The following is a 72,089-nucleotide window of genomic DNA, read 5'->3' as shown; positions in this document are numbered from 1 at the left end:
TCATCTCGGGTATCTTCCCTTGAGGAGTCTGGGGTTGCTACCCGGGATCACAGGGCCCGAAAACACCGGAATAAAAACTCAGGGACATACCTGCAAGGAGTCTCGGATGCTTCCCAGAAGACGGAGCATTGTCCAAGCAGAAAAATTATCTCGGGTATCTTCCTTGGAGGAGTCTGGGGTTGCTATCCGGGATCACAGGGCCCTAAAGCACTGGAGAAAACTCTGCAGGAGACGCCTGGGAGGAATTCTGGGTAGATCCCACAGGACGGACCACTGTCAAGAGAGAAAAATCATATTGGGTGTCTTCCCTGGAGGAGTCTGGGGTTGCTACCTGGGATGACAGAACCATAAACCGTGAGAAAAAAGACTCAGGGACATAGCTGCGACAAGTCTCGGATGCATCCCAGAGGATGGAGCATTGTCCAAGGAGAAAAATCATCTCGGGTATCTTTCCTGGAGGAGTCTGGGGTTGCTACCCGGGATTAAAGGGACCCAAACCACAGGAAAAATGTCTGCGGGAGACGCCTGGGAGGAATCTCAGATGCATCCCAGAAGATGGAGCATTGTCCCAGGAGAAAAATCATCTCGGGTACATTCCCTGGAGGAGTCTGGGGTTGCTACCCGCGATCACAGGGCCCCAAAACACCGGAGAAAACTCTGCGGGAGACTCCTGGGAGGAGTTCTGGATAGATCCCGCAGTATGGACCACTGTCAAGAGAGAAAAATCATATTGGGTGTCTTCCCTGGAGGAGTCTGGGGATGCTACCCGGGATCAGAGGGCCCGAAAATACCGGAATAAACACTCAGGGACATAACTGCAAGGAGTCTCGGATGCTTCCCAGAGGATGTAGCATTGTCCAAGGAGAAAAATCATCTCGGGTATCTTCTCTGGAGGAGTCTGGGGTTGCTACCCGGGTTTACAGGGACCCAAACCACAGGAAAAATGTCTGCGGGAGACTACTGGGAGGAATCTCAGATGCATCCCAGAAGATGGAGCATTGTCGAAGGAGAAAAATCATCTCGGGTATCTTCTCTGGAGGAGTCTGGGGTTGCTACCCGGGATTACAGGGACCCAAACCACAGGAAAAATGTCTGTGGGAGATGCCTGGGAGGAATCTCATATGCATCCCAGAAGATGGAGCTTTGTCCCAGCAGAAAAATCATCTCGGGTATCTTCCCTGGAGGACTCTGGGGTTGCTACCCGGGATCACAGGGCCCGAAAACACCGGAATAAAAACTCAGGGACATACGTGCAAGGAGTCTCGGATGCTTCCCAGAGGATGGAGCATTGTCTAAGCAGAAAAATTATCTCGGGTATCTTCCCTGGAGGAGTCTGGGGTTGCTACCCGGGATCACAGGGCCCCAAAACACCGGAGAAAACTCTGCGGGAGACGCCTGGGAGGAGTTCTGGATAGATCCCTCAGGATGGACCACTGTCAAGAGAGAAAAATCATATTGGGTGTCTTCCCTGGAGGAGTCTGGGGTTGCTACCCGGGATCAGAGGGCCCGAAAATACCGGAATAAACACTCAGGGACATAACTGCAAGGAGTCTCGGATGCTTCCAAGAGGATGGAGCATTGTCCAAGGAGAAAAATCATATCTGGTATCTTCCCTGGAGGAGTCTGGGGTTGCTACCCGGGATTACAGGGACCCAAACCACAGGAAAAATGTCTGCGGGAGACGCCTGGGAGGAATCTCAGATGCATCCCAGAAGATGGAGCATTGTCCAAGGAGAAAAATCATCTCGGGTATCTTCCCTGGAGGAGTCTGGGGTTGCTACCCGGGATTACAGGGACCCAAACCACAGGAAAAATGTCTGCGGGAGACGCCTGGGAGGAATCTCAGATGCATCCCAGAAGATGGAGCATTGTCCAAGGAGAAAAATCATCCCGGATATCTTCCCTGGAGGAGTCTGGGGGTGCTACCCGGGATTAAAGGGACCCAAACCACAGGAAAAATGTCTGCGGGAGACGCCTGGGAGGAATCTCAGATGCATCCCAGAAGATGGAGCATTGTCCAAGGAGAAAAATCATCTCGGGTATCTTCCCTGGAGGAGTCTGGGGTTGCTACCCGGGATCACAGGGCCCGAAAACACCGGAATAAAAACTCAGGGACATACCTGCAAGGAGTCTCGGATGCTTCCCAGAGGATGGAGCATTGTCCAAGCAGAAAAATTATCTCGGGTATCTTCCCTGGAGGAGTCTGGGGTTGCTACCCGGGATTACAGGGACCCAAACCACAGGAAAAATGTCTGTGGGAGATGCCTGGGAGGAATCTCATATGCATCCCAGAAGATGGAGCTTTGTCCCAGCAGAAAAATCATCTCGGGTATCTTCCCTTGAGGAGTCTGGGGTTGCTACCCGGGATTACAGGGACCCAAACCACAGGAAAAATGTCTGCGGGAGACGCCTGGGAGGAATCTCAGATGCATCCCAGAAGATGGAGCATTGTCCAAGGAGAAAAATCATCTTGGGTATCTTCCCTGGAGGAGTCTGGGGTTGCTACCCGGGATCACAGGGCCCGAAAACACTGGAATAAAAACTCAGGGACATACCTGCAAGGAGTCTCGGATGCTTCCCAGAGGATGGAGCATTGTCCAAGCAGAAAAATTATCTCGGGTATCTTCCCTGGAGGAGTCTGGGGTTGCTACCCGGGATTACAGGGACCCAAACCACAGGAAAATTGTCTGTGGGAGATGCCTGGGAGGAATCTCATATGCATCCCACAAGATGGAGCATTGTCCAAGGAGAAAAATCATCTCGGGTATCTTCCCTGCAGGAGTCTGGGGTTGCTACCCGGGATCACAGGGCCCGAAAACACCGGAATAAAAACTCAGGGACATACCTGCAAGGAGTCTCGGATGCTTCCCAGAAGACGGAGCATTGTCCAAGCAGAAAAATTATCTCGGGTATCTTCCTTGGAGGAGTCTGGGGTTGCTATCCGGGATCACAGGGCCCTAAAGCACTGGAGAAAACTCTGCAGGAGACGCCTGGGAGGAATTCTGGGTAGATCCCACAGGACGGACCACTGTCAAGAGAGAAAAATCATATTGGGTGTCTTCCCTGGAGGAGTCTGGGGTTGCTACCTGGGATGACAGAACCATAAACCGTGAGAAAAAAGACTCAGGGACATAGCTGCGACAAGTCTCGGATGCATCCCAGAGCATGGAGCATTGTCCAAGGAGAAAAATCATCTCGGGTATCTTTCCTGGAGGAGTCTGGGGTTGCTACCCGGGATTAAAGGGACCCAAACCACAGGAAAAATGTCTGCGGGAGACGCCTGGGAGGAATCTCAGATGCATCCCAGAAGATGGAGCATTGTCCCAGGAGAAAAATCATCTCGGGTACATTCCCTGGAGGAGTCTGGGGTTGCTACCCGCGATCACAGGGCCCCAAAACACCGGAGAAAACTCTGCGGGAGACTCCTGGGAGGAGTTCTGGATAGATCCCGCAGTATGGACCACTGTCAAGAGAGAAAAATCATATTGGGTGTCTTCCCTGGAGGAGTCTGGGGATGCTACCCGGGATCAGAGGGCCCGAAAATACCGGAATAAACACTCAGGGACATACCTGCAAGGAGTCTCGGATGCTTCCCAGAGGATGTAGCATTGTCCAAGGAGAAAAATCATCTCGGGTATCTTCTCTGGAGGAGTCTGGGGTTGCTACCCGGGTTTACAGGGACCCAAACCACAGGAAAAATGTCTGCGGGAGACTACTGGGAGGAATCTCAGATGCATCCCAGAAGATGGAGCATTGTCGAAGGAGAAAAATCATCTCGGGTATCTTCTCTGGAGGAGTCTGGGGTTGCTACCCGGGATTACAGGGACCCAAACCACAGGAAAAATGTCTGTGGGAGATGCCTGGGAGGAATCTCATATGCATCCCAGAAGATGGAGCTTTGTCCCAGCAGAAAAATCATCTCGGGTATCTTCCCTGGAGGAGTCTGGGGTTGCTACCCGGGATCACAGGGCCCGAAAACACCGGAATAAAAACTCAGGGACATACGTGCAAGGAGTCTCGGATGCTTCCCAGAGGATGGAGCATTGTCTAAGCAGAAAAATTATCTCGGGTATCTTCCCTGGAGGAGTCTGGGGTTGCTACCCGGGATCACAGGGCCCCAAAACACCGGAGAAAACTCTGCGGGAGACGCCTGGGAGGAGTTCTGGATAGATCCCGCAGGATGGACCACTGTCAAGAGAGAAAAATCATATTGGGTGTCTTCCCTGGAGGAGTCTGGGGTTGCTACCCGGGATCACAGGGCCCGAAAACACCGGAATAAACACTCAGGGACATAACTGCAAGGAGTCTCGGATGCTTCCAAGAGGATGGAGCATTGTCCAAGGAGAAAAATCATATCTGGTATCTTCCCTGGAGGAGTCTGGGGTTGCTACCCGGGATTACAGGGACCCAAACCACAGGAAAAATGTCTGCGGGAGACGCCTGGGAGGAATCTCAGATGCATCCCAGAAGATGGAGCATTGTCCAAGGAGAAAAATCATCTCGGGTATCTTCCCTGGAGGAGTCTGGGGTTGCTACCCGGGATCACAGGGCCCGAAAACACCGGAATAAAAACTCAGGGACATACCTGCAAGGAGTCTCGGATGCTTCCCAGAGGATGGAGCATTGTCCAAGCAGAAAAATTATCTCGGGTATCTTCCTTGGAGGAGTCTGGGGTTGCTACCCGGGATCACAGGGCCCTAAAGCACTGGAGAAAACTCTGCGGGAGACGCCTGGGAGGAATTCTGGGTAGATCCCGCAGGATGGACCACTGTCAAGAGAGAAAAATCATATTGGGTGTCTTCCCTGGAGGAGTCTGGGGTTGCTACCTGGGATGACAGAACCATAAACCGTGAGAAAAAAGACTCAGGGACATAGCTGCGACAAGTCTCGGATGCATCCCAGAGCATGGAGCATTGTCCAAGGAGAAAAATCATCCCGGATATCTTTCCTGGAGGAGTCTGGGGTTGCTACCCGGGATTAAAGGGACCCAAACCACAGGAAAAATGTCTGCGGGAGACGCCTGGGAGGAATCTCATATGCATCCCAGAAGATGGAGCATTGTCCAAGGAGAAAAATCATCTCGGGTATCTTCCCTTGAGGAGTCTGGGGTTGCTACCCGGGATTACAGGGACCCAAACCACAGGAAAAATGTCTGCGGGAGACGCCTGGGAGGAATCTCAGATGCATCCCAGAAGATGGAGCATTGTCCAAGGAGAAAAATCATCTTGGGTATCTTCCCTGGAGGAGTCTGGGGTTGCTACCCGGGATCACAGGGCCCGAAAACACTGGAATAAAAACTCAGGGACATACCTGCAAGGAGTCTCGGATGCTTCCCAGAGGATGGAGCATTGTCCAAGCAGAAAAATTATCTCGGGTATCTTCCCTGGAGGAGTCTGGGGTTGCTACCCGGGATTACAGGGACCCAAACCACAGGAAAATTGTCTGTGGGAGATGCCTGGGAGGAATCTCATATGCATCCCACAAGATGGAGCATTGTCCAAGGAGAAAAATCATCTCGGGTATCTTCCCTGGAGGAGTCTGGGGTTGCTACCCGGGATCACAGGGCCCGAAAACACCGGAATAAAAACTCAGGGACATACCTGCAAGGAGTCTCGGATGCTTCCCAGAAGACGGAGCATTGTCCAAGCAGAAAAATTATCTCGGGTATCTTCCTTGGAGGAGTCTGGGGTTGCTACCCGGGATCACAGGGCCCTAAAGCACTGGAGAAAACTCTGCAGGAGACGCCTGGGAGGAATTCTGGGTAGATCCCACAGGACGGACCACTGTCAAGAGAGAAAAATCATATTGGGTGTCTTCCCTGGAGGAGTCTGGGGTTGCTACCTGGGATGACAGAACCATAAACCGTGAGAAAAAAGACTCAGGGACATAGCTGCGACAAGTCTCGGATGCATCCCAGAGCATGGAGCATTGTCCAAGGAGAAAAATCATCTCGGGTATCTTTCCTGGAGGAGTCTGGGGTTGCTACCCGGGATTAAAGGGACCCAAACCACAGGAAAAATGTCTGCGGGAGACGCCTGGGAGGAATCTCAGATGCATCCCAGAAGATGGAGCATTGTCCCAGGAGAAAAATCATCTCGGGTATCTTCCCTGGAGGAGTCTGGGGTTGCTACCCGCGATCACAGGGCCCCAAAACACCGGAGAAAACTCTGCGGGAGACTCCTGGGAGGAGTTCTGGATAGATCCCGCAGTATGGACCACTGTCAAGAGAGAAAAATCATATTGGGTGTCTTCCCTGGAGGAGTCTGGGGATGCTACCCGGGATCAGAGGGCCCGAAAATACCGGAATAAACACTCAGGGACATACCTGCAAGGAGTCTCGGATGCTTCCCAGAGGATGTAGCATTGTCCAAGGAGAAAAATCATCTCGGGTATCTTCTCTGGAGGAGTCTGGGGTTGCTACCCGGGTTTACAGGGACCCAAACCACAGGAAAAATGTCTGCGGGAGACTACTGGGAGGAATCTCAGATGCATCCCAGAAGATGGAGCATTGTCCAAGGAGAAAAATCATCTCGGGTATCTTCCCTGGAGGAGTCTGGGGTTGCTACCCGGGATTACAGGGACCCAAACCACAGGAAAAATGTCTGCGGGAGACGCCTGGGAGGAATCTCAGATGCATCCCAGAAGATGGAGCATTGTCCAAGGAGAAAAGTCATCTCGGGTATCTTCCCTGGAGGACTCTGGGGTTGCTACCCGGGATCACAGGGCCCGAAAACACCGGAATAAAAACTCAGGGACATACCTGCAAGGAGTCTCGGATGCTTCCCAGACGATGGAGCATTGTCCAAGCAGAAAAATTATCTCGGGTATCTTCCTTGGAGGAGTCTGGGGTTGCTACCCGGGATCACAGGGCCCTAAAGCACTGGAGAAAACTCTGCGGGAGACACCTGGGAGGAATTCTGGGTAGATCCCGCAGGATGGACCACTGTCAAGAGAGAAAAATCATATTGGGTGTCTTCCCTGGAGGAGTCTGGGGTTGCTACCTGGGATGACAGAACCATAAACCGTGAGAAAAAAGACTCAGGGACATAGCTGCAACAAGTCTCGAATGCATCCAAGAGGATGGAGCATTGTCCAAGGAGAAAAATCATCCCGGATATCTTTCCTGGAGGAGTCTGGGGTTGCTACCCGGGATTAAAGGGACCCAAACCACAGGAAAAATGTCTGCGGGAGACGCCTGGGAGGAATCTCAGATGCATCCCAGAAGATGGTGCTTTCTCCCAGCAGAAAAATCATCTCGGGTATCTTCCCTGGAGGAGTCTGGGGTTGCTACCTGGGATTACAGGGACCCAAACCACAGGAAAAATGTCTGCGGGAGACGCCTGGGAGGAATCTCAGATGCATCCCAGAAAATGGAGCATTGTCCAAGGAGAAAAATCATCTCGGGTATCTTCCCTGGAGGAGTCTGGGGTTGCTACCCGGGATCACAGGGCCCGAAAACACCGGAATAAAAACTCAGGGACATACCTGCAAGGAGTCTCGGATGCTTCCCAGAGGATGTAGCATTGTCCAAGGAGAAAAATCATCTCGGGTATCTTCCTTGGAGGAGTCTGGGGTTGCTACCCAGGATTACAGGGACCCAAACCACAGGAAAAATGTCTGCGGGAGACTACTGGGAGGAGTTCTGGATAGATCCCGCAGTATGGACCACTGTCAAGAGAGAAAAATCATATTGGGTGTCTTCCCTGGAGGAGTCTGTGGTTACTATCCGGGATCAGAGGGCCCGAAAATACCGGAATAAACACTCAGGGACATACCTGCAAGGAGTCTCGGATGCTTCCAAGAGGATGGAGCATTGTCCAAGGAGAAAAATTATCTCGGGTATCTTCCTTGGAGGAGTCTGGGGTTGCTACCCGGGATCACAAGGCCCTAAAGCACTGGAGAAAACTCTGCAGGAGACGCCTGGGAGGAATTCTGGGTAGATCCCGCAGGACGGACCACTGTCAAGAGAGAAAAATCATATTGGGTGTCTTCCCTGGAGGAGTCTGGGGTTACTATTCGGGATCAGAGGGCCCGAAAATACCGGAATAAACACTCAGGGACATACCTGCAAGGAGTCTCGGATGCTTCCCAGAGGATGGAGCATTGTCCAAGCAGAAAAATTATCTCGGGTATCTTCCCTGGAGGAGTCTGGGGTTGCTACCCGGGATCACAGGGACCCAAACCACAGGAAAAATGTCTGTGGGAGATGCCTGGGAGGAATCTCATATGCATCCCAGAAGATGGAGCTTTGTCCAAGGAGAAAAGTCATCTCGGGTATCTTCCCTGGAGGAGTCTGGGATTGCTACCCGGGATCACAGGGCCCCAAAACACCGGAGAAAACTCTGCGGGAGACACCTGGGAGGAGTTCTGGATAGATCCCGCAGGATGGACCACTGTCAAGAGAGAAAAATCATATTGGGTGTCTTCCCTGGAGGAGTCTGGGGTTGCTACCCAGGATCACAGGGCCCTAAAGCACTGGAGAAAACTCTGCGGGAGACGCCTGGGAGGAATTCTGGGTAGATCCCACAGGATGGACCACTGTCAAGAGAGAAAAATCATATTGGGTGTCTTCCCTGGAGGAGTCTGGGGTTGCTACCTGGGATGACAGAACCATAAACCGTGAGAAAAAAGACTCAGGGACATAGCTGCGACAAGTCTCGGATGCATCCCAGAGGATGGAGCATTGTCCAAGCAGAAAAATTATCTCGGGTATCTTCACTGGAGGAGTCTGGGGTTGCTACCCGGGATTACAGGGCCCTAAAGCACTGGAGAAAACTCTGCGGGAGACGCCTGGGAGGAATTCTGGGTAGATCCCGCAGGATGGACCACTGTCAAGAGAGAAAAATCATATTGGGTGTCTTCCCTGGAGGAGTCTGGGGTTGCTACCCGGGATTACAGGGACCCAAACCACAGGAAAAATGTCTGTGGGAGATGCCTGGGAGGAATCTCATATGCATCCCAGAAGATGGAGCTTTGTCCCAGCAGAAAAATCATCTCGGGTATCTTCCCTGGAGGAGTCTGGGGTTGCTACCCGGGATTACAGGGACCCAAACCACAGGAAAAATGTCTGCGGGAGACGCCTGGCAGGAATCTCAGATGCATCCCAGAAGATGGAGCATTGTCCAAGGAGAAAAATCATCTTGGGTATCTTCCCTGGAGGAGTCTGGGGTTGCTACCCGGGATCACAGGGCCCGAAAACACCGGAATAAAAACTCAGGGACATACCTGCAAGGAGTCTCGGATGCTTCCCAGAGGATGGAGCATTGTCCAAGCAGAAAAATTATCTCGGGTATCTTCCCTGGAGGAGTCTGGGGTTGCTACCCGGGATTACAGGGACCCAAACCACAGGAAAATTGTCTGTGGGAGATGCCTGGGAGGAATCTCATATGCATCCCAGAAGATGGAGCTTTGTCCCAGCAGAAAAATCATCTCGGGTATCTTCCCTGGAGGAGTCTGGGGTTGATACCCGGGATCATAGGGCCTCAAAACACCGGAGAAAACTCTGCGGGAGACTCCTGGGAGGAGTTCTGGATAGATCCCGCAGGACGGACCACTATCAAGAGAGAAAAATCATATTGGGTGTCTTCCCAGGAGGAGTCTGGGGTTGCTACCCGGGATCAGAGGGCCCGAAAATACCGGAATAAACACTCAGGGACATACCTGCAAGGAGTCTCGGATGCTTCCAAGAGGATGGAGCATTGTCCAAGGAGAAAAATCATCCCGGATATCTTTCCTGGAGGAGTCTGGGGTTGCTACCCGGGATTAAAGGGACCAAAACCACAGGAAAAATGTCTGTGGGAGACGCCTGGGAGGAATCTCATATGCATCCCAGAAGATGGAGCTTTGTCCCAGCAGAAAAATCATCTCGGGTATCTTCCCTGGAGGAGTCTGGGGTTGCTACCCGGGATTACAGGGACCCAAACCACAGGAAAAATGTCTGTGGGAGACGCCTGGGAGGAATCTCATATGCATCCCAGAAGATGGAGCTTTGTCCCAGCAGAAAAATCATCTCGGGTATCTTCCCTGGAGGAGTCTGGGGTTGCTACCCGGGATTACAGGGACCCAAACCACAGGAAAAATGTCTGTTGGAGATGCCTGGGAGGAATCTCATATGCATCCCAGAAGATGGAGCTTTGTCCAAGGAGAAAAGTCATCTCGGGTATCTTCCCTGGAGGAGTCTGGGGTTGCTACCCGGGATCACAGGGCCCGAAAACACCGGAATAAAAACTCAGGGACATACCTGCAAGGAGTCTCGGATGCTTCCCAGAGGATGGAGCATTGTCCAAGCAGAAAAATTATCTCGGGTATCTTCCCTGGAGGTGTCTGGGGTTGCTACCCGGGATTACAGGGACCCAAACCACAGGAAAAATGTCTGTGGGAGATGCCTGGGAGGAATCTCATATGCATCCCAGAAGATGGAGCTTTGTCCCAGCAGAAAAATCATCTCGGGTATCTTCCCTGGAGGAGTTTGGGGTTGCTACCCGGGATCACAGGGCCCGAAAACACCGGAATAAAAACTCAGGGACATACCTGCAAGGAGTCTCGGATGCTTCCCAGAGGATGGAGCATTGTCCAAGCAGAAAAATTATCTCGGGTATCTTCCCTGGAGGAGTCTGGGGTTGCTACCCGGGATCACAGGACCCCAAAACACCGGAGAAAACTCTGCGGGAGACTCCTGGGAGGAGTTCTGGATAGATCCCGCAGTATGGACCACTGTCAAGAGAGAAAAATCATATTGGGTGTCGTCCCTGGAGGAGTCTGGGGTTGCTACCCGGGATCAGAGGGCCCGAAAATACCGGAATAAACACTCAGGGACATAACTGCAAGGAGTCTCGGATGCTTCCAAGAGGATGGAGCATTGTCCAAGGAGAAAAATCATCTCGGGTATCTTCCCTGGAGGAGTCTGGGGTTGCTACCCGGGATTACAGGGACCCAAACCACAGGAAAAATGTCTGTTGGAGATGCCTGGGAGGAATCTCATATGCATCCCAGAAGATGGAGCATTGTCCAAGGAGAAAAATCATCTCGGGTATCTTCCCTGGAGGAGTCTGGGGTTGCTACCCGGGATCACAGGGCCCGAAAACACCGGAATAAAAACTCAGGGACATACCTGCAAGGAGTCTCGGATGCTTCCCAGAGGATGGAGCATTGTCCAAGGAGAAAAATCATCTCGGGTATCTTCCTTGGAGGAGTCTGGGGTTGCTACCCGGGATCACAGGGCCCTAAAGCACTGGAGAAAACTCTGCGGGAGACGCCTGGGAGGAATTCTGGGTAGATCCCGCAGGATGGACCACTGTCAAGAGAGAAAAATCATATTGGGTGTCTTCCCTGGAGGAGTCTGGGGTTGCTACCTGGGATGACAGAACCATAAACCGTGAGAAAAAAGACTCAGGGACATAGCTGCGACAAGTCTCGGATGCATCCCAGAGCATGGAGCATTGTCCAAGGAGAAAAATCATCCCGGATATCTTTCCTGGAGGAGTCTGGGGTTGCTACCCGGGATTAAAGGGACCCAAACCACAGGAAAAATGTCTGCGGGAGACGACTGGGAGGAATCTCAGATGCATCCCAGAAGATGGAGCATTGTCCAAGGAGAAAAATCATCTCGGGTATCTTCCCTGGAGGAGTCTGGGGTTGCTACCCGAGATTACAGGGACCCAAACCACAGGAAAAATGTCTGCGGGAGATGCCTGGGAGGAATCTCAGATGCATCCCAGAAGATGGAGCATTGTCCAAGGAGAAAAATCATCCCGGATATCTTCCCTGGAGGAGTCTGGGGGTGCTACCCGGGATTAAAGGGACCCAAACCACAGGAAAAATGTCTGCGGGAGACGCCTGGGAGGAATCTCAGATGCATCCCAGAAGATGGAGCATTGTCCAAGGAGAAAAATCATCTCGGGTATCTTCCCTGGAGGAGTCTGGGGTTGCTACCCGGGATCACAGGGCCCGAAAACACCGGAATAAAAACTCAGGGACATACCTGCAAGGAGTCTCGGATGCTTCCCAGAGGATGGAGCATTGTCCAAGCAGAAAAATTATCTCGGGTATCTTCCCTGGAGGAGTCTGGGGTTGCTACCCGGGATTACAGGGACCCAAACCACAGGAAAAATGTCTGTCGGAGATGCCTGGGAGGAATCTCATATGCATCCCAGAAGATGGAGCTTTGTCCCAGCAGAAAAATCATCTCGGGTATCTTCCCTTGAGGAGTCTGGGGTTGCTACCCGGGATTACAGGGACCAAAACCACAGGAAAAATGTCTGCGGGAGACGCCTGGGAGGAATCTCAGATGCATCCCAGAAGATGGAGCATTGTCCAAGGAGAAAAATCATCTTGGGTATCTTCCCTGGAGGAGTCTGGGGTTGCTACCCGGGATCACAGGGCCCGAAAACACTGGAATAAAAACTCAGGGACATACCTGCAAGGAGTCTCGGATGCTTCCCAGAGGATGGAGCATTGTCCAAGCAGAAAAATTATCTCGGGTATCTTCCCTGGAGGAGTCTGGGGTTGCTACCCGCGATTACAGGGACCCAAACCACAGGAAAATTGTCTGTGGGAGATGCCTGGGAGGAATCTCATATGCATCCCACAAGATGGAGCATTGTCCAAGGAGAAAAATCATCTCGGGTATCTTCCCTGGAGGAGTCTGGGGTTGCTACCCGGGATCACAGGGCCCGAAAACACCGGAATAAAAACTCAGGGACATACCTGCAAGGAGTCTCGGATGCTTCCCAGAAGACGGAGCATTGTCCAAGCAGAAAAATTATCTCGGGTATCTTCCTTGGAGGAGTCTGGGGTTGCTACCCGGGATCACAGGGCCCTAAAGCACTGGAGAAAACTCTGCGGGAGACGCCTGGGAGGAATTCTGGGTAGATCCCGCAGGATGGACCACTGTCAAGAGAGAAAAATCATATTGGGTGTCTTCCCTGGAGGAGTCTGGGGTTGCTACCTGGGATGACAGAACCATAAACCGTGAGAAAAAAGACTCAGGGACATAGCTGCGACAAGTCTCGGATGCATCCCAGAGGATGGAGCATTGTCCAAGGAGAAAAATCATCCCGGATATCTTTCCTGGAGGAGTCTGGGGTTGCTACCCGGGATTACAGGGACCCAAACCACAGGAAAAATGTCTGCGGGAGACGCCTGGGAGGAATCTCAGATGCATCCCAGAAGATGGAGCTTTGTCCCAGCAGAAAAATCATCTCGGGTATCTTCCCTGGAGGAGTCTGGGGTTGCTACCCGGGATTACAGGGACCCAAACCACAGGAAAAATGTCTGCGGGAGACTCCTGGGAGGAATCTCAGATGCATCCCAGAAGATGGAGCATTGTCCAAGGAGAAAAATCATCTCGGGTATCTTCCCTGGAGGAGTCTGGGGTTGCTACCCGGGATCACAGGGCCCGAAAACATCGGAATAAAAACTCAGGGACATACCTGCAAGGAGTCTCGGATGCCTCCCAGAGGATGGAGCATTGTCCAAGCAGAAAAATTATCTCGGGTATCTTCCCTGGAGGAGTCTGGGGTTGCTACCCGGGATTACAGGGACCCAAACCACAGGAAAAATGTCTGTGGGAGATGCCTGGGAGGAATTTCAGATGCATCCCAGAAGATGGAGCTTTGTCCCAGCAGAAAAATCATCTCGGGTATCTTCCCTGGAGGAGTCTGGGGTTGCTACCCAGGATTATAGGGACCCAAACCACAGGAAAAATGTCTGTGGGAGATGCCTGGGAGGAATCTCATATGCATCCCAGAAGATGGAGCATTGTCCAAGGAGAAAAGTCATCTCGGGTATCTTCCCTGGAGGAGTCTGGGGTTGCTACCCGGGATCACAGGGCCCCAAAACACCGGAGAAAACTCTGCGGGAGACACCTGGGAGGAGTTCTGGATAGATCCCGCAGTATGGACCACTGTCAAGAGAGAAAAATCATATTGGGTGTCTTCCCTGGAGGAGTCTGGGGTTGCTACCCGGGATCAGAGGGCCCGAAAATACCGGAATAAACACTCAGGGACATAACTGCAAGGAGTCTCGGATGCTTCCAAGAGGATGGAGCATTGTCCAAGGAGAAAAATCATCTCTGGTATCTTCCCTGGAGGAGTCTGGGGTTGCTACCCGGGTTTACAGGGACCCAAACCACAGGAAAAATGTCTGCGTGAGACGCCTGGCAGGAATCTCAGATGCATCCCAGAAGATGGAGCATTGTCCAAGCAGAAAAATCATCTCGGGTATCTTCCTTGGAGGAGTCTGGGGTTGCTACCCGGGATCACAGGGCCCTAAAGCACTGGAGAAAACTCTGCGGGAGACGCCTGGGAGGAATTCTGGGTAGATCCCGCAGGATGGACGACTGTCAAGAGAGAAAAATCATATTGGGTGTCTTCTCTGGAGGAGTCTGGGGTTGCTACCTGGGATGACAGAACCATAAACCGTGAGAAAAAAGACTCAGGGACATAGCTGCGACAAGTCTCGGATGCATCCCAGAGCATGGAGCATTGTCCAAGGAGAAAAATCATCCCGGATATCTTTCCTGGAGGAGTCTGGGGTTGGTACCCGGGATTACAGGGACCCAAACCACAGGAAAAATGTCTGCGGGAGACGCCTGGGAGGAATCTCAGATGCATCCGAGAAGATGGAGCTTTGTCCAAGGAGAAAAATCATCTCGGGTATCTTCCCTGGAGGAGTCTGGGGTTGCTACCCGGGATCACAGGGCCCGAAAACACCGGAATAAAAACTCAGGGACATACGTGCAAGGAGTCTCGGATGCTTCCCAGAGGATGGAGCATTGTCCAAGCAGAAAAATTATCTCGGGTATCTTCCCTGGAGGAGTCTGGGGTTGCTACCCGGGATTACAGGGACCCAAACCACAGGAAAAATGTCTGTGGGAGATGCCTGGGAGGAATCTCATATGCATCCCAGAAGATGGAGCATTGTCCCAGCAGAAAAATCATCTCGGGTATCTTCCCTGGAGGAGTCTGGGGTTGCTACCCGGGATCACAGGGCCCGAAAACACCGGAATAAAAACTCAGCGACATACCTGCAAGGAGTCTCGGATGCTTCCCAGAGGATGGAGCATTGTCCAAGCAGAAAAATTATCTCGGGTATCTTCCCTGGAGGAGTCTGGGGTTGCTACCCGGGATTACAGGGACCCAAACCACAGGAAAAATGTCTGTGGGAGATTCCTGGGAGGAATCTCATATGCATCCCAGAAGATGGAGCTTTGTCCCAGCAGAAAAATCATCTCGGGTATCTTCCCTGGAGGAGTTTGGGGTTGCTACCCGGGATCACAGGGCCCGAAAACACCGGAATAAAAACTCAGGGACATACCTGCAAGGAGTCTCGGATGCTTCCCAGAGGATGGAGCATTGTCCAAGGAGAAAAATCATCTCGGGTATCTTCCTTGGAGGAGTCTGGGGTTGCTACCCGGGATCACAGGGCCCTAAAGCACTGGAGAAAACTCTGCGGGAGACGCCTGGGAGGAATTCTGGGTAGATCCCGCAGGATGGACCACTGTCAAGAGAGAAAAATCATATTGGGTGTCTTCCCTGGAGGAGTCTGGGGTTGCTACCTGGGATGACAGAACCATAAACCGTGAGAAAAAAGACTCAGGGACATAGCTGCGACAAGTCTCGGATGCATCCCAGAGCATGGAGCATTGTCCAAGGAGAAAAATCATCCCGGATATCTTTCCTGGAGGAGTCTGGGGTTGCTACCCGGGATTAAAGGGACCCAAACCACAGGAAAAATGTCTGCGGGAGATGCCTGGGAGGAATCTCAGATGCATCCCAGAAGATGGAGCATTGTCCAAGGAGAAAAATCATCTCGGGTATCTTCCCTGGAGGAGTCTGGGGTTGCTACCCGGGATCAGAGGGCCCGAAAACACCGGAATAAAAACTCAGGGACATACCTGCAAGGAGTCTCGGATGCTTCCCAGAGGATGGAGCATTGTCCAAGCAGAAAAATTATCTCGGGTATCTTCCCTGGAGGAGTCTGGGGTTGCTACCTGGGATTACAGGGACCCAAACCACAGGAAAAATGTCTGTGGGAGATGCCTGGGAGGAATCTCAGATGCATCCCAGAAGATGGAGCATTGTCCAAGGAGAAAAATCATCTCGGGTATCTTCCCTGGAGGAGTCTGGGGTTGCTACCCGGGATCACAGGGCCCGAAAATACCGGAAGAAACACTCAGGGACATAACTGCAAGGAGTCTCGGATGCTTCCAAGAGGATGGAGCATTGTCCAAGGAGAAAAATCATCTCGGGTATCTTCCCTGGAGGAGTCTGGGGTTGCTACCCGGGATCACAGGGCCCGAAAATACCGGAAGAAACACTCAGGGACATAACTGCAAGGAGTCTCGGATGCTTCCAAGAGGATGGAGCATTGTCCAAGGAGAAAAATCATCTCGGGTATCTTCCCTGGAGGAGTTTGGGGTTGCTACCCGGGATCACAGGGCCCGAAAACACCGGAATAAAAACTCAGGGACATACCTGCAAGGAGTCTCGGATGCTTCCCAGAGGATGGAGCATTGTCCAAGCAGAAAAATTATCTCGGGTATCTTCCCTGGAGGAGTCTGGGGTTGCTACCCGGGATCACAGGACCCCAAAACACCGGAGAAAACTCTGCGGGAGACTCCTGGGAGGAGTTCTGGATAGATCCCGCAGTATGGACCACTGTCAAGAGAGAAAAATCGTATTGGGTGTCGTCCCTGGAGGAGTCTGGGGTTGCTACGCGCGATCACAGGGCCCGAAAATACCGGAATAAACACTCAGGGACATAACTGCATGGAGTCTCGGATGCTTCCAAGAGGATGGAGCATTGTCCAAGGAGAAAAATCATCTCGGGTATCTTCCTTGGAGGAGTCTGGGGTTGCTACCCGGGATCACAGGGCCCTAAAGCACTGGAGAAAACTCTGCGGGAGACGCCTGGGAGGAATTCTGGGTAGATCCCGCAGGATGGACCACTGTCAAGAGAGAAAAATCATATTGGGTGTCTTCCCTGGAGGAGTCTGGGGTTGCTACCTGGGATGACAGAACCATAAACCGTGAGAAAAAAGACTCAGGGACATAGCTGCGACAAGTCTCGGATGCATCCCAGAGCATGGAGCATTGTCCAAGGAGAAAAATCATCCCGGATATCTTTCCTGGAGGAGTCTGGGGTTGCTACCCGGGATTAAAGGGACCCAAACCACAGGAAAAATGTCTGCGGGAGATGCCTGGGAGGAATCTCAGATGCATCCCAGAAGATGGAGCATTGTCCAAGGAGAAAAATCATCTCGGGTATCTTCCCTGGAGGAGTCTGGGGTTGCTACCCGGGATCAGAGGGCCCGAAAACACCGGAATAAAAACTCAGGGACATACCTGCAAGGAGTCTCGGATGCTTCCCAGAGGATGGAGCATTGTCCAAGCAGAAAAATTATCTCGGGTATCTTCCCTGGAGGAGTCTGGGGTTGCTACCCGGGATTACAGGGACCCAAACCACAGGAAAAATGTCTGTGCGAGATGCCTGGGAGGAATCTCAGATGCATCCCAGAAGATGGAGCATTGTCCCAGCAGAAAAATCATCTCGGGTATCTTCCCTGGAGGAGTCTGGGGTTGCTACCTGGGATTACAGGGACCCAAACCACAGGAAAAATGTCTGTGGGAGATGCCTGGGAGGAATCTCAGATGCATCCCAGAAGATGGAGCATTGTCCAAGGAGAAAAATCATCTCGGGTATCTTCCCTGGAGGAGTCTGGGGTTGCTACCCGGGATCACAGGGCCCGAAAATACCGGAAGAAACACTCAGGGACATAACTGCAAGGAGTCTCGGATGCTTCCAAGAGGATGGAGCATTGTCCAAGGAGAAAAATCATCTCTGGTATCTTCCCTGGAGGAGTCTGGGGTTGCTACCCGGGATTACAGGGACCCAAACCACAGGAAAAATGTCTGCGGGAGACGCCTGGCAGGAATCTCAGATGCATCCCAGAAGATGGAGCATTGTCCAAGGAGAAAAATCATCTTGGGTATCTTCCCTGGAGGAGTCTGGGGTTGCTACCCGGGATCACAGGGCCCGAAAACACCGGAATAAAAACTCAGGGACATACCTGCAAGGAGTCTCGGATGCTTCCCAGAGGATGGAGCATTGTCCAAGCAGAAAAATTATCTCGGGTATCTTCCCTGGAGGAGTCTGGGGTTGCTACCCGGGATCACAGGGCCCTAAAGCACTGGAGAAAACTCTGCGGGAGACGCCTGGGAGGAATTCTGGGTAGATCCCGCAGGATGGACCACTGTCAAGAGAGAAAAATCATATTGGGTGTCTTCCCTGGAGGAGTCTGGGGTTGCTACCTGGGATGACAGAACCATAAACCGTGAGAAAAAAGACTCAGGGACATAGCTGCGACAAGTCTCGGATGCATCCCAGAGCATGGAGCATTGTCCAACGAGAAAAATCATCCCGGATATCTTTCCTGGAGGAGTCTGGGGTTGCTACCCGGGATTAAAGGGACCCAAACCACAGGAAAAATGTCTGTGGGAGACGCCTGGGAGGAATCTCAGATGCATCCCAGAAGATGGAGCATTGTCCAAGGAGAAAAATCATCTCGGGTATCTTCCCTGGAGGAGTTTGGGGTTGCTACCCGGGATCACAGGGCCCGAAAACACCGGAATAAAAACTCAGGGACATACCTGCAAGGAGTCTCGGATGCTTCCCAGAGGATGGAGCATTGTCCAAGCAGAAAAATTATCTCGGGTATCTTCCCTGGAGGAGTCTGGGGTTGCTACCCGGGATCACAGGACCCCAAAACACCGGAGAAAACTCTGCGGGAGACTCCTGGGAGGAGTTCTGGATAGATCCCGCAGTATGGACCACTGTCAAGAGAGAAAAATCGTATTGGGTGTCGTCCCTGGAGGAGTCTGGGGTTGCTACGCGCGATCACAGGGCCCGAAAATACCGGAATAAACACTCAGGGACATAACTGCATGGAGTCTCGGATGCTTCCAAGAGGATGGAGCATTGTCCAAGGAGAAAAATCATCTCGGGTATCTTCCTTGGAGGAGTCTGGGGTTGCTACCCGGGATCACAGGGCCCTAAAGCACTGGAGAAAACTCTGCGGGAGACGCCTGGGAGGAATTCTGGGTAGATCCCGCAGGATGGACCACTGTCAAGAGAGAAAAATCATATTGGGTGTCTTCCCTGGAGGAGTCTGGGGTTGCTACCTGGGATGACAGAACCATAAACCGTGAGAAAAAAGACTCAGGGACATAGCTGCGACAAGTCTCGGATGCATCCCAGAGCATGGAGCATTGTCCAAGGAGAAAAATCATCCCGGATATCTTTCCTGGAGGAGTCTGGGGTTGCTACCCGGGATTAAAGGGACCCAAACCACAGGAAAAATGTCTGCGGGAGATGCCTGGGAGGAATCTCAGATGCATCCCAGAAGATGGAGCATTGTCCAAGGAGAAAAATCATCTCGGGTATCTTCCCTGGAGGAGTCTGGGGTTGCTACCCGGGATCAGAGGGCCCGAAAACACCGGAATAAAAACTCAGGGACATACCTGCAAGGAGTCTCGGATGCTTCCCAGAGGATGGAGCATTGTCCAAGGAGAAAAATTATCTCGGGTATCTTCCCTGGAGGAGTCTGGGGTTGCTACCCGGGATTACAGGGACCCAAACCACAGGAAAAATGTCTGTGCGAGATGCCTGGGAGGAATCTCATATGCATCCCAGAAGATGGAGCATTGTCCAAGCAGAAAAATTATCTCGGGTATCTTCCTTGGAGGAGTCTGGGGTTGCTACCCGGGATCACAGGGCCCTAAAGCACTGGAGAAAACTCTGCGGGAGACGCCTGGGAGGAAATCTGGGTAGATCCCGCAGGATGGACCACTGTCAAGAGAGAAAAATCATATTGGGTGTCTTCCCTGGAGGAGTCTGGGGTTGCTACCCGGGATAAGAGGGCCCGAAAACACCGGAATAAAAACTCAGGGACATACCTGCAAGGAGTCTCGGATGCTTCCCAGAGGTTGGAGCATTGTCCAAGCAGAAAAATTATCTCGGGTATCTTCCCTGGAGGAGTCTGGGGTTGCTACCCGGGATTACAGGGACCCAAACCACAGGAAAAATGTCTGCGGGAGACTCCTGGGAGGAATCTCAGATGCATCCCAGAAGATGGAGCATTGTCCAAGGAGAAAAATCATCTCGGGTATCTTCCCTGGAGGAGTCTGGGGTTGCTACCCGGGATCACAGGGCCCGAAAACACCGGAATAAAAACTCAGGGACATACCTGCAAGGAGTCTCGGATGCTTCCCAGAGGATGGAGCATTGTCCAAGCAGAAAAATTATCTCGGGTATCTTCCCTGGATGAGTCTGGGGTTGCTACCCGGGATCACAGGGCCCCAAAACACCGGAGAAAACTCTGCGGGAGACACCTGGGAGGAGTTCTGGATAGATCCCGCAGTATGGACCACTGTCAAGAGAGAAAAATCATATTGGGTGTCTTCCCTGGAGGAGTCTGGGGTTGCTACCCGGGATCAGAGGGCCCGAAAATACCGGAATAAACACTCAGGGACATAACTGCAAGGAGTCTCGGATGCTTCCAAGAGGATGGAGCATTGTCCAAGGAGAAAAATCATCTCGGGTATCTTCCCTGGAGGAGTCTGGGGTTGCTACCCGGGATTAAAGGGACCCAAACCGCAGGAAAAATGTCTGCGGGAGACGCCTGGGAGGAATCTCAGATGCATCCCAGAAGATGGAGCTTTGTCCCAGCAGAAAAATCATCTCGGGTATCTTCCCTGGAGGAGTCTGGGGTTGCTACCCGGGATTACAGGGACCCAAACCACAGGAAAAATGTCTGCGGGAGTCTCCTGGGAGGAATCTCAGATGCATCCCAGAAGATGGAGCATTGTCCAAGGAGAAAAATCATCTCGGGTATCTTCCCTGGAGGAGTCTGGGGTTGTACCCGGGATCACAGGGCCCGAAAACACCGGAATAAAAACTCAGGGACATACCTGCAAGGAGTCTCGGATGCTTCCCAGAGGATGGAGCATTGTCCAAGCAGAAAAATTATCTCGGGTATCTTCCCTGGAGGAGTCTGGGGTTGCTACCCGGGATTACAGGGACCCAAACTACAGGAAAAATGTCTGTGGGAGATGCCTGGGAGGAATCTCAGATGCATCCCAGAAGATGGAGCTTTGTCCCAGCAGAAAAATCATCTCGGGTATCTTCCCTGGAGGAGTCTGGGGTTGCTACCCGGGATCACAGGGCCCCAAAACACCGGAGAAAACTCTGCGGGAGACTCCTGGGAGGAGTTCTGGATAGATCCCGCAGTATGGACCACTGTCAAGAGAGAAAAATCATATTGGGTGTCTTCCCTGGAGGAGTCTGGGGTTGCTACCCGGGATCAGAGGGCCCGAAAATACCGGAATAAACACTCAGGGACATATCTTCAAGGAGTCTCGGATGCTTCCAAGAGGATGGAGCATTGTCCAAGGAGAAAAATCATCTCGGCTATCTTCCCTGGAGGAGTCTGGGGTTGCTACCCGGGATTACAGGGACCCAAACCACAGGAAAAATGTCTGCGGGAGACGCATGGGAGGAATCTCAGATGCATCCCAGAAGATGGAGCATTGTCCAAGGAGAAAAATCATCTCGGCTATCTTCCCTGGGGAGTCTGGGGTTGCTACCCGGGATCACAGGGCCCGAAAACACCGGAATAAAAACTCAGGGACATACCTGCAAGGAGTCTCGGATGCTTCCCAGAGGATGGAGCATTGTCCAAGCAGAAAAATTATCTCGGGTATCTTCCTTGGAGGAGTCTGGGGTTGCTACCTGGGATCACAGGGCCCTAAAGCACTGGAGAAAACTCTGCGGGAGACGCCTGGGAGGAATTCTGGGTAGATCCCGCAGGATGGACCACTGTCAAGAGAGAAAAATCATATTGGGTGTCCTGGCTGGAGGAGTCTGGGGTGGCTACCCGGGATCACAGGGCCTGAAAACACTGGAATAAACACTCAGGGACATACCTGCAAGGAGTCTCGGATGCTTCCCAGAGGATGTAGCATTGTCCAAGCAGAAAAATCAATTCGGGTATCTTCCCTGGAGGAGTCTGGGGTTGCTACCCGGGATCACAGGGCCCCAAGACACCGGAGAAAACTCTGCGGGAGACGCCTGGGAGGAATTCTGGGTAGATCCCGCAGGATGGACCACTGTCAAGAGAGAAAAATCATATTGGGTGTCTTCCCTGGAGGAGTCTGGGGTTGCTACCCGGGATGACAGAACCATGAACCGCGAGAAAAAAGACTCAGGGACATAGCTGCGACAAGTCTCGGGTGCATCCCAGAGGATGGAGCATTGTCCAAGGAGAAAAATCATCCCGGATATCTTTCCTGGAGGAGTCTGGGGTTGCTACCTGGGATTAAAGGGACCCAAACCACAGGAAAAATGTCTGCTGGAGACGCCTGGGAGGAATCTCAGATGCATCCCAGAAGATGGAGCATTGTCCAAGGAGAAAAATTATCTTGGGTATCTTCCCTGGAGGAGTCTGGGGTTGCTACCCGGGATCACAGGGACCCAAACTCAGGAAAAATGTCTGTGGGAGATGCCTGGGAGGAATCTCATATGCATCCCAGAAGATGGAGCTTTGTCCAAGGAGAAAAATCATCTCGGGCATCTTCCCTGGAGGAGTCTGGGGTTGCTACCCGGGATTACAGGGACCAAAACCACAGGAAAAATATCTGCGGGAGACGCCTGGGAGGAATCTCAGATGCATCCCAGAAGATGGAGCTTTGTCCCAGCAGAAAAATCATCTCGGGTATCTTCCCTGGAGGAGTCTGGGGTTGCTACCCGGGATCACAGGGCCCGAAAACACCGGAATAAAAACTCAGGGACATACCTGCAAGGAGTCTCGGATGCTTCCCAGAGGATGGAGCATTGTCCAAGCAGAAAAATTATCTCGGGTATCTTCCCTGGAGGAGTCTGGGGTTGCTACCCGGGATCACAGGGACCCAAACCACAGGAAAAATGTCTGTGGGAGATGCCTGGGAGGAATCTCATATGCATCCCAGAAGACGGAGCATTGTCCAAGGAGAAAAATCATCTCGGCTATCTTCCCTGGAGGAGTCTGGGGTTGCTACCTGGGATTAAAGGGACCCAAACCACAGGAAAAATGTCTGCGGGAGACGCCTGGGAGGAATCTCAGATGCATCCCAGAAGATGGAGCATTGTCCAAGGAGAAAAATCATCTCGGGTATCTTCCCTGGAGGAGTCTGGGGTTGCTACCCGGGATTACAGGGACCCAAACCACAGCAAAAATGTCTGTGGGAGATGCCTGGGAGGAATTTCATATGCATCCCAGAAGATGGAGCTTTGTCCAAGGAGAAAAATCATCTCGGGTATCTTCTCTGGAGGAGTCTGGGGTTGCTACCCGGGATTACAGGGACCAAAACCACAGGAAAAATGTCTGCGGGAGACGCCTGGGAGCAATCTCAGATGCATCCCAGAAGATGGAGCATTGTCCAAGGAGAAAAGTCATCTCGGGTATCTTCCCTGGAGGAGTCTGGGGTTGCTACCCGGGATCACAGGGCCCCAAAACACCGGAGAAAACTCTGCGGGAGACTCCTGGGAGGAGTTCTGGATAGATCCCGCAGGACGGACCACTATCAAGAGAGAAAAATCATATTGGGTGTCTTCCCAGGAGGAGTCTGGGGTTGCTACCCGGGATCAGAGGGCCCGAAAATACCGGAATAAACACTCAGGGACATACCTGCAAGGAGTCTCGGATGCTTCCAAGAGGATGGAGCATTGTCCAAGGAGAAAAATCATCCCGGATATCTTTCCTGGAGGAGTCTGGGGTTGCTACCCGGGATTAAAGGGACCAAAACCACAGGAAAAATGTCTGTGGGAGACGCCTGGGAGGAATCTCATATGCATCCCAGAAGATGGAGCTTTGTCCCAGCAGAAAAATCATCTCGGGTATCTTCCCTGGAGGAGTCTGGGGTTGCTACCCGGGATTACAGGGACCCAAACCACAGGAAAAATGTCTGTGGGAGACGCCTGGGAGGAATCTCATATGCATCCCAGAAGATGGAGCTTTGTCCCAGCAGAAAAATCATCTCGGGTATCTTCCCTGGAGGAGTCTGGGGTTGCTACCCGGGATTACAGGGACCCAAACCACAGGAAAAATGTCTGTTGGAGATGCCTGGGAGGAATCTCATATGCATCCCAGAAGATGGAGCTTTGTCCAAGGAGAAAAGTCATCTCGGGTATCTTCCCTGGAGGAGTCTGGGGTTGCTACCCGGGATCACAGGGCCCGAAAACACCGGAATAAAAACTCAGGGACATACCTGCAAGGAGTCTCGGATGCTTCCCAGAGGATGGAGCATTGTCCAAGCAGAAAAATTATCTCGGGTATCTTCCCTGGAGGTGTCTGGGGTTGCTACCCGGGATTACAGGGACCCAAACCACAGGAAAAATGTCTGTGGGAGATGCCTGGGAGGAATCTCATATGCATCCCAGAAGATGGAGCTTTGTCCCAGCAGAAAAATCATCTCGGGTATCTTCCCTGGAGGAGTTTGGGGTTGCTACCCGGGATCACAGGGCCCGAAAACACCGGAATAAAAACTCAGGGACATACCTGCAAGGAGTCTCGGATGCTTCCCAGAGGATGGAGCATTGTCCAAGCAGAAAAATTATCTCGGGTATCTTCCCTGGAGGAGTCTGGGGTTGCTACCCGGGATCACAGGACCCCAAAACACCGGAGAAAACTCTGCGGGAGACTCCTGGGAGGAGTTCTGGATAGATCCCGCAGTATGGACCACTGTCAAGAGAGAAAAATCATATTGGGTGTCGTCCCTGGAGGAGTCTGGGGTTGCTACCCGGGATCAGAGGGCCCGAAAATACCGGAATAAACACTCAGGGACATAACTGCAAGGAGTCTCGGATGCTTCCAAGAGGATGGAGCATTGTCCAAGGAGAAAAATCATCTCGGGTATCTTCCCTGGAGGAGTCTGGGGTTGCTACCCGGGATTACAGGGACCCAAACCACAGGAAAAATGTCTGTTGGAGATGCCTGGGAGGAATCTCATATGCATCCCAGAAGATGGAGCATTGTCCAAGGAGAAAAATCATCTCGGGTATCTTCCCTGGAGGAGTCTGGGGTTGCTACCCGGGATCACAGGGCCCGAAAACACCGGAATAAAAACTCAGGGACATACCTGCAAGGAGTCTCGGATGCTTCCCAGAGGATGGAGCATTGTCCAAGCAGAAAAATCATCTCGGGTATCTTCCCTGGAGGAGTCTGGGGTTGCTACCCGGGATCACAGGGCCCCAAAACACCGGAGAAAACTCTGCGGGAGACGCCTGGGAGGAATTCTGGGTAGATCCCGCAGGATGGACCACTGTCAAGAGAGAAAAATCATATTGGGTGTCTTCCCTGGAGGAGTCTGGGGTTGCTACCTGGGATGACAGAACCATAAACCGTGAGAAAAAAGACTCAGGGACATAGCTGCGACAAGTCTCGGATGCATCCCAGAGCATGGAGCATTGTCCAAGGAGAAAAATCATCCCGGATATCTTTCCTGGAGGAGTCTGGGGTTGCTACCCGGGATTAAAGGGACCCAAACCACAGGAAAAATGTCTGCGGGAGACGACTGGGAGGAATCTCAGATGCATCCCAGAAGATGGAGCATTGTCCAAGGAGAAAAATCATCTCGGGTATCTTCCCTGGAGGAGTCTGGGGTTGCTACCCGAGATTACAGGGACCCAAACCACAGGAAAAATGTCTGCGGGAGACGCCTGGGAGGAATCTCAGATGCATCCCAGAAGATGGAGCATTGTCCAAGGAGAAAAATCATCCCGGATATCTTCCCTGGAGGAGTCTGGGGGTGCTACCCGGGATTAAAGGGACCCAAACCACAGGAAAAATGTCTGCGGGAGACGCCTGGGAGGAATCTCAGATGCATCCCAGAAGATGGAGCATTGTCCAAGGAGAAAAATCATCTCGGGTATCTTCCCTGGAGGAGTCTGGGGTTGCTACCCGGGATTACAGGGACCCAAACCACAGGAAAAATGTCTGCGGGAGACGCCTGGGAGGAATCTCAGATGCATCCCAGAAGATGGAGCATTGTCCCAGGAGAAAAATCATCTCGGGTACATTCCCTGGAGGAGTCTGGGGTTGCTACCCGCGATCACAGGGCCCCAAAACACCGGAGAAAACTCTGCGGGAGACTCCTGGGAGGAGTTCTGGATAGATCCCGCAGTATGGACCACTGTCAAGAGAGAAAAATCATATTGGGTGTCTTCCCTGGAGGAGTCTGGGGATGCTACCCGGGATCAGAGGGCCCGAAAATACCGGAATAAACACTCAGGGACATAACTGCAAGGAGTCTCGGATGCTTCCCAGAGGATGTAGCATTGTCCAAGGAGAAAAATCATCTCGGGTATCTTCTCTGGAGGAGTCTGGGGTTGCTACCCGGGTTTACAGGGACCCAAACCACAGGAAAAATGTCTGCGGGAGACTACTGGGAGGAATCTCAGATGCATCCCAGAAGATGGAGCATTGTCGAAGGAGAAAAATCATCTCGGGTATCTTCTCTGGAGGAGTCTGGGGTTGCTACCCGGGATTACAGGGACCCAAACCACAGGAAAAATGTCTGTGGGAGATGCCTGGGAGGAATCTCATATGCATCCCAGAAGATGGAGCTTTGTCCCAGCAGAAAAATCATCTCGGGTATCTTCCCTGGAGGACTCTGGGGTTGCTACCCGGGATCACAGGGCCCGAAAACACCGGAATAAAAACTCAGGGACATACGTGCAAGGAGTCTCGGATGCTTCCCAGAGGATGGAGCATTGTCTAAGCAGAAAAATTATCTCGGGTATCTTCCCTGGAGGAGTCTGGGGTTGCTACCCGGGATCACAGGGCCCCAAAACACCGGAGAAAACTCTGCGGGAGACGCCTGGGAGGAGTTCTGGATAGATCCCTCAGGATGGACCACTGTCAAGAGAGAAAAATCATATTGGGTGTCTTCCCTGGAGGAGTCTGGGGTTGCTACCCGGGATCAGAGGGCCCGAAAATACCGGAATAAACACTCAGGGACATAACTGCAAGGAGTCTCGGATGCTTCCAAGAGGATGGAGCATTGTCCAAGGAGAAAAATCATATCTGGTATCTTCCCTGGAGGAGTCTGGGGTTGCTACCCGGGATTACAGGGACCCAAACCACAGGAAAAATGTCTGCGGGAGACGCCTGGGAGGAATCTCAGATGCATCCCAGAAGATGGAGCATTGTCCAAGGAGAAAAATCATCTCGGGTATCTTCCCTGGAGGAGTCTGGGGTTGCTACCCGGGATTACAGGGACCCAAACCACAGGAAAAATGTCTGCGGGAGACGCCTGGGAGGAATCTCAGATGCATCCCAGAAGATGGAGCATTGTCCAAGGAGAAAAATCATCCCGGATATCTTCCCTGGAGGAGTCTGGGGGTGCTACCCGGGATTAAAGGGACCCAAACCACAGGAAAAATGTCTGCGGGAGACGCCTGGGAGGAATCTCAGATGCATCCCAGAAGATGGAGCATTGTCCAAGGAGAAAAATCATCTCGGGTATCTTCCCTGGAGGAGTCTGGGGTTGCTACCCGGGATCACAGGGCCCGAAAACACCGGAATAAAAACTCAGGGACATACCTGCAAGGAGTCTCGGATGCTTCCCAGAGGATGGAGCATTGTCCAAGCAGAAAAATTATCTCGGGTATCTTCCCTGGAGGAGTCTGGGGTTGCTACCCGGGATTACAGGGACCCAAACCACAGGAAAAATGTCTGTGGGAGATGCCTGGGAGGAATCTCATATGCATCCCAGAAGATGGAGCTTTGTCCCAGCAGAAAAATCATCTCGGGTATCTTCCCTTGAGGAGTCTGGGGTTGCTACCCGGGATTACAGGGACCCAAACCACAGGAAAAATGTCTGCGGGAGACGCCTGGGAGGAATCTCAGATGCATCCCAGAAGATGGAGCATTGTCCAAGGAGAAAAATCATCTTGGGTATCTTCCCTGGAGGAGTCTGGGGTTGCTACCCGGGATCACAGGGCCCGAAAACACTGGAATAAAAACTCAGGGACATACCTGCAAGGAGTCTCGGATGCTTCCCAGAGGATGGAGCATTGTCCAAGCAGAAAAATTATCTCGGGTATCTTCCCTGGAGGAGTCTGGGGTTGCTACCCGGGATTACAGGGACCCAAACCACAGGAAAATTGTCTGTGGGAGATGCCTGGGAGGAATCTCATATGCATCCCACAAGATGGAGCATTGTCCAAGGAGAAAAATCATCTCGGGTATCTTCCCTGCAGGAGTCTGGGGTTGCTACCCGGGATCACAGGGCCCGAAAACACCGGAATAAAAACTCAGGGACATACCTGCAAGGAGTCTCGGATGCTTCCCAGAAGACGGAGCATTGTCCAAGCAGAAAAATTATCTCGGGTATCTTCCTTGGAGGAGTCTGGGGTTGCTATCCGGGATCACAGGGCCCTAAAGCACTGGAGAAAACTCTGCAGGAGACGCCTGGGAGGAATTCTGGGTAGATCCCACAGGACGGACCACTGTCAAGAGAGAAAAATCATATTGGGTGTCTTCCCTGGAGGAGTCTGGGGTTGCTACCTGGGATGACAGAACCATAAACCGTGAGAAAAAAGACTCAGGGACATAGCTGCGACAAGTCTCGGATGCATCCCAGAGCATGGAGCATTGTCCAAGGAGAAAAATCATCTCGGGTATCTTTCCTGGAGGAGTCTGGGGTTGCTACCCGGGATTAAAGGGACCCAAACCACAGGAAAAATGTCTGCGGGAGACGCCTGGGAGGAATCTCAGATGCATCCCAGAAGATGGAGCATTGTCCCAGGAGAAAAATCATCTCGGGTACATTCCCTGGAGGAGTCTGGGGTTGCTACCCGCGATCACAGGGCCCCAAAACACCGGAGAAAACTCTGCGGGAGACTCCTGGGAGGAGTTCTGGATAGATCCCGCAGTATGGACCACTGTCAAGAGAGAAAAATCATATTGGGTGTCTTCCCTGGAGGAGTCTGGGGATGCTACCCGGGATCAGAGGGCCCGAAAATACCGGAATAAACACTCAGGGACATACCTGCAAGGAGTCTCGGATGCTTCCCAGAGGATGTAGCATTGTCCAAGGAGAAAAATCATCTCGGGTATCTTCTCTGGAGGAGTCTGGGGTTGCTACCCGGGTTTACAGGGACCCAAACCACAGGAAAAATGTCTGCGGGAGACTACTGGGAGGAATCTCAGATGCATCCCAGAAGATGGAGCATTGTCGAAGGAGAAAAATCATCTCGGGTATCTTCTCTGGAGGAGTCTGGGGTTGCTACCCGGGATTACAGGGACCCAAACCACAGGAAAAATGTCTGTGGGAGATGCCTGGGAGGAATCTCATATGCATCCCAGAAGATGGAGCTTTGTCCCAGCAGAAAAATCATCTCGGGTATCTTCCCTGGAGGAGTCTGGGGTTGCTACCCGGGATCACAGGGCCCGAAAACACCGGAATAAAAACTCAGGGACATACGTGCAAGGAGTCTCGGATGCTTCCCAGAGGATGGAGCATTGTCTAAGCAGAAAAATTATCTCGGGTATCTTCCCTGGAGGAGTCTGGGGTTGCTACCCGGGATCACAGGGCCCCAAAACACCGGAGAAAACTCTGCGGGAGACGCCTGGGAGGAGTTCTGGATAGATCCCGCAGGATGGACCACTGTCAAGAGAGAAAAATCATATTGGGTGTCTTCCCTGGAGGAGTCTGGGGTTGCTACCCGGGATCACAGGGCCCGAAAACACCGGAATAAACACTCAGGGACATAACTGCAAGGAGTCTCGGATGCTTCCAAGAGGATGGAGCATTGTCCAAGGAGAAAAATCATATCTGGTATCTTCCCTGGAGGAGTCTGGGGTTGCTACCCGGGATTACAGGGACCCAAACCACAGGAAAAATGTCTGCGGGAGACGCCTGGGAGGAATCTCAGATGCATCCCAGAAGATGGAGCATTGTCCAAGGAGAAAAATCATCTCGGGTATCTTCCCTGGAGGAGTCTGGGGTTGCTACCCGGGATCACAGGGCCCGAAAACACCGGAATAAAAACTCAGGGACATACCTGCAAGGAGTCTCGGATGCTTCCCAGAGGATGGAGCATTGTCCAAGCAGAAAAATTATCTCGGGTATCTTCCTTGGAGGAGTCTGGGGTTGCTACCCGGGATCACAGGGCCCTAAAGCACTGGAGAAAACTCTGCGGGAGACGCCTGGGAGGAATTCTGGGTAGATCCCGCAGGATGGACCACTGTCAAGAGAGAAAAATCATATTGGGTGTCTTCCCTGGAGGAGTCTGGGGTTGCTACCTGGGATGACAGAACCATAAACCGTGAGAAAAAAGACTCAGGGACATAGCTGCGACAAGTCTCGGATGCATCCCAGAGCATGGAGCATTGTCCAAGGAGAAAAATCATCCCGGATATCTTTCCTGGAGGAGTCTGGGGTTGCTACCCGGGATTAAAGGGACCCAAACCACAGGAAAAATGTCTGCGGGAGACGCCTGGGAGGAATCTCATATGCATCCCAGAAGATGGAGCATTGTCCAAGGAGAAAAATCATCTCGGGTATCTTCCCTTGAGGAGTCTGGGGTTGCTACCCGGGATTACAGGGACCCAAACCACAGGAAAAATGTCTGCGGGAGACGCCTGGGAGGAATCTCAGATGCATCCCAGAAGATGGAGCATTGTCCAAGGAGAAAAATCATCTTGGGTATCTTCCCTGGAGGAGTCTGGGGTTGCTACCCGGGATCACAGGGCCCGAAAACACTGGAATAAAAACTCAGGGACATACCTGCAAGGAGTCTCGGATGCTTCCCAGAGGATGGAGCATTGTCCAAGCAGAAAAATTATCTCGGGTATCTTCCCTGGAGGAGTCTGGGGTTGCTACCCGGGATTACAGGGACCCAAACCACAGGAAAATTGTCTGTGGGAGATGCCTGGGAGGAATCTCATATGCATCCCACAAGATGGAGCATTGTCCAAGGAGAAAAATCATCTCGGGTATCTTCCCTGGAGGAGTCTGGGGTTGCTACCCGGGATCACAGGGCCCGAAAACACCGGAATAAAAACTCAGGGACATACCTGCAAGGAGTCTCGGATGCTTCCCAGAAGACGGAGCATTGTCCAAGCAGAAAAATTATCTCGGGTATCTTCCTTGGAGGAGTCTGGGGTTGCTACCCGGGATCACAGGGCCCTAAAGCACTGGAGAAAACTCTGCAGGAGACGCCTGGGAGGAATTCTGGGTAGATCCCACAGGACGGACCACTGTCAAGAGAGAAAAATCATATTGGGTGTCTTCCCTGGAGGAGTCTGGGGTTGCTACCTGGGATGACAGAACCATAAACCGTGAGAAAAAAGACTCAGGGACATAGCTGCGACAAGTCTCGGATGCATCCCAGAGCATGGAGCATTGTCCAAGGAGAAAAATCATCTCGGGTATCTTTCCTGGAGGAGTCTGGGGTTGCTACCCGGGATTAAAGGGACCCAAACCACAGGAAAAATGTCTGCGGGAGACGCCTGGGAGGAATCTCAGATGCATCCCAGAAGATGGAGCATTGTCCCAGGAGAAAAATCATCTCGGGTATCTTCCCTGGAGGAGTCTGGGGTTGCTACCCGCGATCACAGGGCCCCAAAACACCGGAGAAAACTCTGCGGGAGACTCCTGGGAGGAGTTCTGGATAGATCCCGCAGTATGGACCACTGTCAAGAGAGAAAAATCATATTGGGTGTCTTCCCTGGAGGAGTCTGGGGATGCTACCCGGGATCAGAGGGCCCGAAAATACCGGAATAAACACTCAGGGACATACCTGCAAGGAGTCTCGGATGCTTCCCAGAGGATGTAGCATTGTCCAAGGAGAAAAATCATCTCGGGTATCTTCTCTGGAGGAGTCTGGGGTTGCTACCCGGGTTTACAGGGACCCAAACCACAGGAAAAATGTCTGCGGGAGACTACTGGGAGGAATCTCAGATGCATCCCAGAAGATGGAGCATTGTCCAAGGAGAAAAATCATCTCGGGTATCTTCCCTGGAGGAGTCTGGGGTTGCTACCCGGGATTACAGGGACCCAAACCACAGGAAAAATGTCTGCGGGAGACGCCTGGGAGGAATCTCAGATGCATCCCAGAAGATGGAGCATTGTCCAAGGAGAAAAGTCATCTCGGGTATCTTCCCTGGAGGACTCTGGGGTTGCTACCCGGGATCACAGGGCCCGAAAACACCGGAATAAAAACTCAGGGACATACCTGCAAGGAGTCTCGGATGCTTCCCAGACGATGGAGCATTGTCCAAGCAGAAAAATTATCTCGGGTATCTTCCTTGGAGGAGTCTGGGGTTGCTACCCGGGATCACAGGGCCCTAAAGCACTGGAGAAAACTCTGCGGGAGACACCTGGGAGGAATTCTGGGTAGATCCCGCAGGATGGACCACTGTCAAGAGAGAAAAATCATATTGGGTGTCTTCCCTGGAGGAGTCTGGGGTTGCTACCTGGGATGACAGAACCATAAACCGTGAGAAAAAAGACTCAGGGACATAGCTGCAACAAGTCTCGAATGCATCCAAGAGGATGGAGCATTGTCCAAGGAGAAAAATCATCCCGGATATCTTTCCTGGAGGAGTCTGGGGTTGCTACCCGGGATTAAAGGGACCCAAACCACAGGAAAAATGTCTGCGGGAGACGCCTGGGAGGAATCTCAGATGCATCCCAGAAGATGGTGCTTTCTCCCAGCAGAAAAATCATCTCGGGTATCTTCCCTGGAGGAGTCTGGGGTTGCTACCTGGGATTACAGGGACCCAAACCACAGGAAAAATGTCTGCGGGAGACGCCTGGGAGGAATCTCAGATGCATCCCAGAAAATGGAGCATTGTCCAAGGAGAAAAATCATCTCGGGTATCTTCCCTGGAGGAGTCTGGGGTTGCTACCCGGGATCACAGGGCCCGAAAACACCGGAATAAAAACTCAGGGACATACCTGCAAGGAGTCTCGGATGCTTCCCAGAGGATGTAGCATTGTCCAAGGAGAAAAATCATCTCGGGTATCTTCCTTGGAGGAGTCTGGGGTTGCTACCCAGGATTACAGGGACCCAAACCACAGGAAAAATGTCTGCGGGAGACTACTGGGAGGAGTTCTGGATAGATCCCGCAGTATGGACCACTGTCAAGAGAGAAAAATCATATTGGGTGTCTTCCCTGGAGGAGTCTGTGGTTACTATCCGGGATCAGAGGGCCCGAAAATACCGGAATAAACACTCAGGGACATACCTGCAAGGAGTCTCGGATGCTTCCAAGAGGATGGAGCATTGTCCAAGGAGAAAAATTATCTCGGGTATCTTCCTTGGAGGAGTCTGGGGTTGCTACCCGGGATCACAAGGCCCTAAAGCACTGGAGAAAACTCTGCAGGAGACGCCTGGGAGGAATTCTGGGTAGATCCCGCAGGACGGACCACTGTCAAGAGAGAAAAATCATATTGGGTGTCTTCCCTGGAGGAGTCTGGGGTTACTATTCGGGATCAGAGGGCCCGAAAATACCGGAATAAACACTCAGGGACATACCTGCAAGGAGTCTCGGATGCTTCCCAGAGGATGGAGCATTGTCCAAGCAGAAAAATTATCTCGGGTATCTTCCCTGGAGGAGTCTGGGGTTGCTACCCGGGATCACAGGGACCCAAACCACAGGAAAAATGTCTGTGGGAGATGCCTGGGAGGAATCTCATATGCATCCCAGAAGATGGAGCTTTGTCCAAGGAGAAAAGTCATCTCGGGTATCTTCCCTGGAGGAGTCTGGGATTGCTACCCGGGATCACAGGGCCCCAAAACACCGGAGAAAACTCTGCGGGAGACACCTGGGAGGAGTTCTGGATAGATCCCGCAGGATGGACCACTGTCAAGAGAGAAAAATCATATTGGGTGTCTTCCCTGGAGGAGTCTGGGGTTGCTACCCAGGATCACAGGGCCCTAAAGCACTGGAGAAAACTCTGCGGGAGACGCCTGGGAGGAATTCTGGGTAGATCCCACAGGATGGACCACTGTCAAGAGAGAAAAATCATATTGGGTGTCTTCCCTGGAGGAGTCTGGGGTTGCTACCTGGGATGACAGAACCATAAACCGTGAGAAAAAAGACTCAGGGACATAGCTGCGACAAGTCTCGGATGCATCCCAGAGGATGGAGCATTGTCCAAGCAGAAAAATTATCTCGGGTATCTTCACTGGAGGAGTCTGGGGTTGCTACCCGGGATTACAGGGCCCTAAAGCACTGGAGAAAACTCTGCGGGAGACGCCTGGGAGGAATTCTGGGTAGATCCCGCAGGATGGACCACTGTCAAGAGAGAAAAATCATATTGGGTGTCTTCCCTGGAGGAGTCTGGGGTTGCTACCCGGGATTACAGGGACCCAAACCACAGGAAAAATGTCTGTGGGAGATGCCTGGGAGGAATCTCATATGCATCCCAGAAGATGGAGCTTTGTCCCAGCAGAAAAATCATCTCGGGTATCTTCCCTGGAGGAGTCTGGGGTTGCTACCCGGGATTACAGGGACCCAAACCACAGGAAAAATGTCTGCGGGAGACGCCTGGCAGGAATCTCAGATGCATCCCAGAAGATGGAGCATTGTCCAAGGAGAAAAATCATCTTGGGTATCTTCCCTGGAGGAGTCTGGGGTTGCTACCCGGGATCACAGGGCCCGAAAACACCGGAATAAAAACTCAGGGACATACCTGCAAGGAGTCTCGGATGCTTCCCAGAGGATGGAGCATTGTCCAAGCAGAAAAATTATCTCGGGTATCTTCCCTGGAGGAGTCTGGGGTTGCTACCCGGGATTACAGGGACCCAAACCACAGGAAAATTGTCTGTGGGAGATGCCTGGGAGGAATCTCATATGCATCCCAGAAGATGGAGCTTTGTCCCAGCAGAAAAATCATCTCGGGTATCTTCCCTGGAGGAGTCTGGGGTTGATACCCGGGATCATAGGGCCTCAAAACACCGGAGAAAACTCTGCGGGAGACTCCTGGGAGGAGTTCTGGATAGATCCCGCAGGACGGACCACTATCAAGAGAGAAAAATCATATTGGGTGTCTTCCCAGGAGGAGTCTGGGGTTGCTACCCGGGATCAGAGGGCCCGAAAATACCGGAATAAACACTCAGGGACATACCTGCAAGGAGTCTCGGATGCTTCCAAGAGGATGGAGCATTGTCCAAGGAGAAAAATCATCCCGGATATCTTTCCTGGAGGAGTCTGGGGTTGCTACCCGGGATTAAAGGGACCAAAACCACAGGAAAAATGTCTGTGGGAGACGCCTGGGAGGAATCTCATATGCATCCCAGAAGATGGAGCTTTGTCCCAGCAGAAAAATCATCTCGGGTATCTTCCCTGGAGGAGTCTGGGGTTGCTACCCGGGATTACAGGGACCCAAACCACAGGAAAAATGTCTGTGGGAGACGCCTGGGAGGAATCTCATATGCATCCCAGAAGATGGAGCTTTGTCCCAGCAGAAAAATCATCTCGGGTATCTTCCCTGGAGGAGTCTGGGGTTGCTACCCGGGATTACAGGGACCCAAACCACAGGAAAAATGTCTGTTGGAGATGCCTGGGAGGAATCTCATATGCATCCCAGAAGATGGAGCTTTGTCCAAGGAGAAAAGTCATCTCGGGTATCTTCCCTGGAGGAGTCTGGGGTTGCTACCCGGGATCACAGGGCCCGAAAACACCGGAATAAAAACTCAGGGACATACCTGCAAGGAGTCTCGGATGCTTCCCAGAGGATGGAGCATTGTCCAAGCAGAAAAATTATCTCGGGTATCTTCCCTGGAGGTGTCTGGGGTTGCTACCCGGGATTACAGGGACCCAAACCACAGGAAAAATGTCTGTGGGAGATGCCTGGGAGGAATCTCATATGCATCCCAGAAGATGGAGCTTTGTCCCAGCAGAAAAATCATCTCGGGTATCTTCCCTGGAGGAGTTTGGGGTTGCTACCCGGGATCACAGGGCCCGAAAACACCGGAATAAAAACTCAGGGACATACCTGCAAGGAGTCTCGGATGCTTCCCAGAGGATGGAGCATTGTCCAAGCAGAAAAATTATCTCGGGTATCTTCCCTGGAGGAGTCTGGGGTTGCTACCCGGGATCACAGGACCCCAAAACACCGGAGAAAACTCTGCGGGAGACTCCTGGGAGGAGTTCTGGATAGATCCCGCAGTATGGACCACTGTCAAGAGAGAAAAATCATATTGGGTGTCGTCCCTGGAGGAGTCTGGGGTTGCTACCCGGGATCAGAGGGCCCGAAAATACCGGAATAAACACTCAGGGACATAACTGCAAGGAGTCTCGGATGCTTCCAAGAGGATGGAGCATTGTCCAAGGAGAAAAATCATCTCGGGTATCTTCCCTGGAGGAGTCTGGGGTTGCTACCCGGGATTACAGGGACCCAAACCACAGGAAAAATGTCTGTTGGAGATGCCTGGGAGGAATCTCATATGCATCCCAGAAGATGGAGCATTGTCCAAGGAGAAAAATCATCTCGGGTATCTTCCCTGGAGGAGTCTGGGGTTGCTACCCGGGATCACAGGGCCCGAAAACACCGGAATAAAAACTCAGGGACATACCTGCAAGGAGTCTCGGATGCTTCCCAGAGGATGGAGCATTGTCCAAGGAGAAAAATCATCTCGGGTATCTTCCTTGGAGGAGTCTGGGGTTGCTACCCGGGATCACAGGGCCCTAAAGCACTGGAGAAAACTCTGCGGGAGACGCCTGGGAGGAATTCTGGGTAGATCCCGCAGGATGGACCACTGTCAAGAGAGAAAAATCATATTGGGTGTCTTCCCTGGAGGAGTCTGGGGTTGCTACCTGGGATGACAGAACCATAAACCGTGAGAAAAAAGACTCAGGGACATAGCTGCGACAAGTCTCGGATGCATCCCAGAGCATGGAGCATTGTCCAAGGAGAAAAATCATCCCGGATATCTTTCCTGGAGGAGTCTGGGGTTGCTACCCGGGATTAAAGGGACCCAAACCACAGGAAAAATGTCTGCGGGAGACGACTGGGAGGAATCTCAGATGCATCCCAGAAGATGGAGCATTGTCCAAGGAGAAAAATCATCTCGGGTATCTTCCCTGGAGGAGTCTGGGGTTGCTACCCGAGATTACAGGGACCCAAACCACAGGAAAAATGTCTGCGGGAGACGCCTGGGAGGAATCTCAGATGCATCCCAGAAGATGGAGCATTGTCCAAGGAGAAAAATCATCCCGGATATCTTCCCTGGAGGAGTCTGGGGGTGCTACCCGGGATTAAAGGGACCCAAACCACAGGAAAAATGTCTGCGGGAGACGCCTGGGAGGAATCTCAGATGCATCCCAGAAGATGGAGCATTGTCCAAGGAGAAAAATCATCTCGGGTATCTTCCCTGGAGGAGTCTGGGGTTGCTACCCGGGATCACAGGGCCCGAAAACACCGGAATAAAAACTCAGGGACATACCTGCAAGGAGTCTCGGATGCTTCCCAGAGGATGGAGCATTGTCCAAGCAGAAAAATTATCTCGGGTATCTTCCCTGGAGGAGTCTGGGGTTGCTACCCGGGATTACAGGGACCCAAACCACAGGAAAAATGTCTGTCGGAGATGCCTGGGAGGAATCTCATATGCATCCCAGAAGATGGAGCTTTGTCCCAGCAGAAAAATCATCTCGGGTATCTTCCCTTGAGGAGTCTGGGGTTGCTACCCGGGATTACAGGGACCAAAACCACAGGAAAAATGTCTGCGGGAGACGCCTGGGAGGAATCTCAGATGCATCCCAGAAGATGGAGCATTGTCCAAGGAGAAAAATCATCTTGGGTATCCTCCCTGGAGGAGTCTGGGGTTGCTACCCGGGATCACAGGGCCCGAAAACACTGGAATAAAAACTCAGGGACATACCTGCAAGGAGTCTCGGATGCTTCCCAGAGGATGGAGCATTGTCCAAGCAGAAAAATTATCTCGGGTATCTTCCCTGGAGGAGTCTGGGGTTGCTACCCGCGATTACAGGGACCCAAACCACAGGAAAATTGTCTGTGGGAGATGCCTGGGAGGAATCTCATATGCATCCCACAAGATGGAGCATTGTCCAAGGAGAAAAATCATCTCGGGTATCTTCCCTGGAGGAGTCTGGGGTTGCTACCCGGGATCACAGGGCCCGAAAACACCGGAATAAAAACTCAGGGACATACCTGCAAGGAGTCTCGGATGCTTCCCAGAAGACGGAGCATTGTCCAAGCAGAAAAATTATCTCGGGTATCTTCCTTGGAGGAGTCTGGGGTTGCTACCCGGGATCACAGGGCCCTAAAGCACTGGAGAAAACTCTGCGGGAGACGCCTGGGAGGAATTCTGGGTAGATCCCGCAGGATGGACCACTGTCAAGAGAGAAAAATCATATTGGGTGTCTTCCCTGGAGGAGTCTGGGGTTGCTACCTGGGATGACAGAACCATAAACCGTGAGAAAAAAGACTCAGGGACATAGCTGCGACAAGTCTCGGATGCATCCCAGAGGATGGAGCATTGTCCAAGGAGAAAAATCATCCCGGATATCTTTCCTGGAGGAGTCTGGGGTTGCTACCCGGGATTACAGGGACCCAAACCACAGGAAAAATGTCTGCGGGAGACGCCTGGGAGGAATCTCAGATGCATCCCAGAAGATGGAGCTTTGTCCCAGCAGAAAAATCATCTCGGGTATCTTCCCTGGAGGAGTCTGGGGTTGCTACCCGGGATTACAGGGACCCAAACCACAGGAAAAATGTCTGCGGGAGACTCCTGGGAGGAATCTCAGATGCATCCCAGAAGATGGAGCATTGTCCAAGGAGAAAAATCATCTCGGGTATCTTCCCTGGAGGAGTCTGGGGTTGCTACCCGGGATCACAGGGCCCGAAAACATCGGAATAAAAACTCAGGGACATACCTGCAAGGAGTCTCGGATGCCTCCCAGAGGATGGAGCATTGTCCAAGCAGAAAAATTATCTCGGGTATCTTCCCTGGAGGAGTCTGGGGTTGCTACCCGGGATTACAGGGACCCAAACCACAGGAAAAATGTCTGTGGGAGATGCCTGGGAGGAATTTCAGATGCATCCCAGAAGATGGAGCTTTGTCCCAGCAGAAAAATCATCTCGGGTATCTTCCCTGGAGGAGTCTGGGGTTGCTACCCAGGATTATAGGGACCCAAACCACAGGAAAAATGTCTGTGGGAGATGCCTGGGAGGAATCTCATATGCATCCCAGAAGATGGAGCATTGTCCAAGGAGAAAAGTCATCTCGGGTATCTTCCCTGGAGGAGTCTGGGGTTGCTACCCGGGATCACAGGGCCCCAAAACACCGGAGAAAACTCTGCGGGAGACACCTGGGAGGAGTTCTGGATAGATCCCGCAGTATGGACCACTGTCAAGAGAGAAAAATCATATTGGGTGTCTTCCCTGGAGGAGTCTGGGGTTGCTACCCGGGATCAGAGGGCCCGAAAATACCGGAATAAACACTCAGGGACATAACTGCAAGGAGTCTCGGATGCTTCCAAGAGGATGGAGCATTGTCCAAGGAGAAAAATCATCTCTGGTATCTTCCCTGGAGGAGTCTGGGGTTGCTACCCGGGTTTACAGGGACCCAAACCACAGGAAAAATGTCTGCGTGAGACGCCTGGCAGGAATCTCAGATGCATCCCAGAAGATGGAGCATTGTCCAAGCAGAAAAATCATCTCGGGTATCTTCCTTGGAGGAGTCTGGGGTTGCTACCCGGGATCACAGGGCCCTAAAGCACTGGAGAAAACTCTGCGGGAGACGCCTGGGAGGAATTCTGGGTAGATCCCGCAGGATGGACGACTGTCAAGAGAGAAAAATCATATTGGGTGTCTTCTCTGGAGGAGTCTGGGGTTGCTACCTGGGATGACAGAACCATAAACCGTGAGAAAAAAGACTCAGGGACATAGCTGCGACAAGTCTCGGATGCATCCCAGAGCATGGAGCATTGTCCAAGGAGAAAAATCATCCCGGATATCTTTCCTGGAGGAGTCTGGGGTTGGTACCCGGGATTACAGGGACCCAAACCACAGGAAAAATGTCTGCGGGAGACGCCTGGGAGGAATCTCAGATGCATCCGAGAAGATGGAGCTTTGTCCAAGGAGAAAAATCATCTCGGGTATCTTCCCTGGAGGAGTCTGGGGTTGCTACCCGGGATCACAGGGCCCGAAAACACCGGAATAAAAACTCAGGGACATACGTGCAAGGAGTCTCGGATGCTTCCCAGAGGATGGAGCATTGTCCAAGCAGAAAAATTATCTCGGGTATCTTCCCTGGAGGAGTCTGGGGTTGCTACCCGGGATTACAGGGACCCAAACCACAGGAAAAATGTCTGTGGGAGATGCCTGGGAGGAATCTCATATGCATCCCAGAAGATGGAGCATTGTCCAAGGAGAAAAATCATCTCGGGTATCTTCCCTGGAGGAGTCTGGGGTTGCTACCCGGGATCACAGGGCCCGAAAACACCGGAATAAAAACTCAGCGACATACCTGCAAGGAGTCTCGGATGCTTCCCAGAGGATGGAGCATTGTCCAAGCAGAAAAATTATCTCGGGTATCTTCCCTGGAGGAGTCTGGGGTTGCTACCCGGGATTACAGGGACCCAAACCACAGGAAAAATGTCTGTGGGAGATTCCTGGGAGGAATCTCATATGCATCCCAGAAGATGGAGCTTTGTCCCAGCAGAAAAATCATCTCGGGTATCTTCCCTGGAGGAGTTTGGGGTTGCTACCCGGGATCACAGGGCCCGAAAACACCGGAATAAAAACTCAGGGACATACCTGCAAGGAGTCTCGGATGCTTCCCAGAGGATGGAGCATTGTCCAAGGAGAAAAATCATCTCGGGTATCTTCCTTGGAGGAGTCTGGGGTTGCTACCCGGGATCACAGGGCCCTAAAGCACTGGAGAAAACTCTGCGGGAGACGCCTGGGAGGAATTCTGGGTAGATCCCGCAGGATGGACCACTGTCAAGAGAGAAAAATCATATTGGGTGTCTTCCCTGGAGGAGTCTGGGGTTGCTACCTGGGATGACAGAACCATAAACCGTGAGAAAAAAGACTCAGGGACATAGCTGCGACAAGTCTCGGATGCATCCCAGAGCATGGAGCATTGTCCAAGGAGAAAAATCATCCCGGATATCTTTCCTGGAGGAGTCTGGGGTTGCTACCCGGGATTAAAGGGACCCAAACCACAGGAAAAATGTCTGCGGGAGATGCCTGGGAGGAATCTCAGATGCATCCCAGAAGATGGAGCATTGTCCAAGGAGAAAAATCATCTCGGGTATCTTCCCTGGAGGAGTCTGGGGTTGCTACCCGGGATCAGAGGGCCCGAAAACACCGGAATAAAAACTCAGGGACATACCTGCAAGGAGTCTCGGATGCTTCCCAGAGGATGGAGCATTGTCCAAGCAGAAAAATTATCTCGGGTATCTTCCCTGGAGGAGTCTGGGGTTGCTACCTGGGATTACAGGGACCCAAACCACAGGAAAAATGTCTGTGGGAGATGCCTGGGAGGAATCTCAGATGCATCCCAGAAGATGGAGCATTGTCCAAGGAGAAAAATCATCTCGGGTATCTTCCCTGGAGGAGTCTGGGGTTGCTACCCGGGATCACAGGGCCCGAAAATACCGGAAGAAACACTCAGGGACATAACTGCAAGGAGTCTCGGATGCTTCCAAGAGGATGGAGCATTGTCCAAGGAGAAAAATCATCTCGGGTATCTTCCCTGGAGGAGTCTGGGGTTGCTACCCGGGATCACAGGGCCCGAAAATACCGGAAGAAACACTCAGGGACATAACTGCAAGGAGTCTCGGATGCTTCCAAGAGGATGGAGCATTGTCCAAGGAGAAAAATCATCTCGGGTATCTTCCCTGGAGGAGTTTGGGGTTGCTACCCGGGATCACAGGGCCCGAAAACACCGGAATAAAAACTCAGGGACATACCTGCAAGGAGTCTCGGATGCTTCCCAGAGGATGGAGCATTGTCCAAGCAGAAAAATTATCTCGGGTATCTTCCCTGGAGGAGTCTGGGGTTGCTACCCGGGATCACAGGACCCCAAAACACCGGAGAAAACTCTGCGGGAGACTCCTGGGAGGAGTTCTGGATAGATCCCGCAGTATGGACCACTGTCAAGAGAGAAAAATCGTATTGGGTGTCGTCCCTGGAGGAGTCTGGGGTTGCTACGCGCGATCACAGGGCCCGAAAATACCGGAATAAACACTCAGGGACATAACTGCATGGAGTCTCGGATGCTTCCAAGAGGATGGAGCATTGTCCAAGGAGAAAAATCATCTCGGGTATCTTCCTTGGAGGAGTCTGGGGTTGCTACCCGGGATCACAGGGCCCTAAAGCACTGGAGAAAACTCTGCGGGAGACGCCTGGGAGGAATTCTGGGTAGATCCCGCAGGATGGACCACTGTCAAGAGAGAAAAATCATATTGGGTGTCTTCCCTGGAGGAGTCTGGGGTTGCTACCTGGGATGACAGAACCATAAACCGTGAGAAAAAAGACTCAGGGACATAGCTGCGACAAGTCTCGGATGCATCCCAGAGCATGGAGCATTGTCCAAGGAGAAAAATCATCCCGGATATCTTTCCTGGAGGAGTCTGGGGTTGCTACCCGGGATTAAAGGGACCCAAACCACAGGAAAAATGTCTGCGGGAGATGCCTGGGAGGAATCTCAGATGCATCCCAGAAGATGGAGCATTGTCCAAGGAGAAAAATCATCTCGGGTATCTTCCCTGGAGGAGTCTGGGGTTGCTACCCGGGATCAGAGGGCCCGAAAACACCGGAATAAAAACTCAGGGACATACCTGCAAGGAGTCTCGGATGCTTCCCAGAGGATGGAGCATTGTCCAAGCAGAAAAATTATCTCGGGTATCTTCCCTGGAGGAGTCTGGGGTTGCTACCCGGGATTACAGGGACCCAAACCACAGGAAAAATGTCTGTGCGAGATGCCTGGGAGGAATCTCAGATGCATCCCAGAAGATGGAGCATTGTCCCAGCAGAAAAATCATCTCGGGTATCTTCCCTGGAGGAGTCTGGGGTTGCTACCTGGGATTACAGGGACCCAAACCACAGGAAAAATGTCTGTGGGAGATGCCTGGGAGGAATCTCAGATGCATCCCAGAAGATGGAGCATTGTCCAAGGAGAAAAATCATCTCGGGTATCTTCCCTGGAGGAGTCTGGGGTTGCTACCCGGGATCACAGGGCCCGAAAATACCGGAAGAAACACTCAGGGACATAACTGCAAGGAGTCTCGGATGCTTCCAAGAGGATGGAGCATTGTCCAAGGAGAAAAATCATCTCTGGTATCTTCCCTGGAGGAGTCTGGGGTTGCTACCCGGGATTACAGGGACCCAAACCACAGGAAAAATGTCTGCGGGAGACGCCTGGCAGGAATCTCAGATGCATCCCAGAAGATGGAGCATTGTCCAAGGAGAAAAATCATCTTGGGTATCTTCCCTGGAGGAGTCTGGGGTTGCTACCCGGGATCACAGGGCCCGAAAACACCGGAATAAAAACTCAGGGACATACCTGCAAGGAGTCTCGGATGCTTCCCAGAGGATGGAGCATTGTCCAAGCAGAAAAATTATCTCGGGTATCTTCCCTGGAGGAGTCTGGGGTTGCTACCCGGGATCACAGGGCCCTAAAGCACTGGAGAAAACTCTGCGGGAGACGCCTGGGAGGAATTCTGGGTAGATCCCGCAGGATGGACCACTGTCAAGAGAGAAAAATCATATTGGGTGTCTTCCCTGGAGGAGTCTGGGGTTGCTACCTGGGATGACAGAACCATAAACCGTGAGAAAAAAGACTCAGGGACATAGCTGCGACAAGTCTCGGATGCATCCCAGAGCATGGAGCATTGTCCAACGAGAAAAATCATCCCGGATATCTTTCCTGGAGGAGTCTGGGGTTGCTACCCGGGATTAAAGGGACCCAAACCACAGGAAAAATGTCTGTGGGAGACGCCTGGGAGGAATCTCAGATGCATCCCAGAAGATGGAGCATTGTCCAAGGAGAAAAATCATCTCGGGTATCTTCCCTGGAGGAGTTTGGGGTTGCTACCCGGGATCACAGGGCCCGAAAACACCGGAATAAAAACTCAGGGACATACCTGCAAGGAGTCTCGGATGCTTCCCAGAGGATGGAGCATTGTCCAAGCAGAAAAATTATCTCGGGTATCTTCCCTGGAGGAGTCTGGGGTTGCTACCCGGGATCACAGGACCCCAAAACACCGGAGAAAACTCTGCGGGAGACTCCTGGGAGGAGTTCTGGATAGATCCCGCAGTATGGACCACTGTCAAGAGAGAAAAATCGTATTGGGTGTCGTCCCTGGAGGAGTCTGGGGTTGCTACGCGCGATCACAGGGCCCGAAAATACCGGAATAAACACTCAGGGACATAACTGCATGGAGTCTCGGATGCTTCCAAGAGGATGGAGCATTGTCCAAGGAGAAAAATCATCTCGGGTATCTTCCTTGGAGGAGTCTGGGGTTCCTACCCGGGATCACAGGGCCCTAAAGCACTGGAGAAAACTCTGCGGGAGACGCCTGGGAGGAATTCTGGGTAGATCCCGCAGGATGGACCACTGTCAAGAGAGAAAAATCATATTGGGTGTCTTCCCTGGAGGAGTCTGGGGTTGCTACCTGGGATGACAGAACCATAAACCGTGAGAAAAAAGACTCAGGGACATAGCTGCGACAAGTCTCGGATGCATCCCAGAGCATGGAGCATTGTCCAAGGAGAAAAATCATCCCGGATATCTTTCCTGGAGGAGTCTGGGGTTGCTACCCGGGATTAAAGGGACCCAAACCACAGGAAAAATGTCTGCGGGAGATGCCTGGGAGGAATCTCAGATGCATCCCAGAAGATGGAGCATTGTCCAAGGAGAAAAATCATCTCGGGTATCTTCCCTGGAGGAGTCTGGGGTTGCTACCCGGGATCAGAGGGCCCGAAAACACCGGAATAAAAACTCAGGGACATACCTGCAAGGAGTCTCGGATGCTTCCCAGAGGATGGAGCATTGTCCAAGGAGAAAAATTATCTCGGGTATCTTCCCTGGAGGAGTCTGGGGTTGCTACCCGGGATTACAGGGACCCAAACCACAGGAAAAATGTCTGTGCGAGATGCCTGGGAGGAATCTCATATGCATCCCAGAAGATGGAGCATTGTCCAAGCAGAAAAATTATCTCGGGTATCTTCCTTGGAGGAGTCTGGGGTTGCTACCCGGGATCACAGGGCCCTAAAGCACTGGAGAAAACTCTGCGGGAGACGCCTGGGAGGAAATCTGGGTAGATCCCGCAGGATGGACCACTGTCAAGAGAGAAAAATCATATTGGGTGTCTTCCCTGGAGGAGTCTGGGGTTGCTACCCGGGATAAGAGGGCCCGAAAACACCGGAATAAAAACTCAGGGACATACCTGCAAGGAGTCTCGGATGCTTCCCAGAGGTTGGAGCATTGTCCAAGCAGAAAAATTATCTCGGGTATCTTCCCTGGAGGAGTCTGGGGTTGCTACCCGGGATTACAGGGACCCAAACCACAGGAAAAATGTCTGCGGGAGACTCCTGGGAGGAATCTCAGATGCATCCCAGAAGATGGAGCATTGTCCAAGGAGAAAAATCATCTCGGGTATCTTCCCTGGAGGAGTCTGGGGTTGCTACCCGGGATCACAGGGCCCGAAAACACCGGAATAAAAACTCAGGGACATACCTGCAAGGAGTCTCGGATGCTTCCCAGAGGATGGAGCATTGTCCAAGCAGAAAAATTATCTCGGGTATCTTCCCTGGATGAGTCTGGGGTTGCTACCCGGGATCACAGGGCCCCAAAACACCGGAGAAAACTCTGCGGGAGACACCTGGGAGGAGTTCTGGATAGATCCCGCAGTATGGACCACTGTCAAGAGAGAAAAATCATATTGGGTGTCTTCCCTGGAGGAGTCTGGGGTTGCTACCCGGGATCAGAGGGCCCGAAAATACCGGAATAAACACTCAGGGACATAACTGCAAGGAGTCTCGGATGCTTCCAAGAGGATGGAGCATTGTCCAAGGAGAAAAATCATCTCGGGTATCTTCCCTGGAGGAGTCTGGGGTTGCTACCCGGGATTAAAGGGACCCAAACCGCAGGAAAAATGTCTGCGGGAGACGCCTGGGAGGAATCTCAGATGCATCCCAGAAGATGGAGCTTTGTCCCAGCAGAAAAATCATCTCGGGTATCTTCCCTGGAGGAGTCTGGGGTTGCTACCCGGGATTACAGGGACCCAAACCACAGGAAAAATGTCTGCGGGAGTCTCCTGGGAGGAATCTCAGATGCATCCCAGAAGATGGAGCATTGTCCAAGGAGAAAAATCATCTCGGGTATCTTCCCTGGAGGAGTCTGGGGTTGTACCCGGGATCACAGGGCCCGAAAACACCGGAATAAAAACTCAGGGACATACCTGCAAGGAGTCTCGGATGCTTCCCAGAGGATGGAGCATTGTCCAAGCAGAAAAATTATCTCGGGTATCTTCCCTGGAGGAGTCTGGGGTTGCTACCCGGGATTACAGGGACCCAAACTACAGGAAAAATGTCTGTGGGAGATGCCTGGGAGGAATCTCAGATGCATCCCAGAAGATGGAGCTTTGTCCCAGCAGAAAAATCATCTCGGGTATCTTCCCTGGAGGAGTCTGGGGTTGCTACCCGGGATCACAGGGCCCCAAAACACCGGAGAAAACTCTGCGGGAGACTCCTGGGAGGAGTTCTGGATAGATCCCGCAGTATGGACCACTGTCAAGAGAGAAAAATCATATTGGGTGTCTTCCCTGGAGGAGTCTGGGGTTGCTACCCGGGATCAGAGGGCCCGAAAATACCGGAATAAACACTCAGGGACATATCTTCAAGGAGTCTCGGATGCTTCCAAGAGGATGGAGCATTGTCCAAGGAGAAAAATCATCTCGGCTATCTTCCCTGGAGGAGTCTGGGGTTGCTACCCGGGATTACAGGGACCCAAACCACAGGAAAAATGTCTGCGGGAGACGCATGGGAGGAATCTCAGATGCATCCCAGAAGATGGAGCATTGTCCAAGGAGAAAAATCATCTCGGCTATCTTCCCTGGGGAGTCTGGGGTTGCTACCCGGGATCACAGGGCCCGAAAACACCGGAATAAAAACTCAGGGACATACCTGCAAGGAGTCTCGGATGCTTCCCAGAGGATGGAGCATTGTCCAAGCAGAAAAATTATCTCGGGTATCTTCCTTGGAGGAGTCTGGGGTTGCTACCTGGGATCACAGGGCCCTAAAGCACTGGAGAAAACTCTGCGGGAGACGCCTGGGAGGAATTCTGGGTAGATCCCGCAGGATGGACCACTGTCAAGAGAGAAAAATCATATTGGGTGTCCTGGCTGGAGGAGTCTGGGGTGGCTACCCGGGATCACAGGGCCTGAAAACACTGGAATAAACACTCAGGGACATACCTGCAAGGAGTCTCGGATGCTTCCCAGAGGATGTAGCATTGTCCAAGCAGAAAAATCAATTCGGGTATCTTCCCTGGAGGAGTCTGGGGTTGCTACCCGGGATCACAGGGCCCCAAGACACCGGAGAAAACTCTGCGGGAGACGCCTGGGAGGAATTCTGGGTAGATCCCGCAGGATGGACCACTGTCAAGAGAGAAAAATCATATTGGGTGTCTTCCCTGGAGGAGTCTGGGGTTGCTACCCGGGATGACAGAACCATGAACCGCGAGAAAAAAGACTCAGGGACATAGCTGCGACAAGTCTCGGGTGCATCCCAGAGGATGGAGCATTGTCCAAGGAGAAAAATCATCCCGGATATCTTTCCTGGAGGAGTCTGGGGTTGCTACCTGGGATTAAAGGGACCCAAACCACAGGAAAAATGTCTGCTGGAGACGCCTGGGAGGAATCTCAGATGCATCCCAGAAGATGGAGCATTGTCCAAGGAGAAAAATTATCTTGGGTATCTTCCCTGGAGGAGTCTGGGGTTGCTACCCGGGATCACAGGGACCCAAACTCAGGAAAAATGTCTGTGGGAGATGCCTGGGAGGAATCTCATATGCATCCCAGAAGATGGAGCTTTGTCCAAGGAGAAAAATCATCTCGGGCATCTTCCCTGGAGGAGTCTGGGGTTGCTACCCGGGATTACAGGGACCAAAACCACAGGAAAAATATCTGCGGGAGACGCCTGGGAGGAATCTCAGATGCATCCCAGAAGATGGAGCTTTGTCCCAGCAGAAAAATCATCTCGGGTATCTTCCCTGGAGGAGTCTGGGGTTGCTACCCGGGATCACAGGGCCCGAAAACACCGGAATAAAAACTCAGGGACATACCTGCAAGGAGTCTCGGATGCTTCCCAGAGGATGGAGCATTGTCCAAGCAGAAAAATTATCTCGGGTATCTTCCCTGGAGGAGTCTGGGGTTGCTACCCGGGATCACAGGGACCCAAACCACAGGAAAAATGTCTGTGGGAGATGCCTGGGAGGAATCTCATATGCATCCCAGAAGACGGAGCATTGTCCAAGGAGAAAAATCATCTCGGCTATCTTCCCTGGAGGAGTCTGGGGTTGCTACCTGGGATTAAAGGGACCCAAACCACAGGAAAAATGTCTGCGGGAGACGCCTGGGAGGAATCTCAGATGCATCCCAGAAGATGGAGCATTGTCCAAGGAGAAAAATCATCTCGGGTATCTTCCCTGGAGGAGTCTGGGGTTGCTACCCGGGATTACAGGGACCCAAACCACAGCAAAAATGTCTGTGGGAGATGCCTGGGAGGAATTTCATATGCATCCCAGAAGATGGAGCTTTGTCCAAGGAGAAAAATCATCTCGGGTATCTTCTCTGGAGGAGTCTGGGGTTGCTACCCGGGATTACAGGGACCAAAACCACAGGAAAAATGTCTGCGGGAGACGCCTGGGAGCAATCTCAGATGCATCCCAGAAGATGGAGCATTGTCCAAGGAGAAAAGTCATCTCGGGTATCTTCCCTGGAGGAGTCTGGGGTTGCTACCCGGGATCACAGGGCCCCAAAACACCGGAGAAAACTCTGCGGGAGACTCCTGGGAGGAGTTCTGGATAGATCCCGCAGGACGGACCACTATCAAGAGAGAAAAATCATATTGGGTGTCTTCCCAGGAGGAGTCTGGGGTTGCTACCCGGGATCAGAGGGCCCGAAAATACCGGAATAAACACTCAGGGACATACCTGCAAGGAGTCTCGGATGCTTCCAAGAGGATGGAGCATTGTCCAAGGAGAAAAATCATCCCGGATATCTTTCCTGGAGGAGTCTGGGGTTGCTACCCGGGATTAAAGGGACCAAAACCAGAGGAAAAATGTCTGTGGGAGACGCCTGGGAGGAATCTCATATGCATCCCAGAAGATGGAGCTTTGTCCCAGCAGAAAAATCATCTCGGGTATCTTCCCTGGAGGAGTCTGGGGTTGCTACCCGGGATTACAGGGACCCAAACCACAGGAAAAATGTCTGTGGGAGACGCCTGGGAGGAATCTCATATGCATCCCAGAAGATGGAGCTTTGTCCCAGCAGAAAAATCATCTCGGGTATCTTCCCTGGAGGAGTCTGGGGTTGCTACCCGGGATTACAGGGACCCAAACCACAGGAAAAATGTCTGTTGGAGATGCCTGGGAGGAATCTCATATGCATCCCAGAAGATGGAGCTTTGTCCAAGGAGAAAAGTCATCTCGGGTATCTTCCCTGGAGGAGTCTGGGGTTGCTACCCGGGATCACAGGGCCCGAAAACACCGGAATAAAAACTCAGGGACATACCTGCAAGGAGTCTCGGATGCTTCCCAGAGGATGGAGCATTGTCCAAGCAGAAAAATTATCTCGGGTATCTTCCCTGGAGGTGTCTGGGGTTGCTACCCGGGATTACAGGGACCCAAACCACAGGAAAAATGTCTGTGGGAGATGCCTGGGAGGAATCTCATATGCATCCCAGAAGATGGAGCTTTGTCCCAGCAGAAAAATCATCTCGGGTATCTTCCCTGGAGGAGTTTGGGGTTGCTACCCGGGATCACAGGGCCCGAAAACACCGGAATAAAAACTCAGGGACATACCTGCAAGGAGTCTCGGATGCTTCCCAGAGGATGGAGCATTGTCCAAGCAGAAAAATTATCTCGGGTATCTTCCCTGGAGGAGTCTGGGGTTGCTACCCGGGATCACAGGACCCCAAAACACCGGAGAAAACTCTGCGGGAGACTCCTGGGAGGAGTTCTGGATAGATCCCGCAGTATGGACCACTGTCAAGAGAGAAAAATCATATTGGGTGTCGTCCCTGGAGGAGTCTGGGGTTGCTACCCGGGATCAGAGGGCCCGAAAATACCGGAATAAACACTCAGGGACATAACTGCAAGGAGTCTCGGATGCTTCCAAGAGGATGGAGCATTGTCCAAGGAGAAAAATCATCTCGGGTATCTTCCCTGGAGGAGTCTGGGGTTGCTACCCGGGATTACAGGGACCCAAACCACAGGAAAAATGTCTGTTGGAGATGCCTGGGAGGAATCTCATATGCATCCCAGAAGATGGAGCATTGTCCAAGGAGAAAAATCATCTCGGGTATCTTCCCTGGAGGAGTCTGGGGTTGCTACCCGGGATCACAGGGCCCGAAAACACCGGAATAAAAACTCAGGGACATACCTGCAAGGAGTCTCGGATGCTTCCCAGAGGATGGAGCATTGTCCAAGCAGAAAAATCATCTCGGGTATCTTCCCTGGAGGAGTCTGGGGTTGCTACCCGGGATCACAGGGCCCCAAAACACCGGAGAAAACTCTGCGGGAGACGCCTGGGAGGAATTCTGGGTAGATCCCGCAGGATGGACCACTGTCAAGAGAGAAAAATCATATTGGGTGTCTTCCCTGGAGGAGTCTGGGGTTGCTACCTGGGATGACAGAACCATAAACCGTGAGAAAAAAGACTCAGGGACATAGCTGCGACAAGTCTCGGATGCATCCCAGAGCATGGAGCATTGTCCAAGGAGAAAAATCATCCCGGATATCTTTCCTGGAGGAGTCTGGGGTTGCTACCCGGGATTAAAGGGACCCAAACCACAGGAAAAATGTCTGCGGGAGACGACTGGGAGGAATCTCAGATGCATCCCAGAAGATGGAGCATTGTCCAAGGAGAAAAATCATCTCGGGTATCTTCCCTGGAGGAGTCTGGGGTTGCTACCCGAGATTACAGGGACCCAAACCACAGGAAAAATGTCTGCGGGAGACGCCTGGGAGGAATCTCAGATGCATCCCAGAAGATGGAGCATTGTCCAAGGAGAAAAATCATCCCGGATATCTTCCCTGGAGGAGTCTGGGGGTGCTACCCGGGATTAAAGGGACCCAAACCACAGGAAAAATGTCTGCGGGAGACGCCTGGGAGGAATCTCAGATGCATCCCAGAAGATGGAGCATTGTCCAAGGAGAAAAATCATCTCGGGTATCTTCCCTGGAGGAGTCTGGGGTTGCTACCCGGGATTACAGGGACCCAAACCACAGGAAAAATGTCTGCGGGAGACGCCTGGGAGGAATCTCAGATGCATCCCAGAAGATGGAGCATTGTCCAAGGAGAAAAATCATCCCGGATATCTTCCCTGGAGGAGTCTGGGGGTGCTACCCGGGATTAAAGGGACCCAAACCACAGGAAAAATGTCTGCGGGAGACGCCTGGGAGGAATCTCAGATGCATCCCAGAAGATGGAGCATTGTCCAAGGAGAAAAATCATCTCGGGTATCTTCCCTGGAGGAGTCTGGGGTTGCTACCCGGGATCACAGGGCCCGAAAACACCGGAATAAAAACTCAGGGACATACCTGCAAGGAGTCTCGGATGCTTCCCAGAGGATGGAGCATTGTCCAAGCAGAAAAATTATCTCGGGTATCTTCCCTGGAGGAGTCTGGGGTTGCTACCCGGGATTACAGGGACCCAAACCACAGGAAAAATGTCTGTCGGAGATGCCTGGGAGGAATCTCATATGCATCCCAGAAGATGGAGCTTTGTCCCAGCAGAAAAATCATCTCGGGTATCTTCCCTTGAGGAGTCTGGGGTTGCTACCCGGGATTACAGGGACCAAAACCACAGGAAAAATGTCTGCGGGAGACGCCTGGGAGGAATCTCAGATGCATCCCAGAAGATGGAGCATTGTCCAAGGAGAAAAATCATCTTGGGTATCTTCCCTGGAGGAGTCTGGGGTTGCTACCCGGGATCACAGGGCCCGAAAACACTGGAATAAAAACTCAGGGACATACCTGCAAGGAGTCTCGGATGCTTCCCAGAGGATGGAGCATTGTCCAAGCAGAAAAATTATCTCGGGTATCTTCCCTGGAGGAGTCTGGGGTTGCTACCCGCGATTACAGGGACCCAAACCACAGGAAAATTGTCTGTGGGAGATGCCTGGGAGGAATCTCATATGCATCCCACAAGATGGAGCATTGTCCAAGGAGAAAAATCATCTCGGGTATCTTCCCTGGAGGAGTTTGGGGTTGCTACCCGGGATCACAGGGCCCGAAAACACCGGAATAAAAACTCAGGGACATACCTGCAAGGAGTCTCGGATGCTTCCCAGAAGACGGAGCATTGTCCAAGCAGAAAAATTATCTCGGGTATCTTCCTTGGAGGAGTCTGGGGTTGCTACCCGGGATCACAGGGCCCTAAAGCACTGGAGAAAACTCTGCGGGAGACGCCTGGGAGGAATTCTGGGTAGATCCCGCAGGATGGACCACTGTCAAGAGAGAAAAATCATATTGGGTGTCTTCCCTGGAGGAGTCTGGGGTTGCTACCTGGGATGACAGAACCATAAACCGTGAGAAAAAAGACTCAGGGACATAGCTGCGACAAGTCTCGGATGCATCCCAGAGGATGGAGCATTGTCCAAGGAGAAAAATCATCCCGGATATCTTTCCTGGAGGAGTCTGGGGTTGCTACCCGGGATTACAGGGACCCAAACCACAGGAAAAATGTCTGCGGGAGACGCCTGGGAGGAATCTCAGATGCATCCCAGAAGATGGAGCTTTGTCCCAGCAGAAAAATCATCTCGGGTATCTTCCCTGGAGGAGTCTGGGGTTGCTACCCGGGATTACAGGGACCCAAACCACAGGAAAAATGTCTGCGGGAGACTCCTGGGAGGAATCTCAGATGCATCCCAGAAGATGGAGCATTGTCCAAGGAGAAAAATCATCTCGGGTATCTTCCCTGGAGGAGTCTGGGGTTGCTACCCGGGATCACAGGGCCCGAAAACATCGGAATAAAAACTCAGGGACATACCTGCAAGGAGTCTCGGATGCCTCCCAGAGGATGGAGCATTGTCCAAGCAGAAAAATTATCTCGGGTATCTTCCCTGGAGGAGTCTGGGGTTGCTACCCGGGATTACAGGGACCCAAACCACAGGAAAAATGTCTGTGGGAGATGCCTGGGAGGAATTTCAGATGCATCCCAGAAGATGGAGCTTTGTCCCAGCAGAAAAATCATCTCGGGTATCTTCCCTGGAGGAATCTGGGGTTGCTACCCAGGATTATAGGGACCCAAACCACAGGAAAAATGTCTGTGGGAGATGCCTGGGAGGAATCTCATATGCATCCCAGAAGATGGAGCATTGTCCAAGGAGAAAAGTCATCTCGGGTATCTTCCCTGGAGGAGTCTGGGGTTGCTACCCGGGATCACAGGGCCCCAAAACACCGGAGAAAACTCTGCGGGAGACACCTGGGAGGAGTTCTGGATAGATCCCGCAGTATGGACCACTGTCAAGAGAGAAAAATCATATTGGGTGTCTTCCCTGGAGGAGTCTGGGGTTGCTACCCGGGATCAGAGGGCCCGAAAATACCGGAATAAACACTCAGGGACATAACTGCAAGGAGTCTCGGATGCTTCCAAGAGGATGGAGCATTGTCCAAGGAGAAAAATCATCTCTGGTATCTTCCCTGGAGGAGTCTGGGGTTGCTACCCGGGTTTACAGGGACCCAAACCACAGGAAAAATGTCTGCGTGAGACGCCTGGCAGGAATCTCAGATGCATCCCAGAAGATGGAGCATTGTCCAAGCAGAAAAATCATCTCGGGTATCTTCCTTGGAGGAGTCTGGGGTTGCTACCCGGGATCACAGGGCCCTAAAGCACTGGAGAAAACTCTGCGGGAGACGCCTGGGAGGAATTCTGGGTAGATCCCGCAGGATGGACGACTGTCAAGAGAGAAAAATCATATTGGGTGTCTTCTCTGGAGGAGTCTGGGGTTGCTACCTGGGATGACAGAACCATAAACCGTGAGAAAAAAGACTCAGGGACATAGCTGCGACAAGTCTCGGATGCATCCCAGAGCATGGAGCATTGTCCAAGGAGAAAAATCATCCCGGATATCTTTCCTGGAGGAGTCTGGGGTTGGTACCCGGGATTACAGGGACCCAAACCACAGGAAAAATGTCTGCGGGAGACGCCTGGGAGGAATCTCAGATGCATCCGAGAAGATGGAGCTTTGTCCAAGGAGAAAAATCATCTCGGGTATCTTCCCTGGAGGAGTCTGGGGTTGCTACCCGGGATCACAGGGCCCGAAAACACCGGAATAAAAACTCAGGGACATACGTGCAAGGAGTCTCGGATGCTTCCCAGAGGATGGAGCATTGTCCAAGCAGAAAAATTATCTCGGGTATCTTCCCTGGAGGAGTCTGGGGTTGCTACCCGGGATTACAGGGACCCAAACCACAGGAAAAATGTCTGTGGGAGATGCCTGGGAGGAATCTCATATGCATCCCAGAAGATGGAGCATTGTCCAAGGAGAAAAATCATCTCGGGTATCTTCCCTGGAGGAGTCTGGGGTTGCTACCCGGGATCACAGGGCCCGAAAACACCGGAATAAAAACTCAGCGACATACCTGCAAGGAGTCTCGGATGCTTCCCAGAGGATGGAGCATTGTCCAAGCAGAAAAATTATCTCGGGTATCTTCCCTGGAGGAGTCTGGGGTTGCTACCCGGGATTACAGGGACCCAAACCACAGGAAAAATGTCTGTGGGAGATTCCTGGGAGGAATCTCATATGCATCCCAGAAGATGGAGCTTTGTCCCAGCAGAAAAATCATCTCGGGTATCTTCCCTGGAGGAGTTTGGGGTTGCTACCCGGGATCACAGGGCCCGAAAACACCGGAATAAAAACTCAGGGACATACCTGCAAGGAGTCTCGGATGCTTCCCAGAGGATGGAGCATTGTCCAAGGAGAAAAATCATCTCGGGTATCTTCCTTGGAGGAGTCTGGGGTTGCTACCCGGGATCACAGGGCCCTAAAGCACTGGAGAAAACTCTGCGGGAGACGCCTGGGAGGAATTCTGGGTAGATCCCGCAGGATGGACCACTGTCAAGAGAGAAAAATCATATTGGGTGTCTTCCCTGGAGGAGTCTGGGGTTGCTACCTGGGATGACAGAACCATAAACCGTGAGAAAAAAGACTCAGGGACATAGCTGCGACAAGTCTCGGATGCATCCCAGAGCATGGAGCATTGTCCAAGGAGAAAAATCATCCCGGATATCTTTCCTGGAGGAGTCTGGGGTTGCTACCCGGGATTAAAGGGACCCAAACCACAGGAAAAATGTCTGCGGGAGATGCCTGGGAGGAATCTCAGATGCATCCCAGAAGATGGAGCATTGTCCAAGGAGAAAAATCATCTCGGGTATCTTCCCTGGAGGAGTCTGGGGTTGCTACCCGGGATCAGAGGGCCCGAAAACACCGGAATAAAAACTCAGGGACATACCTGCAAGGAGTCTCGGATGCTTCCCAGAGGATGGAGCATTGTCCAAGCAGAAAAATTATCTCGGGTATCTTCCCTGGAGGAGTCTGGGGTTGCTACCCGGGATTACAGGGACCCAAACCACAGGAAAAATGTCTGTGCGAGATGCCTGGGAGGAATCTCAGATGCATCCCAGAAGATGGAGCATTGTCCCAGCAGAAAAATCATCTCGGGTATCTTCCCTGGAGGAGTCTGGGGTTGCTACCTGGGATTACAGGGACCCAAACCACAGGAAAAATGTCTGTGGGAGATGCCTGGGAGGAATCTCAGATGCATCCCAGAAGATGGAGCATTGTCCAAGGAGAAAAATCATCTCGGGTATCTTCCCTGGAGGAGTCTGGGGTTGCTACCCGGGATCACAGGGCCCGAAAATACCGGAAGAAACACTCAGGGACATAACTGCAAGGAGTCTCGGATGCTTCCAAGAGGATGGAGCATTGTCCAAGGAGAAAAATCATCTCTGGTATCTTCCCTGGAGGAGTCTGGGGTTGCTACCCGGGATTACAGGGACCCAAACCACAGGAAAAATGTCTGCGGGAGACGCCTGGCAGGAATCTCAGATGCATCCCAGAAGATGGAGCATTGTCCAAGGAGAAAAATCATCTTGGGTATCTTCCCTGGAGGAGTCTGGGGTTGCTACCCGGGATCACAGGGCCCGAAAACACCGGAATAAAAACTCAGGGACATACCTGCAAGGAGTCTCGGATGCTTCCCAGAGGATGGAGCATTGTCCAAGCAGAAAAATTATCTCGGGTATCTTCCCTGGAGGAGTCTGGGGTTGCTACCCGGGATCACAGGGCCCTAAAGCACTGGAGAAAACTCTGCGGGAGACGCCTGGGAGGAATTCTGGGTAGATCCCGCAGGATGGACCACTGTCAAGAGAGAAAAATCATATTGGGTGTCTTCCCTGGAGGAGTCTGGGGTTGCTACCTGGGATGACAGAACCATAAACCGTGAGAAAAAAGACTCAGGGACATAGCTGCGACAAGTCTCGGATGCATCCCAGAGCATGGAGCATTGTCCAACGAGAAAAATCATCCCGGATATCTTTCCTGGAGGAGTCTGGGGTTGCTACCCGGGATTAAAGGGACCCAAACCACAGGAAAAATGTCTGTGGGAGACGCCTGGGAGGAATCTCAGATGCATCCCAGAAGATGGAGCATTGTCCAAGGAGAAAAATCATCTCGGGTATCTTCCCTGGAGGAGTTTGGGGTTGCTACCCGGGATCACAGGGCCCGAAAACACCGGAATAAAAACTCAGGGACATACCTGCAAGGAGTCTCGGATGCTTCCCAGAGGATGGAGCATTGTCCAAGCAGAAAAATTATCTCGGGTATCTTCCCTGGAGGAGTCTGGGGTTGCTACCCGGGATCACAGGACCCCAAAACACCGGAGAAAACTCTGCGGGAGACTCCTGGGAGGAGTTCTGGATAGATCCCGCAGTATGGACCACTGTCAAGAGAGAAAAATCGTATTGGGTGTCGTCCCTGGAGGAGTCTGGGGTTGCTACGCGCGATCACAGGGCCCGAAAATACCGGAATAAACACTCAGGGACATAACTGCATGGAGTCTCGGATGCTTCCAAGAGGATGGAGCATTGTCCAAGGAGAAAAATCATCTCGGGTATCTTCCTTGGAGGAGTCTGGGGTTGCTACCCGGGATCACAGGGCCCTAAAGCACTGGAGAAAACTCTGCGGGAGACGCCTGGGAGGAATTCTGGGTAGATCCCGCAGGATGGACCACTGTCAAGAGAGAAAAATCATATTGGGTGTCTTCCCTGGAGGAGTCTGGGGTTGCTACCTGGGATGACAGAACCATAAACCGTGAGAAAAAAGACTCAGGGACATAGCTGCGACAAGTCTCGGATGCATCCCAGAGCATGGAGCATTGTCCAAGGAGAAAAATCATCCCGGATATCTTTCCTGGAGGAGTCTGGGGTTGCTACCCGGGATTAAAGGGACCCAAACCACAGGAAAAATGTCTGTGGGAGACGCCTGGGAGGAATCTCAGATGCATCCCAGAAGATGGAGCATTGTCCAAGGAGAAAAATCATCTCGGGTATCTTCCCTGGAGGAGTTTGGGGTTGCTACCCGGGATCACAGGGCCCGAAAACACCGGAATAAAAACTCAGGGACATACCTGCAAGGAGTCTCGGATGCTTCCCAGAGGATGGAGCATTGTCCAAGCAGAAAAATTATCTCGGGTATCTTCCCTGGAGGAGTCTGGGGTTGCTACCCGGGATCACAGGACCCCAAAACACCGGAGAAAACTCTGCGGGAGACTCCTGGGAGGAGTTCTGGATAGATCCCGCAGTATGGACCACTGTCAAGAGAGAAAAATCGTATTGGGTGTCGTCCCTGGAGGAGTCTGGGGTTGCTACGCGCGATCACAGGGCCCGAAAATACCGGAATAAACACTCAGGGACATAACTGCATGGAGTCTCGGATGCTTCCAAGAGGATGGAGCATTGTCCAAGGAGAAAAATCATCTCGGGTATCTTCCTTGGAGGAGTCTGGGGTTGCTACCCGGGATCACAGGGCCCTAAAGCACTGGAGAAAACTCTGCGGGAGACGCCTGGGAGGAATTCTGGGTAGATCCCGCAGGATGGACCACTGTCAAGAGAGAAAAATCATATTGGGTGTCTTCCCTGGAGGAGTCTGGGGTTGCTACCTGGGATGACAGAACCATAAACCGTGAGAAAAAAGACTCAGGGACATAGCTGCGACAAGTCTCGGATGCATCCCAGAGCATGGAGCATTGTCCAAGGAGAAAAATCATCCCGGATATCTTTCCTGGAGGAGTCTGGGGTTGCTACCCGGGATTAAAGGGACCCAAACCACAGGAAAAATGTCTGCGGGAGATGCCTGGGAGGAATCTCAGATGCATCCCAGAAGATGGAGCATTGTCCAAGGAGAAAAATCATCTCGGGTATCTTCCCTGGAGGAGTCTGGGGTTGCTACCCGGGATCAGAGGGCCCGAAAACACCGGAATAAAAACTCAGGGACATACCTGCAAGGAGTCTCGGATGCTTCCCAGAGGATGGAGCATTGTCCAAGCAGAAAAATTATCTCGGGTATCTTCCCTGGAGGAGTCTGGGGTTTTTACCCGGGATTACAGGGACCCAAACCACAGGAAAAATGTCTGTGCGAGATGCCTGGGAGGAATCTCAGATGCATCCCAGAAGATGGAGCATTGTCCCAGCAGAAAAATCATCTCGGGTATCTTCCCTGGAGGAGTCTGGGGTTGCTACCTGGGATTACAGGGACCCAAACCACAGGAAAAATGTCTGTGGGAGATGCCTGGGAGGAATCTCAGATGCATCCCAGAAGATGGAGCATTGTCCAAGGAGAAAAATCATCTCGGGTATCTTCCCTGGAGGAGTCTGGGGTTGCTACCCGGGATCACAGGGCCCGAAAATACCGGAAGAAACACTCAGGGACATAACTGCAAGGAGTCTCGGATGCTTCCAAGAGGATGGAGCATTGTCCAAGGAGAAAAATCATCTCTGGTATCTTCCCTGGAGGAGTCTGGGGTTGCTACCCGGGATTACAGGGACCCAAACCACAGGAAAAATGTCTGCGGGAGACGCCTGGCAGGAATCTCAGATGCATCCCAGAAGATGGAGCATTGTCCAAGGAGAAAAATCATCTTGGGTATCTTCCCTGGAGGAGTCTGGGGTTGCTACCCGGGATCACAGGGCCCGAAAACACCGGAATAAAAACTCAGGGACATACCTGCAAGGAGTCTCGGATGCTTCCCAGAGGATGGAGCATTGTCCAAGCAGAAAAATTATCTCGGGTATCTTCCCTGGAGGAGTCTGGGGTTGCTACCCGGGATCACAGGGCCCTAAAGCACTGGAGAAAACTCTGCGGGAGACGCCTGGGAGGAATTCTGGGTAGATCCCGCAGGATGGACCACTGTCAAGAGAGAAAAATCATATTGGGTGTCTTCCCTGGAGGAGTCTGGGGTTGCTACCTGGGATGACAGAACCATAAACCGTGAGAAAAAAGACTCAGGGACATAGCTGCGACAAGTCTCGGATGCATCCCAGAGCATGGAGCATTGTCCAACGAGAAAAATCATCCCGGATATCTTTCCTGGAGGAGTCTGGGGTTGCTACCCGGGATTAAAGGGACCCAAACCACAGGAAAAATGTCTGTGGGAGACGCCTGGGAGGAATCTCAGATGCATCCCAGAAGATGGAGCATTGTCCAAGGAGAAAAATCATCTCGGGTATCTTCCCTGGAGGAGTTTGGGGTTGCTACCCGGGATCACAGGGCCCGAAAACACCGGAATAAAAACTCAGGGACATACCTGCAAGGAGTCTCGGATGCTTCCCAGAGGATGGAGCATTGTCCAAGCAGAAAAATTATCTCGGGTATCTTCCCTGGAGGAGTCTGGGGTTGCTACCCGGGATCACAGGACCCCAAAACACCGGAGAAAACTCTGCGGGAGACTCCTGGGAGGAGTTCTGGATAGATCCCGCAGTATGGACCACTGTCAAGAGAGAAAAATCGTATTGGGTGTCGTCCCTGGAGGAGTCTGGGGTTGCTACGCGCGATCACAGGGCCCGAAAATACCGGAATAAACACTCAGGGACATAACTGCATGGAGTCTCGGATGCTTCCAAGAGGATGGAGCATTGTCCAAGGAGAAAAATCATCTCGGGTATCTTCCTTGGAGGAGTCTGGGGTTGCTACCCGGGATCACAGGGCCCTAAAGCACTGGAGAAAACTCTGCGGGAGACGCCTGGGAGGAATTCTGGGTAGATCCCGCAGGATGGACCACTGTCAAGAGAGAAAAATCATATTGGGTGTCTTCCCTGGAGGAGTCTGGGGTTGCTACCTGGGATGACAGAACCATAAACCGTGAGAAAAAAGACTCAGGGACATAGCTGCGACAAGTCTCGGATGCATCCCAGAGCATGGAGCATTGTCCAAGGAGAAAAATCATCCCGGATATCTTTCCTGGAGGAGTCTGGGGTTGCTACCCGGGATTAAAGGGACCCAAACCACAGGAAAAATGTCTGCGGGAGATGCCTGGGAGGAATCTCAGATGCATCCCAGAAGATGGAGCATTGTCCAAGGAGAAAAATCATCTCGGGTATCTTCCCTGGAGGAGTCTGGGGTTGCTACCCGGGATCAGAGGGCCCGAAAACACCGGAATAAAAACTCAGGGACATACCTGCAAGGAGTCTCGGATGCTTCCCAGAGGATGGAGCATTGTCCAAGGAGAAAAATTATCTCGGGTATCTTCCCTGGAGGAGTCTGGGGTTGCTACCCGGGATTACAGGGACCCAAACCACAGGAAAAATGTCTGTGCGAGATGCCTGGGAGGAATCTCATATGCATCCCAGAAGATGGAGCATTGTCCAAGCAGAAAAATTATCTCGGGTATCTTCCTTGGAGGAGTCTGGGGTTGCTACCCGGGATCACAGGGCCCTAAAGCACTGGAGAAAACTCTGCGGGAGACGCCTGGGAGGAAATCTGGGTAGATCCCGCAGGATGGACCACTGTCAAGAGAGAAAAATCATATTGGGTGTCTTCCCTGGAGGAGTCTGGGGTTGCTACCCGGGATAAGAGGGCCCGAAAACACCGGAATAAAAACTCAGGGACATACCTGCAAGGAGTCTCGGATGCTTCCCAGAGGTTGGAGCATTGTCCAAGCAGAAAAATTATCTCGGGTATCTTCCCTGGAGGAGTCTGGGGTTGCTACCCGGGATTACAGGGACCCAAACCACAGGAAAAATGTCTGCGGGAGACTCCTGGGAGGAATCTCAGATGCATCCCAGAAGATGGAGCATTGTCCAAGGAGAAAAATCATCTCGGGTATCTTCCCTGGAGGAGTCTGGGGTTGCTACCCGGGATCACAGGGCCCGAAAACACCGGAATAAAAACTCAGGGACATACCTGCAAGGAGTCTCGGATGCTTCCCAGAGGATGGAGCATTGTCCAAGCAGAAAAATTATCTCGGGTATCTTCCCTGGATGAGTCTGGGGTTGCTACCCGGGATCACAGGGCCCCAAAACACCGGAGAAAACTCTGCGGGAGACACCTGGGAGGAGTTCTGGATAGATCCCGCAGTATGGACCACTGTCAAGAGAGAAAAATCATATTGGGTGTCTTCCCTGGAGGAGTCTGGGGTTGCTACCCGGGATCAGAGGGCCCGAAAATACCGGAATAAACACTCAGGGACATAACTGCAAGGAGTCTCGGATGCTTCCAAGAGGATGGAGCATTGTCCAAGGAGAAAAATCATCTCGGGTATCTTCCCTGGAGGAGTCTGGGGTTGCTACCCGGGATTAAAGGGACCCAAACCGCAGGAAAAATGTCTGCGGGAGACGCCTGGGAGGAATCTCAGATGCATCCCAGAAGATGGAGCTTTGTCCCAGCAGAAAAATCATCTCGGGTATCTTCCCTGGAGGAGTCTGGGGTTGCTACCCGGGATTACAGGGACCCAAACCACAGGAAAAATGTCTGCGGGAGTCTCCTGGGAGGAATCTCAGATGCATCCCAGAAGATGGAGCATTGTCCAAGGAGAAAAATCATCTCGGGTATCTTCCCTGGAGGAGTCTGGGGTTGTACCCGGGATCACAGGGCCCGAAAACACCGGAATAAAAACTCAGGGACATACCTGCAAGGAGTCTCGGATGCTTCCCAGAGGATGGAGCATTGTCCAAGCAGAAAAATTATCTCGGGTATCTTCCCTGGAGGAGTCTGGGGTTGCTACCCGGGATTACAGGGACCCAAACTACAGGAAAAATGTCTGTGGGAGATGCCTGGGAGGAATCTCAGATGCATCCCAGAAGATGGAGCTTTGTCCCAGCAGAAAAATCATCTCGGGTATCTTCCCTGGAGGAGTCTGGGGTTGCTACCCGGGATCACAGGGCCCCAAAACACCGGAGAAAACTCTGCGGGAGACTCCTGGGAGGAGTTCTGGATAGATCCCGCAGTATGGACCACTGTCAAGAGAGAAAAATCATATTGGGTGTCTTCCCTGGAGGAGTCTGGGGTTGCTACCCGGGATCAGAGGGCCCGAAAATACCGGAATAAACACTCAGGGACATATCTTCAAGGAGTCTCGGATGCTTCCAAGAGGATGGAGCATTGTCCAAGGAGAAAAATCATCTCGGCTATCTTCCCTGGAGGAGTCTGGGGTTGCTACCCGGGATTACAGGGACCCAAACCACAGGAAAAATGTCTGCGGGAGACGCATGGGAGGAATCTCAGATGCATCCCAGAAGATGGAGCATTGTCCAAGGAGAAAAATCATCTCGGCTATCTTCCCTGGGGAGTCTGGGGTTGCTACCCGGGATCACAGGGCCCGAAAACACCGGAATAAAAACTCAGGGACATACCTGCAAGGAGTCTCGGATGCTTCCCAGAGGATGGAGCATTGTCCAAGCAGAAAAATTATCTCGGGTATCTTCCTTGGAGGAGTCTGGGGTTGCTACCTGGGATCACAGGGCCCTAAAGCACTGGAGAAAACTCTGCGGGAGACGCCTGGGAGGAATTCTGGGTAGATCCCGCAGGATGGACCACTGTCAAGAGAGAAAAATCATATTGGGTGTCCTGGCTGGAGGAGACTGGGGTGGCTACCCGGGATCACAGGGCCTGAAAACACTGGAATAAACACTCAGGGACATACCTGCAAGGAGTCTCGGATGCTTCCCAGAGGATGTAGCATTGTCCAAGCAGAAAAATCAATTCGGGTATCTTCCCTGGAGGAGTCTGGGGTTGCTACCCGGGATCACAGGGCCCCAAGACACCGGAGAAAACTCTGCGGGAGACGCCTGGGAGGAATTCTGGGTAGATCCCGCAGGATGGACCACTGTCAAGAGAGAAAAATCATATTGGGTGTCTTCCCTGGAGGAGTCTGGGGTTGCTACCCGGGATGACAGAACCATGAACCGCGAGAAAAAAGACTCAGGGACATAGCTGCGACAAGTCTCGGGTGCATCCCAGAGGATGGAGCATTGTCCAAGGAGAAAAATCATCCCGGATATCTTTCCTGGAGGAGTCTGGGGTTGCTACCTGGGATTAAAGGGACCCAAACCACAGGAAAAATGTCTGCTGGAGACGCCTGGGAGGAATCTCAGATGCATCCCAGAAGATGGAGCATTGTCCAAGGAGAAAAATTATCTTGGGTATCTTCCCTGGAGGAGTCTGGGGTTGCTACCCGGGATCACAGGGACCCAAACTCAGGAAAAATGTCTGTGGGAGATGCCTGGGAGGAATCTCATATGCATCCCAGAAGATGGAGCTTTGTCCAAGGAGAAAAATCATCTCGGGCATCTTCCCTGGAGGAGTCTGGGGTTGCTACCCGGGATTACAGGGACCAAAACCACAGGAAAAATATCTGCGGGAGACGCCTGGGAGGAATCTCAGATGCATCCCAGAAGATGGAGCTTTGTCCCAGCAGAAAAATCATCTCGGGTATCTTCCCTGGAGGAGTCTGGGGTTGCTACCCGGGATCACAGGGCCCGAAAACACCGGAATAAAAACTCAGGGACATACCTGCAAGGAGTCTCGGATGCTTCCCAGAGGATGGAGCATTGTCCAAGCAGAAAAATTATCTCGGGTATCTTCCCTGGAGGAGTCTGGGGTTGCTACCCGGGATCACAGGGACCCAAACCACAGGAAAAATGTCTGTGGGAGATGCCTGGGAGGAATCTCATATGCATCCCAGAAGACGGAGCATTGTCCAAGGAGAAAAATCATCTCGGCTATCTTCCCTGGAGGAGTCTGGGGTTGCTACCTGGGATTAAAGGGACCCAAACCACAGGAAAAATGTCTGCGGGAGACGCCTGGGAGGAATCTCAGATGCATCCCAGAAGATGGAGCATTGTCCAAGGAGAAAAATCATCTCGGGTATCTTCCCTGGAGGAGTCTGGGGTTGCTACCCGGGATTACAGGGACCCAAACCACAGCAAAAATGTCTGTGGGAGATGCCTGGGAGGAATTTCATATGCATCCCAGAAGATGGAGCTTTGTCCAAGGAGAAAAATCATCTCGGGTATCTTCTCTGGAGGAGTCTGGGGTTGCTACCCGGGATTACAGGGACCAAAACCACAGGAAAAATGTCTGCGGGAGACGCCTGGGAGCAATCTCAGATGCATCCCAGAAGATGGAGCATTGTCCAAGGAGAAAAGTCATCTCGGGTATCTTCCCTGGAGGAGTCTGGGGTTGCTACCCGGGATCACAGGGCCCCAAAACACCGGAGAAAACTCTGCGGGAGACTCCTGGGAGGAGTTCTGGATAGATCCCGCAATATGGACCACTGTCAAGAGCGAAAAATCATATTGGGTGTCTTCCCTGGAGGAGTCTGGTGTTGCTACCCGGGATCAGAGGGCCCGAAAATACCGGAATAAACACTCCGGGACATATCTGCAAGGAGTCTCGGATGCTTCCAAGAGGATGGAGCATTGTCCAAGGAGAAAAATCATCTCGGGTATCTTCCCTGGAGGAGTCTGGGGTTGCTACCCGGGATTACAGCGACCCAAACCACAGGAAAAATGTCTGCGGGAGACGCATGGGAGGAATCTCAGATGCATCCCAGAAGATGGAGCATTGTCCAAGGAGAAAAATCATCTTGGCTATCTTCCCTGGAGGAGTCTGGGGTTGCTACCCGGGATCACAGGGCCCGAAAACACCGGAATAAAAACTCAGGGACATACCTGCAAGGAGTCTCGGATGCTTCCCAGAGGATGGAGCATTGTCCAAGCAGAAAAATTATCTCGGGTATCTTCCCTGGAGGAGTCTGGGGTTGCTACCCGGGATTACAGGGACCCAAACTACAGGAAAAATGTCTGTGGGAGATGCCTGGGAGGAATCTCAGATGCATCCCAGAAGATGGAGCTTTGTCCCAGCAGAAAAATCATCTCGGGTATCTTCCCTGGAGGAGTCTGGGGTTGCTACCCGGGATTACAGGGACCCAAACCACAGGAAAAATGTCTGTGGGAGATGCCTGGGAGGAATCTCATATGCATCCCAGAAGATGGAGCTTTGTCCAAGGAGAAAAGTCATCTCGGGTATCTTCCCTGGAGGAGTCTGGGGTTGCTACCCGGGATCACAGGGCCCCAAAACACCGGAGAAAACTCTGCGGGAGACTCCTGGGAGGAGTTCTGGATCGATCCCGCAGTATGGACCACTGTCAAGAGAGAAAAATCATATTGGGTGTCTTCCCTGGAGGAGTCTGGGGTTGCTACCCGGGATCAGAGGGCCCGAAAATACCGGAATAAACACTCAGGGACATACCTGCAAGGAGTCTCGGATGCTTCCAAGAGGATGGAGCATTGTCCAAGGAGAAAAATCATCTCGGGTATCTTCCCTGGAGGAGTCTGGGGTTGCTACCCGGGATTACAGGGACCCAAACCACAGGAAAAATGTCTGCGGGAGACGCATGGGAGGAATCTCAGATGCATCCCAGAAGATGGAGCATTGTCCAAGGAGAAAAATCATCTCGGCTATCTTCCCTGGAGGAGTCTGGGGTTGCTACCCGGGATCACAGGGCCCGAAAACACCGGAATAAAAACTCAGGGACATACCTGCAAGGAGTCTCGGATGCTTCCCAGAGGATGGAGCATTGTCCAAGCAGAAAAATTATCTCGGGTATCTTCCTTGGAGGAGTCTGGGGTTGCTACCTGGGATCACAGGGCCCTAAAGCACTGGAGAAAACTCTGCGGGAGACGCCTGTGAGGAATTCTGGGTAGATCCCGCAGGATGGACCACTGTCAAGAGAGAAAAATCATATTGGGTGTCTTCCCTGGAGGAGTCTGGGGTTGCTACCTGGGATGACAGAACCATAAACCGTGAGAAAAAAGACTCAGGGACATAGCTGCGACAAGTCTCGGATGCATCCCAGAGCATGGAGCATTGTCCAAGGAGAAAAATCATCCCGGATATCTTTCCTGGAGGAGTCTGGGGTTGGTACCCGGGATTAAAGGGACCCAAACCACAGGAAAAATGTCTGCGGGAGATGCCTGGGAGGAATCTCAGATGCATCCAAGAAGATGGAGCATTGTCCAAGGAGAAAAATCATCTCGGGTATCTTCCCTGGAGGAGTCTGGGGTTGCTACCCGGGATCACAGGGCCCGAAAACACCGGAATAAAAACTCAGGGACATACCTGCAAGGAGTCTCGGATGCTTCCCAGAGGATGGAGCATTGTCCAAGCAGAAAAATTATCTCGGGTATCTTCCCTGGAGGAGTCTGGGGTTGCTACCCGGGATTACAGGGACCCAAACCACAGGAAAAATGTCTGTGCGAGATGCCTGGGAGGAATCTCATATGCATCCCAGAAGATGGAGCTTTGTCCCAGCAGAAAAATCATCTCGGGTATCTTCCGTGGAGGAGTCTGGGGTTGCTACCTGGGATTACAGAGACCCAAACCACAGGAAAAATGTCTGTGGGAGATGCCTCGGAGGAATCTCAGATGCATCCCAGAAGATGGAGCATTGTCCAAGGAGAAAAATCATCTCGGGTATCTTCCCTGGAGGAGTCTGGGGTTGCTACCCGGGATCACAGGGCCCTAAAGCACTGGAGAAAACTCTGCGGGAGACGCCTGGGAGGAATTCTGGGTAGATCCCGCAGGATGGACCACTGTCAAGAGAGAAAAATCATATTGGGTGTCTTCCCTGGAGGAGTCTGGGGTTGCTACCTGGGATGACAGAACCATAAACCGTGAGAAAAAAGACTCAGGGACATAGCTGCGACAAGTCTCGGATGCATCCCAGAGCATGGAGCATTGTCCAACGAGAAAAATCATCCCGGATATCTTTCCTGGAGGAGTCTGGGGTTGCTACCCGGGATTAAAGGGACCCAAACCACAGGAAAAATGTCTGCGGGAGACGCCTGGGAGGAATCTCAGATGCATCCCAGAAGATGGAGCATTGTCCAAGGAGAAAAATCATCTCGGGTATCTTCCCTGGAGGAGTTTGGGGTTGCTACCCGGGATCACAGGGCCCGAAAACACCGGAATAAAAACTCAGGGACATACCTGCAAGGAGTCTCGGATGCTTTCCAGAGGATGGAGCATTGTCCAAGCAGAAAAATTATCTCGGGTATCTTCCCTGGAGGAGTCTGGGGTTGCTACCCGGGATCACAGGACCCCAAAACACCGGAGAAAACTCTGCGGGAGACGCCTGGGAGGAGTTCTGGATAGATCCCGCAGTATGGACCACTGTCAAGAGAGAAAAATCGTATTGGGTGTCGTCCCTGGAGGAGTCTGGGGTTGCTACGCGGGATCACAGGGCCCGAAAATACCGGAATAAACACTCAGGGACATAACTGCAAGGAGTCTCGGATGCTTCCAAGAGGATGGAGCATTGTCCAAGGAGAAAAATCATCTCGGGTATCTTCCTTGGAGGAGTCTGGGGTTGCTACCCGGGATCACAGGGCCCTAAAGCACTGGAGAAAACTCTGCGGGAGACGCCTGGGAGGAATTCTGGGTAGATCCAGCAGGATGGACCACTGTCAAGAGAGAAAAATCATATTGGGTGTCTTCCCTGGAGGAGTCTGGGGTTGCTACCTGGGATGACAGAACCATAAACCGTGAGAAAAAAGACTCAGGGACATAGCTGCGACAAGTCTCGGATGCATCCCAGAGCATGGAGCATTGTCCAAGGAGAAAAATCATCCCGGATATCTTTCCTGGAGGAGTCTGGGGTTGCTACCCGGGATTAAAGGGACCCAAACCACAGGAAAAATGTCTGCGGGAGATGCCTGGGAGGAATCTCAGATGCATCCCAGAAGATGGAGCATTGTCCAAGGAGAAAAATCATCTCGGGTATCTTCCCTGGAGGAGTCTGGGGTTGCTACCCGGGATCAGAGGGCCCGAAAACACCGGAATAAAAACTCAGGGACATACCTGCAAGGAGTCTCGGATGCTTCCCAGAGGATGGAGCATTGTCCAAGGAGAAAAATCATCTCGGGTATCTTCCCTGGAGGAGTCTGGGGTTGCTACCCGGGATTACAGGGACCCAAACCACAGGAAAAATGTCTGTGCGAGATGCCTGGGAGGAATCTCATATGCATCCCAGAAGATGGAGCTTTGTCCCAGCAGAAAAATCATCTCGGGTATCTTCCCTGGAGGAGTCTGGGGTTGCTACCCGGGATTACAGGGACGCAAACCACAGGAAAAATGTCTGTGCGAGATGCCTGGGAGGAATCTCATATGCATCCCAGAAGATGGAGCTTTGTCCCAGCAGAAAAATCATCTCGGGTATCTTCCTTGGAGGAGTCTGGGGTTGCTACCCGGGATCACAGGGCCCCAAAACACCGGAGAAAACTCTGCGGGAGACACCTGGGAGGAGTTCTGGATAGATCCCGCAGTATGGACCACTGTCAAGAGAGAAAAATCATATTGGGTGTCTTCCCTGGAGGAGTCTGGGGTTGCTACCCGGGATCACAGGGCCCGAAAATACCGGAATAAACACTCAGGGACATAACTGCAAGGAGTCTCGGATGCTTCCAAGAGGATGGAGCATTGTCCAAGGAGAAAAATCATCTCTGGTATCTTCCCTGGAGGAGTCTGGGGTTGCTACCCGGGATTAAAGGGACCCAAACCACAGGAAAAATGTCTGCGGGAGACGCCTGGCAGGAATCTCAGATGCATCCCAGAAGATGGAGCATTGTCCAAGGAGAAAAATCATCTTGGGTATCTTCCCTGGAGGAGTCTGGGGTTGCTACCCGGGATCACAGGGCCCGAAAACACCGGAATAAAAACTCAGGGACATACCTGCAAGGAGTCTTGGATGCTTCCCAGAGGATGGAGCATTGTCCAAGCAGAAAAATTATCTCGGGTATCTTCCTTGGAGGAGTCTGGGGTTGCTACCCGGGATCACAGGGCCCTAAAGCACTGGAGAAAACTCTGCGGGAGACGCCTGGGAGGAATTCTGGGTAGATCCCGCAGGATGGACCACTGTCAAGAGAGAAAAATCATATTGGGTGTCTTCCCTGGAGGAGTCTGGGGTTGCTACCTGGGATGACAGAAACATAAACCGTGAGAAAAAAGACTCAGGGACATAGCTGCGACAAGTCTCGGATGCATCCCAGAGCATGAAGCATTGTCCAAGGAGAAAAATCATCCCGGATATCTTTCCTGAAGGAGTCTGGGGTTGCTACCCGGGATTAAAGGGACCCAAACCACAGGAAAAATGTCTGCGGGAAATGCCTGGGAGGAATCTCAGATGCATCCCAGAAGATGGAGCATTGTCCAAGGAGAAAAATCATCTCGGGTATCTTCCCTGGAGGAGTCTGGGGTTGCTACCCGGGATCAGAGGGCCCGAAAACACCGGAATAAAAACTCAGGGACATACCTGCAAGGAGTCTCGGATGCTTCCCAGAGGATGGAGCATTGTCCAAGCAGAAAAATTATCTCGGGTATCTTCCCTGGAGGAGTCTGGGGTTGCTACCCGGGATTACAGGGACCCAAACCACAGGAAAAATGTCTGTGGGAGATTCCTGGGAGGAATCTCATATGCATCCCAGAAGATGGAGCTTTGTCCCAGCAGAAAAATCATCTCGGGTATCTTCCCTGGAGGAGTTTGGGGTTGCTACCCGGGATCACAGGGCCCGAAAACACCGGAATAAAAACTCAGGGACATACCTGCAAGGAGTCTCGGATGCTTCCCAGAGGATGGAGCATTGTCCAAGCAGAAAAATTATCTCGGGTATCTTCCCTGGAGGAGTCTGGGGTTGCTACCCGGGATCACAGGACCCCAAAACACCGGAGAAAACTCTGCGGGAGACTCCTGGGAGGAGTTCTGGATAGATCCCGCAGTATGGACCACTGTCAAGAGAGAAAAATCATATTGGGTGTCGTCCCTGGAGGAGTCTGGGGTTGCTACCCGGGATCAGAGGGCCCGAAAATACCGGAATAAACACTCAGGGACATAACTGCAAGGAGTCTCGGATGCTTCCAAGAGGATGGAGCATTGTCCTAGGAGAAAAATCATCTAGGGTATCTTCCCTGGAGGAGTCTGGGGTTGCTACCCGGATTTACAGGGACCCAAACCACAGGAAAAATATCTGCGGGAGACGCCTGGAAGGAATCTCAGATGCATCCCAGAAGATGGAGCATTGTCCAAGGAGAAAAATCATCTCGGGTATCTTCCCTGGAGGAGTCTGGGGTTGCTACCCGGGATCACAGGGCCCGAAAACACCGGAATAAAAACTCAGGGACATACCTGCAAGGAGTCTCGGATGCTTCCCAGAGGATGGAGCATTGTCCAAGCAGAAAAATTATCTCGGGTATCTTCCTTGGAGGAGTCTGGGGTTGCTACCCGGGATCACAGGGCCCTAAAGCACTGGAGAAAACTCTGCGGGAGACGCCTGGGAGGAATTCTGGGTAGATCCCGCAGGATGGACCACTGTCAAGAGAGAAAAATCATATTGGGTGTCTTCCCTGGAGGAGTCTGGGGTTGCTACCTGGGATGACAGAACCATAAACCGTGAGAAAAAAGACTCAGGGACATAGCTGCGACAAGTCTCGGATGCATCCCAGAGCATGGAGCATTGTCCAAGGAGAAAAATCATCCCGGATATCTTTCCTGGAGGAGTCTGGGGGTGCTACCCGGGATTAAAGGGACCCAAACCACAGGAAAAATGTCTGCGGGAAATGCCTGGGAGGAATCTCAGATGCATCCCAGAAGATGGAGCATTGTCCAAGGAGAAAAATCATCTCGGGTATCTTCCCTGGAGGAGTCTGGGGTTGCTACCCGGGATCAGAGGGCCCGAAAACACCGGAATAAAAACTCAGGGACATACCTGCAAGGAGTCTCGGATGCTTCCCAGAGGATGGAGCATTGTCCAAGCAGAAAAATTATCTCGGGTATCTTCCCTGGAGGAGTCTGGGGTTGCTACCCGGGATTACAGGGACCCAAACCACAGGAAAAATGTCTGTGGGAGATTCCTGGGAGGAATCTCATATGCATCCCAGAAGATGGAGCTTTGTCCCAGCAGAAAAATCATCTCGGGTATCTTCCCTGGAGGAGTTTGGGGTTGCTACCCGGGATCACAGGGCCCGAAAACACCGGAATAAAAACTCAGGGACATACCTGCAAGGAGTCTCGGATGCTTCCCAGAGGATGGAGCATTGTCCAAGCAGAAAAATTATCTCGGGTATCTTCCCTGGAGGAGTCTGGGGTTGCTACCCGGGATCACAGGACCCCAAAACACCGGAGAAAACTCTGCGGGAGACTCCTGGGAGGAGTTCTGGATAGATCCCGCAGTATGGACCACTGTCAAGAGAGAAAAATCATATTGGGTGTCGTCCCTGGAGGAGTCTGGG

Source organism: Vanellus vanellus (assembly GCF_965231255.1).
Source record: "Vanellus vanellus genome assembly, contig: HAP1_SCAFFOLD_29, whole genome shotgun sequence".
Classification (NCBI taxonomy): Eukaryota; Metazoa; Chordata; class Aves; order Charadriiformes; family Charadriidae; genus Vanellus; species Vanellus vanellus.
Note: the sequence above shows the minus strand (reverse complement) of the source record.